The 72,089-nt window shown below is 41.9% G+C and overlaps 1 protein-coding gene and 2 long non-coding RNA genes across 5 annotated transcripts; 1 reads left to right on the top strand and 2 right to left on the bottom strand.

The window, feature by feature from the left end:
* The first annotated feature begins 23,406 nt into the window (after positions 1 to 23,406).
* sox11a (SRY-box transcription factor 11a) lies at positions 23,407 to 26,505 on the top strand. The gene has a single exon (XM_044375729.1). The coding sequence runs from the start codon at positions 23,763 to 23,765 to the stop codon at positions 24,849 to 24,851; it is 1,089 nt and encodes a 362-aa protein (XP_044231664.1). The 5' UTR covers positions 23,407 to 23,762; the 3' UTR covers positions 24,852 to 26,505.
* A 16,458-nt stretch (positions 26,506 to 42,963) lies between these two features.
* On the bottom strand, positions 42,964 to 45,138 carry LOC122997747. Its single transcript, XR_006407262.1, has 3 exons — positions 45,101 to 45,138; positions 44,646 to 44,722; positions 42,964 to 43,465 (listed from the first exon to the last, which is right to left on the bottom strand). It is a non-coding gene; the product is annotated as an uncharacterized LOC122997747 (long non-coding RNA).
* A 622-nt stretch (positions 45,139 to 45,760) lies between these two features.
* LOC122997746 lies at positions 45,761 to 63,035 on the bottom strand. 3 transcript variants are annotated; one of them, XR_006407261.1, is made up of 6 exons: positions 61,143 to 63,035; positions 60,680 to 60,762; positions 60,393 to 60,572; positions 48,837 to 49,439; positions 48,324 to 48,376; positions 45,761 to 47,608 (listed from the first exon to the last, which is right to left on the bottom strand). It is a non-coding gene; the product is annotated as an uncharacterized LOC122997746 (long non-coding RNA). The 3 variants fall into 3 exon arrangements; XR_006407260.1 differs by lacking the exon at positions 45,761 to 47,608 and having other exon boundaries at positions 47,622 to 48,376; positions 48,837 to 48,939; positions 49,186 to 49,439; XR_006407259.1 differs by lacking the exon at positions 45,761 to 47,608 and having other exon boundaries at positions 47,622 to 48,376.
* Positions 63,036 to 72,089: the final 9,054 nt, after the last annotated feature.

The raw sequence follows: 72,089 nt of genomic DNA, 5'->3' as shown, positions 1-72,089 counted from the left end.
GATAACCACAAAAATAATTAATTGTAATGTACCGTTTATCGACCTTTGTATGCTATTCTTCTTAAATAGGAAGAAATGTCAGTTTATACGTTTAAGTGTGACACTTCTTAAATCACATGATCTGTTTCTGTTCCCTTTTCTGCACAGACATAAGCTTTAACATTACCCTGCAACCTTGGGTTCAGTTCCTTGACAATTGGTATAACTAGATACAAACTTTTCATTTCGCTGAGCTGCCTTGCTTGTAGCACAGAGCCACAGTTCACTTATTAGTTCACTTTATGGCCCTGCATTCAGACAATGTTCTGTGATGTCCTTTTTTCCTTCCTCTGTAAGCTCCCAGATCATTTCCAGGCCCTGCATCCAATAATATTTGGTCTAGCATACATACACGCTGGCATAGTGAGGTGAGTCAGTCAGTCAATCTTTCATTAGGCCTGAGGTGAACAGGGTCACACGCCACTCCTTCACAGCCCAAGACAAGCAGCACATCTGCTATGGGGTTGATGCTTGGAATGATAATGCCTCCTTCTCCTCTTATTTCAGTCTTTCTTTCTCCCCCCCCCCCCTCCTCTCTCTCTCTCTCTCTCTCTCCCTCCCTCCCTGACTTTCTATCTGTCTGTCTCTCTCTGTCTATCTATCTTCTCCTCTCATCAGGAGGCTGCCGTGGAATAGGGCAGCAGCATTGTGTGGGAGGTGATTATATGTGATCTGCCGACTCAGACTTGACCTTTTCCATGTTATCCCTCAGATTGAAACCAACACTCGTGGACTCACCTCCTCCCATGCTTCCACTCTGTTCGTGTTACTTTTTTGCTGTTGCTTTAATGTTTCATACATATTTCTTTGAAAAGGGACTTCTGACCACATGCCGGCAGTAATTGCCTTGTTCCAGTAGAATTCCATGGCAGGTTTGTGGTTTTATGTGTGTGTGTGCACAATTTTAGGAATTGAGGATTATAATTACAGGTGTGGCCGTTTAAGTGGGCTATAAAATAGAATAACTGATCTTAAATTTTAGACTTTGTAATTGGTTTGAACACAGAGGGACATCAAGATATTATTCTGCAGGTTGGCTATAAAACAATGTCTATAGCCCTATATGCAGTGTAAGCTGGTTTATTTTAATCAATTAAACGTACACTTTTCAAATGATGTTAATGAGCAACACAAGCAATTGTTTTAAAGAACAGAGCTTGGTTTCTGGATTAACTATGGATTTGTATGAAAAGACTGCACATGCAAGACAAGAGCAAAGACTGAGTAATTCTGAATCTGAGTTGTTAGCATAATTCAGACTGTCTGTTCAATTTTAACTGCAAAGTGCATTGTTCTTTGTGCCGCTCCACTATCCAAAGCAAATGAGACCAACTTGTGTGCAATTTACTCTGTTGTCACATAGACATGGTGAACACACCTATCTCTCTCTCTCTGTCTGCGAGCTTTGCTGTCGCAGCAGTTGCTGTCAGTTTGAGCGGTGCCTGCCCCCAAATATAATAGGGTTTTCTTGACTGCCTCCCTAGGGATTGAGTGGCGGTGAAGAATTCACCATGGCTCATTTGGAGCAGTGCAGGGACAGGCTTCATAAAACTAGCTCCTCCATGTCTCCAGGCAGGTCTGTGGTATTCCAAAGAAGGTGTTAGTTTCACTGATAATACTTTCATGGAAAGACAGCACTTAGGTTTACCATGTTGTCCAATGTCTCCGGATCTGTCTGCGGCACATGTCATGAGGCTCAAGAATTTTGAGAGTGTACTTCATGCAAATGCGGTGTGTATTAGAAGCACTGTGGATCTCAAGCATTGATAAATGACTGTCATTGCTGTACTACCTTTCACACCAGCCACATATAAAAACAGTGATTCATCACTGGGGTCATGATCAATTAATTACTGTCTACTAGTTTATTTCTGCAAATAAATAATATAATACATTGTAAATTACTATGTGTATATACAGTGTATATGTATTGTATCTATATTAATTATTTTAAATGTTAAACAAAAATAGTAAAACCATTTGACTTTCTTTTATTCAGGAAGTAGTTTGTGTACCTTTTGTCTCACCTGGTCTGATATTCATCAGCAGCCCACTTTCACAAATTCAAACCCACATGTTCAGGCACACAATGTGTACCACATACACACTCACTCACACTCTCTAACCACAGGCCAGTATCTGTGGTATGAAGGGTTCTTGTTGCTAGACAGCTGCATGCCTCGGCCTCTTCACAGCGGTCGACTGAGCTCCGAGGAGCTTGACAAAGAGGCTTAAAGTCCTCCCTAAGTCTCCAGCCCCTAGGTTGTCTGCATACCCTGAGCCCAGCTCTGGAAAAGGCCTGAATGCAAGTTTAGCAGCTATGGTTACACCCCGACAGACCCCTGCCGTCGCTCTCGCTTGCATTACCATTTTTTCCCTGGCCTGCTTCAGTCTTATAGCCCAGCAACAGGTTCCTCTGGTGCTCTCCTCTTATTTCATAACACGATGAAAGAACTGACAGACATACTGCTGCTACTGAGGGACTCTAGTTTTTCCCCTATGGTTACGTGTGGGTGTGCATGAGCATGTACATCTGTATTTGTTTCGACGTCTCTACCGGGCTGCATACAGATAGTGGTGCGTCATGTTCTCTGACAGTGATTTTGAATCTGCATTCACCCTCCTTGTGTTTTTCTATTCTGTTTGTTTTGTTTTGCTTTGCTGGAGTTTCCTTTGTGGAGAGGCGAGAGCGGCATACTGCAAGGTGTGTTTTTTGGCTGGTTAACTACTGTACTGGGAGCGCCTGTGACAAAGCCTCTGTGAAGAAAACTGGAGGGTCTATTATGTAAATGGACAATAAATCATCACCCATATCCACCCTGTCTGAGGGCACAGACACATAGGAATAGATAAGGGTGAATGGATTGGTGTGTGTGCAGACATGTAGAGCTACACCATAAATGTACCACATATAAAGGCGGGAGAAGGACAAATTCAGAGGCAATGAGAAACTACTGCAGTCATTTCAGTAACTGAGGGAGGTATGTGTATACGTGCATGTGTGTGCGTGTGTACATGTGTTCCATACTGGGCCAGTTTGTACCTGTGTGTATGTCAATTGTGAGTGTGTGCGTGTGTGGGAGGCGGTATTCAATGTCGGCAGCTGGAAGTACTCAAAGCTGCTGCTGCTGCTGCTGCAGAGAGAGCGAGAGAGAGAGAGAGAGAGAGAGAGAGAGAATGAAAGAGAAGAGACGCCTGCACAAGAAAGAGAGGCTAAGAGAGGTACCAGCACAGGCTCCCTCTTTACAGGGGCTGAGCTCTTGCAGAGTGAAAGCCCCTATAGAAAGAAAGCAGGGTCATCTCAACAGCGCAGCAGCCTTGCACACACAAACACACATTCACTCGCACACACGCACACACACATACACACACTGGAGCAGAACACCAGGGCCAGCACGAGTGCAGTGAGTGCACAGCAGTCCTCCTCAGGAAGCGGGTCTTGTTTAGACTTACAGCTATGTGCAAAGAATAATAAGGACCAGGACAATGTTGGTACAGACATGCAACACTCCGCCGTCAGCCTTTTATGTCTGTAGAATCTCCCTCTTCACTTGGACAGATACTCCCTTTGTACGATATTGTAGATGAAAGAGGATTAGGCATACCTATGTTATGGTCAGTGCCAAGGCTCCCACCCGGCAATGCCAAAACAGTCGGATGAAAGATGTTGTGGTTTTTGAAACTCACTGCAGGTATTTTGCCATGCTCCTCCAGGAAGTTATTCAAGTTCACATCCTTTCTTTCTAGGTCTTCTAAAACCTTGATGTCTTTCCCCCTTTTTTCCCCTTCCTTTTTTTTTCTGCAGAAAGGTAATGAAGGGGAACCGAGTTGCTCGGCTTAGGAGTGCCAAGGCTGTGAATTTCACTGTGAAGTGTTAAAAGTTACAGTGCACAGCTGAACTTGTATATTCAAGCATTTGGCAGAGTTACAGCTCCCCAGCTAAGCCACATGTTTCAAAGTTTCAAACTTAACAGCAAAATGAACAGGTGTCTCAGACAAGGTTTCTGTTCTTCTTGGAAATATGTGTTTGTGTATGTGTCTTTGTGCATGTGTATGCACTGACCTCCTCTCTTTTCGGTGACATTAAAACAGGTCAGTCAGGCTCCAGGCCCTTTCTCTTTTTTTTTTTCCTCCGTTTTACACAGATCTTCACTGTAATGGACACCTATAGTTTTGTGGGGGGAAATACAGTCCTGTACTTTGTGTTTCTCCCTGACAGAAACATCAGTGAATCAACCCAGCGATTTCAGTGGGTCATTCCGGAAGATTCTGTTACCTTTCAACATGCAGAGCGGGCCCCCAGGCTGAGGCCAGGGAGAGGCCAGGGAAATATAGGGAGACAGAGAGAGGAGAGGGCAGAAAGAAACCAAAGACCAAAGAAAAGATGGATGGATTTTGATCAAGTTTTAAAAAGGAAGAAACAAAAGAAGAAATGAGGCAGTGGTGTAACTCAGAAAGCTTAAAGAAGAGAGAATGAGAATGTGGCGGGGCGAGAGGAAAGATGTAGCGACTGAGTGAGGGTGTGAGAGTACTCAACTCAGTGGAAATCCTCAAGTTCATACCGTGTTCCAATCAAAGTCCATTGACCTGGCGGGCCTGTGACAAATTATCCCAGCAGCTCTACATATGACTCAATCAGCATGGCGGATAGCTTTCTGATGAGCAATAGGTCTCCTCGTATATCAGCCAAATCACCCCCTGATGACTGCATCAACACGAAGCCTACACTTCTCTAAGTGGAAGCTGAAGGGAGATCTTGAAATCAACTCTCACAAAGGTACCTGTTGTCTAAAGAGCACTTTCAGAGCCATGATGCACTTCATTCTTTTGTCACTTCCCCACAATAGGTCGAGACTAAGGTATGTATTGTTCACATAGTCAAGTCATGAACTTGACTATACTTCTATCAAGTAGAATATGCACCTTCATACTCAATACTGCAGTCAGGAAAGAGAAAAGCTACTGCCTTTGTTTCATCTGCGTGAAAGAACATTTGTCCATTGCAGGAGAAAATAAAGCTGTAGAGAGAATAATGTGTAAATATATATATAAATGTATAAATATATATATATATATATATAAAACATTTCAATATGATTATAAGAATTTAATATTTCCTCTGTAAGCACAGCAGCCACATAGTGCCTGATATAGTGGCTGTGAGGTTTAGTTTGAACCTGTGTTAGCTGTCCATTACATAACGTCTAGATTGAATGGATATTGGTTGCCACCACATCAAGCAGAGTCCCTTCTGCGGCTGCAGGGTAGGTACACACCAATCACACACGAGAGACAAGCCAGAGGACACCTGATATGCTGCCGAAGCCAAGAGGATGGATTTACTCTCTAGAAGGCAACAGACCTAGCAGAGCTTTGAGCCATGAGTAGTGAACATCTAAAGGCCCACCTCTCCTCTTGTAATTGAAAGTGCACTCACTAGCAGAGCAGCAAGAATGTGTATATATATCTTGCCTGAGAGATTCTCCTGGGAGGGTGTCTATGGGGCGTTTCATTTTAAGTTGCTATCTGTCACATGAGCAAACTAATCAGAGAGACAGATGAAAGGTGGGGGGCAGAGGAGGGGTCAGCTACTCAGTGATGGCTTCCTCTGATGGCTGGGTGACCCCTCACCCCTGCTAGAGGATCCTGGGTAAGGGATAAGCCATGTGTGATGATGAAACTAGAATGCTAGCTCCTGAGGCTGTGATGACTTAACCCAACCACTACATTGGGTCTGCATGTTTGAAACTGAATTTATACAAATACTTTTTTTGCTTGCTTCAAAAATTGTTCAGTTGTTGCTTTGTGCTTCTACAAGCAAATAAATGCTTGATGTATTTAACCTTGAGCACAAGCGATGGTGTTATGAATTTTCCATTTGCCTTCGAAGTTCGAATCTAGTCATCCATTTATACATTTATAATTGGATGTGTTGCGCAGACCAGATTCCTGTGCTCAATGGAGCCTTTCACAGCACACTAATCAGACCAGACGCCACCAGACAACAGCTATATTTACTTGTATCATGTTAGAACAAGCCCCACTTGAAACAAACTACTCTTACATTTTGGATTAGATGTCTCCGTACAGCAGCAAACAACAACAGCCTGGGTCAGGAGGTTCAGCAACACGATCAGTTTACTGTCACAGCATCGTCTCCACACCGCTGACCAAATGAACCACCTTATTTATCCAGCTACAGCTCTGTGGCAGAGGAGTTGTAAAAAGTTAAAAGGAACCCCCCCCCCACTGAACCAAAAGCGGATTTTCACTGCCTTTCTTCTCTGCGTGGAAGCAGTATGAAGTCAATGCTCAGGGAAGAGGATATTAGACTGTTTATGGTTTATTAATTGTTTCTGAGGGAGTGTCAGTCCAAGCATGACCTGCTGTTAACTACCATATAAAATATCCACATGTTCACAACATCTGGGGGCTTCTAGGTAAACAATACAGTGAAATATACTTTCAACATATAACGTTTTTTTTTTCTTCTCTTTTTTGGCACAAGCAGGAGGCACGTCTGCCTCTGCAGCTGCTTGGCCTTTTTAACTCCCTCAGTCGTGTCGGCACATGTCCACTGTCAGGGAGCAGTGCCAAAAACGACCACTGTGTTCAATTATATTTCAGTAATTACGTCTGATACACATTAATCAAATCTAATAATCAGTTTTCAACGGCATATGGTTAGCAGGGTTGTGCTGTCAAGTGGAGAATATCTGCAAAATACTTCTGTGTGCGAGTAAGTATTCTGAACTTAAGAATACATTAAGTTAAAATGTCATAATCAAGTTCAAAATTACCATAAATATAATTTCAATGCCAGCTGAGGCTTACAGATGCAAACCAGCATAGTAAACAGTTGGATGAGATTTGTATGTGTGTGTGCGTGTGGCATAAAACACAGAGGTGGAATTAAAATCTGATGTCATTAAAGTCTGGCAGGGTATCACATTATTTACATGATGTAACCTTCCTCTGCCAGGACGTGTCACTCAGGACTCCATCTGCTGTGAGTGCAATGCAGAGCATCACTGTGTGTGTGTGTTTGTTTGTGTGTTTGTGTGTGTGTGTGTGTGTGTTTGTGTGCACCAAGGTACTGCAGCAGGCCTGTAATATGTGACCTAAGTGATGGCCTAAAGCTGTCAGCTCTTTCCTGTGGGAAGAAGAGGACAGCTAAACAACTGATTATCTGTTCCAGTCACCCACAAATACTACTGACAATACCTCACTGCCAAGAGAAAGTGGCCCAAGTCTGATAGAAGTGACGTGTGCCTGTATGTGTGTGTGTGTATGTGTGTGTGTGTGTGTGTGTGTGTGTAGGTGTGTGCGCACGCCGATGAGTGTAAGAGAGACAGTAAAGCAGAGTGAGGTTTGTTAACAATACATTTTGATGTGGTAAATATATTAAAGCAGCTCATAAAAGTTGAATGAGTTTAACATTTCCATTAGACTAATTTATAATTTCAAAGGATAGAGCTCTCTTTTTTTTTGCAACTGGGAACAACTTTATTCCTGAGGTATTTATAAATTGATTGAGACTTCATCTGTTGGAGCTTTGATGTTTTCCCCATTCTTTTTTGCGTATTATTCTTTCATCCCCCTCCTTTTTTATATCCTCAGCATTAAACGGGACCATGAATGGGTTGCTTCATTGAGAACACCTGTGCAGCAGTTAAAATAAGCAGGCCTATCTAATACTTCTAGCATCCCATGTCCATCTTAGAGCTTCTTCTGTTCCAATATAATCAAACAGGAAGGCATACGTTTCCTGTCTTTGGCCCATATGGAATGGAAGGTAACCATCAATATACAGTACATGCATACTACTGAAACTTTTTTTTTTACCCTCCTCTCACTGACTCCTGCTTACTCACACATCTGTCTCTCTCATTCTCTCTTTGTGAGGCATGCTTGTGTAAGTGTGTACTCACTTTCAAAAATAAGATAACAAAGTTTGTGAGAGCTTTTGAGCTTTTTTCCTTGATCTGAATACAAAGCTCTCAGGTTCATGTTGATTCACGTTTGGTTTCCAATGCAGCTCAAAGAGCTAATTGTGTTCAGTGACATCACAGTGTGACATGATGACTAATGCATTAGCCATCGTTGTGTTTGATCTGTACAAAACAGCAAAGTACAGACTGTGGAAAACAGGCAGAGGGGCAAAACAGCAATACAAATAGAAGCAGGAAGGCTAATAGTCTACTGCTGCTGCCAGGTGCATGTGGCAAGGCCTACAACAGATCGCGGACTATAAGGGCACCACCATGGAAATAACCAACACCACCATCTCCCTATCTGAACAGCTTAATAAATTCTATTCCCACTTCAAGACCTCCAACAGTGAAACACAGAGGAGGCTCTCACACACTCAGAACATGCAAGAATTCCCACTGACTGTGTCATCAGCTGATGTACACAAAGTCCTGAGGAGAATTAACCCCTGCAAGGCAACAGGCCCAGATAACATCCCCGGGCAGGCCCTCAAGACACATGCTACAGAACTGGCTGATGTTTTTACCTCCATCTCTAACCTGTCCCTTGCACAGGCTACAGTCCCAACCTTCTTTAAAACCACCACCATCATCACAGTCCCCAAAAGGAGCCCAGTCACTTGTCTGAATGACTACAGGCCAGTTGCACTCACTCCAATCATAATGAAGTGCTTTGAGATAGTGGTTCTGGCCCACATCCAGAGTAATACACCTGAGTCACTGGACCCCCCGCAGTATGTGTATCGCCCCAATATATCCACTGAGGACACTATCTCTGCAGCTCCGCACATAGCCCTCTCCCACATGGAAAACAAAGATGTTTACTTTAGAATGCTCCTCATCAATTACAGCTCAGCCTTTAATACAGTCCTCCCCCACAAACTCACAAACAAACTGTACAAACTTGGCCTGAACCCCACACTCCGGGGGTGACTGGCTGTTAGATTTCCTCACTGCCAGACTGCAATCTGTCAGAATTGGAAATCTAACCTCAAACACTGTGATGATGAACACTGGCACCCCACAAGGATGTGTCCTTAGCTCCATGCTCTACACACTATTCACCTGCAACTGCATCACCTCACGCAAGGACACCACCATCCTGAAATTTGCTGACGACACCGCAGTCACTGGTTTGATCGCTGAGGGTGACGAAACAGCATACAGGAGGGAGGTGGCAAGTCTGGTGACATGGTATGATGACAACAACCTCACTCTCAACACAGACAAGACCAAGGAGATGATAGTGGACACAAGGAAGGAGAGGAGACCTAATCTACCGCTGACAATCAGGTGAGTCTGAGGTGGAGAGGGTCAGCAGCTTTAAATTCCTAGGCGTCCACATCAGTGATGACCTCACCTGGACATGTTACATCACCCAGCTGGTTAAGAAAGGACAACAGCGGCTGTACTTTCTGAGGAGACTGAGGGAATTAGCTTCTACAGTTGGCTCATAGAGGGTATCTTAACCAGCTGCATCACTGTGAGGTACAGGAACAGCACTGTCATGGACTGCAAACGCCTGCAGAGAGTGGTAAAGACTGCTGAGAAGATTGTCAGGGTGCACCGGAGAATCCATAGAAGAGACTGCAGCATCATCAAAGACTCCACCCACCCACCCCCACACAGGTTTTTCACACTTATGCCCTCTGGCAGGAGGTACAGAAGTGTGAAATGCAGGATCTCTAGGCTGAGGGACAGCTTTTATCCTCAGGCCATCAGACTGATCAACAGATCCAATCCACTACCCCTACCCCCAACCTAACCCACCTCACCATACAGGAAGCTTCACCCCGCTCCATCCCCCACCCCCTCCTCCACACAAATGCACATACACACAGATGCACATACACACTCCATGCTGCCCACCCACAGACACCCACTGTCTGTATATAGAATTTTGCACATATAATTTGTTGCCTAATATTACTCTGTATATTGTATATTGTACATAATGTTCATCGGATATTTTGTTTATTTTCTTTTTTATCTCTCCTGACATTTAATTATTTATTTTCTTTATCTTTATGTTCTTCATTTATTTCTATACCTTGTGTTTCTTTGATAAACGGCATTTAGAGTAGAAGGCAAAGGAAGAATTTCATTGTACAAGGAAACTTCTTTCAACTGTGCGTGTGACAATAAACGCTTTGACTTTAAAGACAAACACGCACACAGAATGCCCGTCGCCGCTCAAAACACACCTCACCCCTTGTGATGTAGCTATGGGAGTCTTGTCGTGGCTGCTCGCTTGTTTTGATGGTGGTCGGTGTCACGGCTGGTTCACATGTTGTTTTGATCCCTGCTGTCAGAGCCCAGTGAGCTCACACAGACACAGCTGGCTTGGGTGGAGCTGCTTGGGGTACATAGGGAGTTGAAGGACATGGATCCTTGCCAACACATTTCATACATAGCACATATCTTACAAGTGCAGCTGAGAATTAGAGATAGGGGACCCTCACCCCACACTGCCCACCCTACCATCTGCCCGCCTGGGGCTGGGGGCTCTGTGCCTTAGCTTCCATATTAGCAGGCATGACAGCCTTGCCCTCAATCAACCCCTCATGCACACACACCTTATCCTCTCTTCTCTACTTTTCTCGTTTCTTACCCCTCACTATTTTAATGACAGGAGTATGTTAGTGTGAATCTTGCTTCTCCTTAATGTCAGTGTAAATGAGAGATTACTGGCCTTTAACAGCAGTAAAGAGGGAGGACATTATTTTCCTCTCACCGTCTAATTTGGTTCTTGCTCGGAGGGCACTGCAGGGCCAGCAAAGGTTAGGTCTCAGCAATGGTGTGTGTGTGTATGTTAGTGAATGTGTGTCAGTATGTGGCTGTGTGTCTGAGTGGAGGTTATAGTTCTCCGAGTGGATATAATTAGAAACTTCCGTGTAGCTTTTAGAAAAATAGTCAGCTTCCCCTTGCTTGTTTTCCTTTCGCCATTTATCTCTCTCCTCTCTGGTGACATGATCTGGGAGTTAGCCGCCATGTCCATCTTTGTGTGTCTCAACTTGCCCTTGTTTCTCCGCTGGTGTAAATCTCACATCCTGTTTAGTATCGGCCAAATAAAACAGCAGGATTGGATAAAACACATGGAGGGGAATCCCCAGAATCAGCATACATGAAGCTACTTGGAACCTAATTCCTCTTTGGAACGGAGGTTGGTTAGAGGAAGTAAATGTTTGGATGATACAAAATAACATGAAAAAGATTTGTCTAGTAGTCATTTAATTACTTCAGTTTACACATATCAACAAAGAAAGTCAAACAGTATAAAACAAATTGCAGGACATATTTTGGAGCCATTTTTTGCTTAAGTTAGCCATTTCTTCAGTTCACATTTGAAGTTGAGAAGCAGTTTTGAAGCAGTCTATTTCATACATCATCAATGTAACCTTTAAGATGTGAAGACACTATACATCAGGTAACTCCTGCCGACATGGAAGCCCCTATACATTTAAAAATGACAGTTATTAGTAGAAAGCTGTTGGCAGATAACTAAGAGAGAAAGAAGAGTGCCTTTCATCCTCCTACAGTATGCTATAAAGAATGGCAGGTTATAGGCTGAGTGACTCATACACCCCCTTTCTGCCATTGCCCTGCTTCTTCTCCTATAGCTGTCATAGAGGACTTAACACACACTCACACTTTCCCAAAAGTGAAAAGCTTCTCATGGCCTTGTATTGTCTGAGCCAGCACTGAGGGCTGCAGTAGCTACAGAGCAACAGTTAGCTCATGATACCAACTGATGTTAAAGATCCCTGCTGATCCATACACAGAGGGAACAGGATGTTTTCTCTCCTCTCCTTAGCTAAGTATTGCACTTTAATACAGCTAATTAAACATTTTAATCAAGGGTAGCACTGTATTGATCTTGATCTGTGCTGAGGGGGGTTAGTGTTAACTATACCACTCTGATTATTCCTGCTTCACTAGAGCTGTCACTCACCCTCCAAATGATCCCATCAGCTCACCCTCCTGCTCGTGTCGAGAGAGAGGGCCAGTAAAAACAATGAGTTGAAGTCATCCCCGACTTATAATTAATCTCTTGTCGACTTCTATTGACACGTCCACTCTTTGATTAAATAATTACCTAAGTGAAATAAGCCTCAGTGATTGAGTCATAATCCTGAATAAGCTGTAACCAACTATGGTCACCTCCTTCACTACGATTAGCTCATCATTTGCTTGGCTGCCAGAGCAGCAGCCCCCCCATCTGTTATGCTCTGGTTCTGGGACAGCAGTTTGGGGTCTCAGTATTTATGGAGCCTGGTAACAGGTTCTCATTTGATTACCGGTACAGTTAAACTCATGGAGTGTGTGCGGAAACAGACACATGCACACACATATGCCCGTGTATGCAAATACATTCACACGCATGTCTGCACATTCTGACAAGTGCAGTTTCTCACATTATACTACTGCTCAACCCACCCACAACAAACCACCCACACTTTCCTTCACACATGCACTTGCAAACACATGCATGTCTACCCACCTGCCCACCCTGCACTCCCACACCTCACACATAAACAGCCTGGCATCTGTCACAGGAGAGGGGGCGGGGGGAGGGTCACACATACACACACATACACACACACACAAACAGTCCTGTTGTCTGCAGCGAGCGTACCCTTTTGACCCTTTGACAGGTACACGGAGGATCTCAAAGTGAGAGGAGAAGCCTCAGAGCAGGTCTACAAGTCAGAGATGTGCCCTCTCCATAGGTAGCTGTCGAACTCCTCAGGGCTCCAGGGGACGGCGGTGCCTCTCCCAGGAAGCCATAACTCTCCTCTCAGGAAGTGAGGTGTGTCTGGAGCGTTATCTACATCTGTCTGGGAGAAAAGCAGGAGGACAAGAGGTCAGACAAGAATGGGACCACTTATATCATGTTTTATGTATGACGTGTGGCATGTGTTTGAATATTTACGTGTGTCTGAAGGTGATGCAAATAGAGAGGAAAAAGAGGGAGGAAGTTCAGAGAACTGTGCTTCTTTTGTCAACAAAGACTCTCTGTAAACAGTTAAGCATGATGCAATTCCAGAGCTGAACCAGTAACTCCCTTAGCGCATACCATCTATTGATCAGAGCTTCACCTGCACAAATTAAGGTTTTCATAATCAGTGATCAAGTCCCTGTTGATTATTCAATTAATCATCCAGTAAACTGACATCTTACAGACTTTATAAACAAATTTTCAGAACATATTCTTACTTTAAGTTGCATTTTGTCATTAAAGTATTGTTCCATCTTATCATATCCTTAAACAACAGCTGTGACCTTCAAATGTGAACGCTGATTTCAACATTTTCCATCTTTCCTATTCCTGATGGTTTCTCAAATTCCCCCTGGTCTTAGGTATGTTGAACGACCCCTGAAATAACATGTTTGAAGAATATAAATGATCAGCCCCCACAAAGTCGAGTTAAAAGCTTTCGGTGTGATCCTTGTGAACTCTTAGAACACTCCCAGGCATATAATTAAAAGGTAGTTTCTAATTTCTATGAGAGTAAATTAGCGCCACAGCTTCATTGTTAAATCATGGCTGGTGGCACGTAGCCTGGGGAGATGGATTGAATGGATCAGAGAGGGTTGGACAGTCACTGGATAATTTTGACAATGGGGTTTGGGGGTATCATCCATCACTCAAGAGCTTACATGAAAGTTTTGACAGGTAGAGGTCATGGCAATGTGGCAGGAGCCAACAGAGATGGATGCCTTTAATTTGGGTAATGAAGAGTTAACCATCTTGGGAGAGCAAGAGGAGCGTTAAATGGGAGAGCCATTCGCCATTAAAAGAAAGTCTTATTTAATTCCTCCAACCCTAATGAAAGACATCGGAACACAATCCTTGATTGACAACGAGGCCCCAGCTGTAATTCCCTGCAGACAGTTCACTTAAGTTCCCTCCCTTGTTAATCTCAAATATAATGAATTGCAAAACTAAGGTTAAATGTGGCAGCGTGAATTCATTATCACTAATACATTAGACCATAAGATGATTTACAGTGCGGTCTCTCTCTTATTTTCATTAACGGTGAATGGCTTTGATTTAGCCGAGATTTCGCTGGCCTGTTCATCCTCACCATCAATCTCACTAGCTTGGTCATTGTCCTCCTTTATATCTGACCTCTTCACTCTTGAATGGAGCAAAGAATGAAAATATGTAAGAGCAGACAACCTGGTGAAAAAATTATTATTCTGCTTTTTAGTGTGAGTACAAGACCCCTCTTTATCGCTTCCTCGGAAATTATATTCATCCTGAGCTGTCATTCAACTTCATCCTTGACCCTGGTCTTATTGTTGCGGGCTTAATGGTAGTGCTTTCGCCAAGATAACAGTTAATGCTCCACTGTCTACCAGCAAAGGCCTGCAAAGACTATCTCCCTCTAAAACACCAGGGACCCTATCTGCATACTGAGCTGATAGTTATATGGACATTCAAAATGCATGTACATGGTCCCCTATCATTCATTAAGCAAAAAGAAAGGTGCCTGAAATGCATGTTTCTTTCAAAGGTGTAATTCTCATACGTCAAACACATGGCATAACATTGTGGGCACTCTGCAGCTTGGGCAACACTCCCTGTCTCTTCATATTAATGCTCGGAGGAATGTCATACATAAATCAGCCTATTAAGGTTATATACCCGCAAGCAACATAGCATATGCCCAATTTGCTTCACTGAAAATTGAATAGAAGCATCGCCATGTGCTTCCTGGAATGTTTGTGGTGTGTATGCATTTTCACATGTGTATGCATGTGTTTAGTGCGAGTAGGCATGCATGTATGCTACTATGTGCTCAAATCCACATGGCCATTGTGCATAAATGTGACAAATTGCAAGAGTGCACTAAGTAGAGGCTGCAGCAGCTATACGGTGAGTGACAGGAAGGTTATGGGATCCTAATGACAGGGTTTTAAAGCTATAGCCACTGCTAATTGGGGTGATGTGTCCGTCCTGTGTCCCCCCAAGACATGTCTAGCTACCAAGGATTAGCCATGATTAAGGTACTGGTCTTCCTAGTGCTTTAACACCTCTCAGTATTTATCCACAATGGTCAGATTACTCCAGTGATGGACAGATAGAGATCGCGGGGGTCATATATCTAGACAGTTAGTTTGAAGCCCATTATAGCCACCTTCACTAGTGCGGCTTTAAAAGTTACATATATCACCAGATGTTATATGAGATGGTGCACTGTATGCTGCAGACAGAGAGCCAATGTAATATTTATGCAATCAGCTTGTTATATAAAAGTAGTTCAAAAATAATGCCTCAGGATATTTTTCACATTTCTTGTTAAAAGAAATAGGGAGGCAGTTCTTACACAAAACACAATTACAGAGTGTAAAATCATTATGTTGTGTTGGCAAACATTTTAGTCGAGCATCGCACTAAGTATGCTATAATGGTTCTCCCCAATTAACAAGACACTAATTATGTGTTGCTTCCTCTACAGGTTTATCTTTAACACAATGTTTTATCAGTTGCCCTTTTGTTCTTCAAATACTTTTATGGTGAAGCTACTATTCTTCGTGATATTGATATGAGAGCACAATCACAATTCTTTATGACAATAGACTGATATTACACTGATCTTAAGGGGAATAAAAACTCCAAATGAGAAACAAGTTTACGCCTGAATGTCACCCGCCAGAATTCACAACACTGATCCCTAATAAAGAGACATACAGCAAACCATATAAAGGGATATACTTATAGCATGAATATTTATTGGATGTAGATTTTTATTACTACTTTTCACGTGGAGAATTTCATTCACCAACTGTGAGCCTCTTAGGTCATTATACTATTAAACACTGCAATGGTCACAGTGAACACATTTCCAAGAAAAACACATTCACAATTCAACTATTTCTGTTAGTCGGGGTTTGAAATGATCAAAAGTGCTGAGCCTTATTCTCTTTTTCCTTGTTAGCCCGTGTCTGTTCCAAAGGAACCTCTCATGTGTTTTCATTTGTGAAGAAGACTGGGAATTTAAAGGGAGCAGGAAGCTCTACCTTGTTAAAATGAATTGTCATGTATGCTTGACAGACACTTATAATGAGATTAGTGCGGGGACGTATCAAAGAGGAAATGTTGGAAATAAGAGAAGAACTAATCCGCTCACACTTTTATGACTAAATTCATTCTTTCCATGGTTTCTTGTAACTTTGCTTTCCTGTTCATTATCTGAATTGTCTTACAGCTCTCATCTCCTCTGTTGACACTGGAACTCAGTTTAAAAAGACCTCATGAGACTGGAATAATAAATGGAAGATTTTGTGTTGATGATATCAGATTTGTATTAATATTTTACATGAAAGTAGAAAGCCTTCCTCTTTTCTTAAGAACCGCTAGATTGCTTCCAAACATTAACATAATCAGTAAAGAAAATCATACACACATATTCACATAATCAGAATCTAATCATAATACAGCATGCAATCAAGACTGAGTGGTTGTGACTACGTAAACATACAGTATAACAGAATCTAATGTTTAACTTTAAGAGATATTATTTTTTTTAAAAACAAAAATCTAGATCTTTAACTTGTTCATCCGATAAAGACACCTGGAGACCAAAGTCTGATGAAAGCCCCAAGCTTTGCCACACCTGAGTTACCCTGTGACTGTGATTTGACACACTCATTACCAAACCTTCTATTATTGATTTCTAGATAGTTGTTAAACACTCTCCCATGCACACAGCTTAGCCTTTCCATATCCCTAAGTCTCCTCCAATGACCTTTACTGTTAAGATAGAGATAGCTCTCGGAGCATACAGAGGGATGTGGAGGATTTGCAAAAGAGGACATTTATGAAAATCTTTCTTGAAGCCTGTCTAAGAAATCCTTAAGAGACATGAAGGAAAGGGCAGTGAGTCAGTATATGGAGAGGACATACTGAGGCTCTGATATGAATGGAATGCTGGGGAAAATACCAGTCTATATGTGCATATGTAATGCAAAGTAAAAAGGAAGTCAAATGACTCTATTGAAGTTTTCTCCTTTTCTGTGGCACCATTGGTCTCTCCAGACATACACTCAGAACATAAATATACTTGAGGAGAACTTTACTTGTGATTCAGCTGGCGTATAAGGGTTGATATTGAAATGACCTTCTCTATAGACTTGAGTTGTCATTTAAAGGAGTTCAAACCTAAAGGCAAGACAATATGTTCCGTAATTCTTGCCAGTTCTCATTTTTATGTCAAAATGAATGAGTGAATGAGATGTGTATGTATGGAAAATAAGCCAAAAGCAACTCTGTCTCATTTCAGTATAGTGTGCAAGATCACCAGAGTTGGCCACACGAATGGAAAAAAAAGGATGTTTTCATTCTGACCCGCATGATTATGATTATGTTTACAAAGTTGCACAGTGTTTACTTGGTGTGTTGTATCACCATGCAGGAATGATGGTCCTTTACATCTTTTTTCTTTTCTGACTTACTGGTTTTTGACTAAAAAAAAAAAAAGACATCGAGGGTACAACTAATTTCTCTTCAGTTTTAGGTGGTTATTTGTCACTATGTGGTTTGAGGGATTGATCTTCTCCCTCCCACTACATTGATGAAACCCCTCCTGGGGGTTCCTCTGGGAATTCATCTTGTGCTGATAACTTTGAGCTATCTTATCTGGTCACTGTTCAAACAAGAGCGAATGCTCAGATTTGCCTCAGGTGTTTGTCTCTCCACGGGTCTATTTCTTCTTGTTTTTGTTTTCAAGGTTAAAGCCTGATTGATGCGGCTGATTTTCGCAATGCTGTTTTTGTCCAACAATGTTAGAGCTTTGGAATATATCCCTTTCATTCATCTGTTGAAAAAGTAATACACAGAGGATGATTGAACAGCAAGCTATAGTATTACTTGATAACTATACTTAATGTTATGTTTGGTTTCAATAGCTTAAAGGTTAAAAACAGCTTTTAGGAATTTGCCTCTGGAAATGTATTGTCTGTGGTTGCTCTGGAACAGAAATTTATGAGATGGTAACAGCAATAAAATAAATGATCATGCACAGAACTCAATGTACATTGTGGGTTAACCCTGTCATTTCACCATCATTATTTTAGATACGACAGAAGTAAATTAACCCTACATATTAATTAAAGGAATGTGAGGAAGCCATCAGGAAAAAAATAAAATAAAACTAAGAATCCTTGACTTGAATTCCGGGTTATTCTACCTACTAATTATAAAATCTTAAAGCTCTAACACTATGCTGCTTGAGATTTGTCCACGGGGCATGGATTCTCAATTTGTCATGCTGCTTTGAACTGTCACTATTCGACTGGTGGTGCAAAGATCATAAACCAGTAAAACTTCAGAGCACAGGATGCGACTGAGGGTGACTAAGCACAGCGGAGGCCCCTCACCAGTCTCTACACAAACTGGCCTGTAGTCAACACTATCTTATCTCGCGAGGGGGCAAGTCTGGGCTGGCCGGCAGGAAAGCAGTGACGCATGGCCTCATTGGAAAACAGTCCCACACTTTTCTAGAAATGAACAGCTTAAGTGATAAACAAATCTATTTCTCTATGATTGATGTTGTGCTTCTTGCTTTGGCTGTTTGTTTGACTACAGCAACTAAATTTAATTGATGAATACCACCAAACAGCAACAAGGTCCTCGTTTTGTATTTCTGTGGTGATAATGAGCAGTTTTCATCTAGTTTGTATTAACATGGTAATAATAACTTTATGTTGGATTGACACATATTATGTTTTATAATCTTACAAATGAAACTTTCCACTGTTCCCTCTATTGTGTCCCCCAGTGTGTGAGAGAGCAAGACCTGACCTGCAGCCATACGATCCATCAGCATTAGTCCTACACAGTCTCCAGACTAAACACACTCTCATTACAGTGGCTGCGAGTGCCTGCAGGGCTCTTCCTCCACACAAGTTTATTAACACAAGACACAATGTACAATACAAACCTAGGTATGCTGGACTCATACAGTAAACACTACTTCAATGCTGCTGGTATATAATTAAAGGATTTAAATGGTCAGAGCTTATGGGGAATGACATGGCAATATGATTACTGTAGAACATACTGTACTGTGTAAGCCAGAGTTGCTCCAGGATGATGTCATCTCCTTCAGGCCACTGTGGATTCCGGTTGCTTTGTGGGGCAGTGTCTGCGCTGGGAAGAGAGAAAGAGGAAAAGACAAGAAACTCTACATGCTTTCTCACAGAATTCATAAAGTCGTCACCTGTACAGACACAAGTTATGTGTAGTCGTCTAATGAAAGTGTAACTCACATATCTCACGTTTATAAGGGCAATAATTGCCTTAGTCACAAAGTATTCAGTTACAAATTTGCTTGTTCTTGTCCCACACCCACACTGATCCTCATGTCTCACATTGGATACGCTCAAAGTTTATGGTATGCCTCAGGGTTCAATGCACACTGGAGTAGTTGGATGAGTATTTACTGGTGAGATTATTGAATTTTGTTTATATCAGATGGTGGAGGAAGTGTTCAGGTCCTTTACTTAAGAAAAAGTAATATTATCAGCAAAATGTACTTCAAAGTAAACATAAAAGTACCGCTGATGCAGAATGACCCTTTCCTCAGTGTTATATAATGATATTATTGGATTAGTATAACTGATGCATTAACTTGGCAGCTGCACTTTAATTACATAACTCGTCGAATTGACAAAATTCAAGATCTGTATCTGCAAACTAGTAACTATAACTTACACATAAATAGTGGATTACAAAGAAAAAAGTATTTGCCTCTGAAATCAAGTAAATAGAATCATAAAATGGAAAGTAGGCTTCAGCACTTCAGTAAACTTAAGTGTAGTTACCTTCCACCACTGTGTATCATAAGATGTTAGAAATGTTCTGTCTCCTCTCCTTCTTGCAGCAGTTAAATTAGTAAGCAGCTTTGTATTTGATGCATGGGCTGAATACACAATGGTGTTTGCTCCCTTTGAATAAGTAGTAGTAGTGTAAGTAGAGGGTTGTTGCAAGTACAAGTGTACGCAGGATGCTCGCAGCTTTGGCCTCTGATTGTATTTATGTGTCCCTGTGACAAACATTCCAGCACAGTACTCAGGCATCAGCTGTTTACATTCACGACAAGATACTCCAGTCTCAAGTATCCGCTAAGCATCAGACCTTGAGAGACAGAGGCCACATCAAGGAGGTCAACAAAGAACCTGACACCCTGGAGATACATTTGCATTGAGTCGAGAATGTAAAGCAACAACAGGGCATAAAATGGCCTCCGAGGCACCAAACACTTAAGTGGTAAAACAACAACCTCCAAACTGCTGTGAGATCCTCCTCATTGTCAAAAGCTTTTCTTATCTTGAGTGAGAGAGAGGAAGACAGCGTGATCTTTGAGGAATGAGCGCACAGCGACAGGCAGCCAGCGAAACGAATTCTGGGCCAGCTGACATAGCTCGTTTTAGTATCATCTCACAAGTTAAGACAACAAAATAGGTTGCTGTAACTGGCCAAGAACTTACAAACTATAAATCATCAGATTCATAAGCTGATATTAGGTTTCCCCTCCACCGACTGCCTGGATACAAAGTACTTTTGGTCTGTATGGAAAGCGACAAGGGTGGCTTACCTTAGAGTACTTTCAAACTGCTGGAACTTGTTACGTAAATTCTGCACACGGCACCAGATTACCATTAAGTGACTCCACTATATGGGCTAGAAAAACACCTATTCACTACACGGCAATAAACACTGTAACCTGAGTACACAGGACACTCAAGAATGTGTCTGTCAAGTGAAAAGTTAATTTGAGTTTTTATATGCTACCAAAACAACCCCCCTTTCCTCACCACCCGCTTTCAGCCCCCCCTTACCCCCCTACCCATTGTGAAGCCATCAGATAGTGGCTTCCAGAAGTCCACACCTGTCTAAGGGCTATGCAGAGGAGATGGATCCATGCATTTTGAGCATCAGATAGCCTCTAGCCAGGGTTAGTATTGATCTAACGCTTCACTGGCCCTTTGTGAGAGCAGCAGCTGCTTTGGGGGGCTTTTAGATAAGCAATGCAAAGGGAATTGTTTCTCCTGAAACCCTCTTTCAATGTTCATACATGAAAACCATTGCTTAATTCAACACTCCATCGCTCTGGAATAAAATGTCCTCTCCCTTGACACGAAGCAGCAAATAAGCATTAAAACATCTGCCTCCGGGGTATTGGAAAGCGCATGGTATTAGAAATCACACAGTGATAATGCAGCTGTCTGGATTTTCACTGTTTAATCATATGTAATCTCTAGAGTGAAAATGAAATGGAAACACAACATGTTTCAGTATCCCACAACTCTCTTTCCCTTTCACTCTGATCACTGTCAGTGAATGAGGCAGTTGAGGTGGGGTGTGTGTGTGTGTGTGGGGGGGGGGGTATATTACTGCATCAGTGTGAGGCAGGCATGGCGACGAGACCCTCCCTAAGATGACTCATAGGCTGTATGGGCTGACACCAGCACCTCATTCACAGCCAATAATGAGCCATGCTAATGAGCAGGACAGCCACCCTGCATGCTCATCATTAAGCAGTCTTGTGATTCATGTCCAGCATGAAACCATCATATAAAGAGATAAGGTTGGCTGGAGCGGACTAGGATGAGATATGTATAGGCAAGATTACAACCTGCAAAAAGGTTCAGGCACCATACTGATGGTGACACTTTAATTTTGTATGATATGTCTGATCAATATTTTTAGAATGTTTTTGTTAAGGAATAAGTACCTTTTTAGCAAAGCATAACAGAATAATAAACTGTAATTTAGCTTCCTTCTAGAGAAATATCAGGCTTTCATATGCTGCATACAAGGATAATTTCCTGGAATTCAATGCTGACATGCAGCCAATATGTGCTTGCAAATTGTACCTATACAGTATATATGATACCATGCTATCAGTTCATTTGAAATAACCTCTTCTACCCACGTCTGCACTGATCAGAAGATCAAATACCATTCAAATGAATCCATCAGAGAAAAACACGCTGACAGTAAAAAATGCAAGTGCATGCGCCAACCTCCTGAGACTCCTGCTCCGACACATATATCTGATAAAGCTTAATCAGCACAGGGTGGTCATGATAAAGCATTTCAGCCCTATCTCTGTCTGAGAGTGAGACACAGACAGGGGGCTGCCTCTGTGCTCCAAGGATGGAAAGGCAAGAGCTCCTCTATCTCTCAGAGTTTCTCCCCCTCAAACTGCCTCAGTCTCCTTAGCCTTGTCTTCTTTCCCTGTGTGCCTCTTTTTCTCTTTCTTTCCCCCTGCTATCCCCTCTCTAGCCTTTCTAGCTGCCTCTCTGTATCAGTAGAGACACTTCTTAAGCCCCAGCTGGGGAAAATAAGGTGGCTGGGTGGGGGGAGGGTTTCAAAAGGGTAAGTGATTGCCCTCTAGGGGACGAAGCAGAGAGAAAAAAGCAGGATGCCTTATCACCCCAGCCTCCAATAGCACTGCTGGCTACCACCCAGAGCCGGGGGGGAGGAGGGCGGAGGGGGTGCAGGAGACGCCAGCTAGATGCTACACTGCCTCTTGACACAGCAAACTCAGCAGGGAGTCTTCCATCTATGCCTGGCTGTATAGGCTAAACTCAAGGCTGCAAAGCCAAATGTTGCCATCTGAATGAGTGTTATTGCTGTGCTTGCATGCTTTACACTGTACAAAATGGATAGGAAATCATAACATATGCTTAAAATGTAAAAAAAAAAAATGTTTTTTTGTTTTATATGTTGACATTACCACAATTTAATAAATTATTTGTGTGTGTGCAAGTGTTTCAATTCGTATTAATAAGGTTCTATGGGATAATACACATGTTTATGGTGCTCAAACACTATAAACAAGATCCATAAAACAGAATGTACCACTGACCTACTTCCTTCATTCAAATGCAGACATGGAAACAAACAGGGGAGAAACCACGCCAAAAAGAGAGGATGTGATAACACTTCGCCACTCAGAGATATCTGTGAAATGAAAGATGCTATATTAAAGTTAATGATAGCATCGAGTCTTCCTCTAAAGCCATTACCAGCTGCTAAAATGTATCATTCTACAGCAGGAAGGCACGCAGTCAGGCAGGCGCACCGACGCATCCAGGCGCCTGCAACAGTGTCCAAGCGCCACCTTCAGTATCCAACCTAAGGGAGGAAAAAAAGCAAATAATCACACAGCCTACATCTTTTCCTCCAGTCACATCTGCAAAGACTATCAGTCTGTCTGGAGAATAACCTCCTCACTATTTTTTTTTCTCCCTTCACTTCTAAAATAAGGGGGAAAACTCCTATTGCTTTAGTCTTATGTGCGCTTTGGTGCGTGATGATCATCTCAGGAGCGCATAGTGCTAACTGTGTGTTTAATATGCCTGTCTCGCCCGGCGTGTTGCCCCAGACACTGTGTACCACAAATCCCCACCTCCACTCCAATGAGAGCTCGGGAGGGAGGAATAAAAGGGTTAAGGGGAGTCTTGGATGGAGTCTGCTGGGCGGAGTGGAAAGGACGTGATTGGATGGCTTTCTGTGACGCAGGGGACATGAAAAAGCTGATAACTAGTTAAGAAGGCAGTTTGTAACTCTGGAAAAAGAGTGCAGAGCTTGAGACACACATTACGCAGGACGCGGACGAACCGGCGCAAACACAGAGAGTACAGCCGTTTTGGCAGTGTGGGACTGTTAGACACTGCAGCGTCCGGAGAAAAAGTGACTTGAAACAGAGGACAATGGTGCAGCACACAGACAACAGCGAGACGGACGGGAGCATGTCCAGGGAGGCTACGGACTCGGAGGAGAGTGAATTTATGGCATGCAGCCCCGTGGCGATAAACCCGGACTGGTGCAAGACAGCCACCGGTCACATCAAGAGACCCATGAATGCATTTATGGTCTGGTCAAAAATCGAGAGGAGAAAGATCATGGAGCAGTCACCGGACATGCACAACGCAGAGATTTCCAAGCGCCTGGGGAAGAGGTGGAAGATGCTCAAGGACAGCGAAAAGATCCCGTTTATCAGAGAAGCCGAGAGGCTGCGGCTAAAACACATGGCTGACTACCCCGACTACAAGTACAGACCCAAGAAAAAACCAAAGCTCGACAGTTCAAAATCATCAGCACCGTCTCCGGAGAAGTGCGGTAAAATTGCAAAGACTCCCAGCAAGAAGTGCTCAAAGATAAAGACTAAGAGCGGCTCCAAGTCCTCTCACGGCTACGGAGAGGACTGTGTGTTTCCCAGCTTAAAAGTTACAAAGACTGTGAAAAGTGAGCTCACCGATGAGGACGATGACGACGAGTACGAAGAGGACTACCGGATGGGGATTAAGCCGGGGGATGAGGAGCGCCTGAGGCCGTACAATGTAGCCAAAGTTCCCGCGAGCCCAACTTTGAGCTCCTCGGCCGAGTCCGAGGGGACGAGCATGTACGAAGAAGTGCGGAACAACAACAGACTCTTTTACAATATCAAAAACATTACCAAGCAGAGCACATTACACGCTGCTTCCGTCTCACCAGCATCCTCCAGGTCGGTCTCCACATCCTCCTCCTCCAGCAGCAGCTCCTCTTCCGGCGAGGACGCGGACGATTTGCTGTTTGACTTTAGTTTAAATTTCGCCCCCAGTGCCCCAGGCTCGGAGCTGGGCAACACCAATTCAGGAAACCTCTCCCTGTCTCTTGTGGATAAGGACCTGGACTCTTTCAGTGAGGGCAGCCTGGGTTCTCACTTTGAATTCCCAGACTATTGCACGCCAGAACTCAGTGAGATGATTGCCGGGGACTGGCTGGAGGCGAACTTTTCCGACCTGGTCTTCACATACTGATCTGAAAAAAAAGGTCCTCTAGTAATAACAGAGAAGGGAGAAATGAAATTATATATGTGTCCTGGTCAAGTTGTCCCTAGCCCTGCCTCCTCTGGGTTTTCTGAAGGGTCCTGGAGGGAGGTGGAGGACCAGGAGGCTAGGTGAGGTTTGAGGAATGAGATGCTTATGAAGCTGGTAGCAAAAAAAAGCAAAGTCTGCAGACGTTTTTTTCTGGCAGCATGACAGGGTTTTATGGATTTTTTTTCCCCCCGTAGGTCTGCATTTACTGTTCAGCTTAAACGGACCACAAAGGGGAAAAAACGTGAACTTCTATGCATCTTATCCTCTTAAAAACAAAACAAAAAAAAACTGCAGGGAGCTGAAAACGGACTGTGGACTGACTCAAAGCAAATCTGTGAACTGACAATTGTTCAGGATGTTACTTTACAACGGTTTATGTAATTTCTAAATGCCGCAAATGTTTGTTTGTTTTTTGTAACTGATTCCGTTTACCTCCTGGTTTGGTAAATTAAGCAGCCTAAACCTCTGCAGAATACAGGTGTGGAGGAAACATTTTGATACATAACAGACCTCATCTTTTTAAAAGAAAAGTAAGATATTTTCAGGCATATTTTTGTACAGTTAAAAGGGAATGTTCTTACTGTGCTTTCAGTGAGTTTCAGGCACTTCTTCCCTTTATCATTTGTTTTTAGCATGCAAGGGAGTCCTGGTTTTAAGGATTAAGTTAAATTAAAACTTGCATCAAAAATGCCTTGTGATTTTAAACTAGGTTTTGTACAGTTGTAGAGCAGATTTGTTGAGTATTTGTAGACGATACAATGGCATCATGGGGAACACATACCTCAGAGCTGGAACTAGTTTCAAGATTGTATATGTACTGTAATATAGTAAAGTTAGGAGTTTATGTATATCATACTCGTGATATGTGGATGGGTCCCAATCGCAGGTGTGAAACTGGATTTTGGTATTTTTATGGCACATACTGTTTTTCCCCCCTCTCATTTTTTTGTGCAATATATACTCTTAAGATACAGACCATCAACAATTGTAGCAAGTGATGGAAAAACAGACTTGTGCACTGTCAACATCATTTCATGTTATGATGCTGAAGCCTGTCCAGGCAGAAAAATAAACAAATCAGCTGGAACTGATACAAAACAATTTAATATGGCCTCATGGTGTGATGCATACGACAAACAGATAAATATCACAATTTGAATGTTATTTGACTCATAATGGGAATATTTGACTCTAACCAGTTTGAATCTGACTGAAAATTAGGGATAAAAAAAGTTCTGCAAAAGGGCATAGTCTGATACAGTGGTGGTCTGGCATTAGTTTAACAAGCAAGCAAAAAAGAACATTCCATAGTCCTGTTTCATGAAATGAAACTTTATTTTAAAACTGAAGACTGCCTTCTTTTTTTAAAACATTAACCATAAACCTGTATTTTTTATTTCTTGCACTTAAAAAAGCAGATATTGTTTATTTTTATGTGGGTCTTACATATGAAGTCTGTTTGATAAAAGGTTTTGGAATATGACCTAATTATATGCCAAGACATTTTGTTGGAAGTTCTGGGCAGTAGTTACTTCACATTCCAAGTGTGAATCTGTCTTTGACTCATCTTTTAATAAATAAGTACCTACCACCATCGACTGTCCTTTCAGTTTGTGAATATATGTACACAAATGTGTTATTTGTTGCGTTTGAAAAGGATGTGATGACAGAATGATGCCTATTTTGTATGTAGGCGGATACTCTGAAAATGGATGGGCTCAAACTAACATGTGAATTCACATTTAATAAAAAGGAAAAAAGGAAAACTTGTAAACTGCAGTGTTGAGATGCTTTACTGTTTCTGTTTTTCAAATGTTCTGGTTTGCTTGAACTTTCTTTCACAAAGTATCCCCTTAAAACGGACACTGTGGCTTTAAGAAATTGAATTGCCCGCTTGCCTGCGCTGAGCGATGTGATTGGTGGGCTTGGTGGTCCCCTTGGAGACGGAGCTGGAAACAGGAGCCGCTCCTCTCAGCTTGTGGGAGCTCTCAGTCTGTCTGGCTTCCATTCAGAAAAGTAGCAGTGTGCCCAGCACAGAACGGCTCCAGAGCTGTGTGAACAGAGGGCTGAAAATATGTCAAAATGTGACATATGTTATATCAGGGATAAACAATGGCACGTATTCCAGGCAGATGCTGTTTAATCTATAAAAATGTGGAGGGTCTTTTTTTAGAACCACAATTTGTCTGTGGAAGCAAACTAAAAATTTGTCTACATGGCCAAATAACATAAATCTTTCAAAATATCACACTGGTGATGTGTTTAAGCAGAACAAGGGTAGTAGGTCAGCATGAATAGTAAAGAAGGTTTACAATAATTATTCCAGTGGTTCTCAGTCACAGTTTCTGATTTCCCCCTGGGAGTCTGGATAAACTGGAGTAAATAGCTGGTAGTAAAGAAAACTAGCAGGCATTCAGATGACCGAGATCCCCTGAATCAATATAAAGAAAAACGTAAATAGACTTGGTTAAAATAAACAGTGAAAATAAGAATGAGACTATTAGTGCTTGAAAGTAGCCATAGATGTATGATTTGACTACACAAATCATACATCACCAGAGCTGATTATGTTATGGCTCAGACTGAGATAAAGGGATGTTTTCATACTCAGAACTGTAGCTACTCTGGTATGGCAGCAGCTGTTTATTAGAAAAGATGAACAACAATAGCACAACACATTTCAGCCTCATGTGGGGCATATATAAGATGCATTTAGTATGTCCGAGCATATATAATCTGTAAAAACATTAATTTAAAGTGATTGCATCTTCACATCATCTCAAGAGGACCACAGATGCATCCTTTTGTCTCCTCTGAGGGATGGTTAGAGAGATCCACCTTTAGCAGATCATATATAAGGAGCCAGACGCCCTGGCCACTGAGAGATTTGTGTTCATTACAGCAATAGAATCTAATGATGAATATTTGCTATGCATGGCTGCACAGGTACTAGCCCCCCCATTAAGTCAGTTTGCAAATCTGTAATAAAACATTTATCTAGCTATTACTTTACCTGACCTATTGGTCAAAGTTGCTAATGGGTTCCAGGGCTATTCCCAATAGAATCTCAACATTGATTTTGTGTTCCTCTGAAATATCTGCTCAGGGCTAATGCCACTGGTACATGTTGAAATGAAATTAGTGACCCGTTGAAATTTCCTTCTATTTCCTCCTTAAATAAATAAATGGAAATCTAGAATGCTCAGGAGATGCTGAGTGAGATACCGTCCTCCCATGAATCCAGTGGGTGGGGTGGATATTGTGGCGACAAAGTAATTTCCATCCCCTTGAGCCTTTAAATCATTCATATAACTCAGGATGTCACAGTCAAAAGCTGTACGTGACACCTATACAAAGACCCCTGCCACAGAACTGAGGGCTGAAGGTTGATCTCCCAGTTTGCAAGTTGCTTAAAGCAGATATCTAAAATGTGTCAATGCCATCTCAGTGCTCAAAGACAAAATTCCTCTGTGACCAGTCTCTGTCTCAGTCTACTGATGTTAAATGAAGTAATAATAAGGCCTGTTATGATTTCCTCACATCTTTTTTTTTCTCTCCATACTGACTCTCACCCAGTGAGCTCAGTTGCATTACATCACTGCTTAGCTTATGCTGCTGCGCAGTAAGATTCCATGTTGTGTCATCGTTGATCCACATGTGCTCCTCTTCCCCCAGTGGGAGGCTGTCTAATATCGCTATGGGAATACTGATACATGCTCTGTATGCTGGGGGTTTCATAACAACAATAACAACGCAGCTTGCCTAAATTTAAACCTGTTTACTGTCTGTTAATTGACGAGTGGGCAGGATTTACAGTACGTGCTCCAGATCTGCTGTCTGCAGTGGGGATGGTGTTGACATCCCTTCTGTCCAAGCAAGCTCCTCTCTTGCTCTGTTATACAAGCATGTCATGCTGTTAGACACTGCCAGCGCTATCCAGATCCTGCGAGCGGTGTGACAGAGTATTGAAATGACACACCAGCAGTTGGTCCCCTGTGCAACAGCGAGTCCTGCGATATGATCCAAACTGGTAAAAAAAAAAAGCTATTTGGACCATAAATATCATTTATTATCTTATGAATCCAGATGAGAAAACTACATGTTTATTTCTGGGATGCCTGTCTACCATGAAATCTTAGATATAATGACCTTATAAGTACTCATTCCTAATGTTGCGCAGTCCCCTTGCTGATAGTGAGGGAGAATTTGTCTGTAAAATTGCCTGCCTGAGCAACAGTCCAGTCCCTGTGTCCTCTGCTCCAGTCTTGGCCTGGGGCGACTCCTGCTGCTGTTGATGGCTATCCATTTGCTCTGCCCTCCCTGTGTATGGGAGGGAGGCAGAGAGGGAGCATCGGCCCCATCTGCTGCACTGATATTTACTATCCCTTCACATTTGTGAGAAGGGGGGGGGGGAAGGGGGGGTGGCAAAGGCCCAATTCCCTCATGGTGTTTTAGCAGTCTGGCAGATCTGCACACATGTGCACACACACATTGGAAGGGAGTGAATGAGAGAGAGATAAGAGGCAAATGGGTGGAGTGGAAAAAAATTGCTGTTCAAATGAACTATAGAGTTAAACTCAGATTTAGTTTGATGTGGCCTGGATACAAAACAGGCGGTGTAACTGATAATAAGTGTGTAGCTGGAAGCAAGTAACCTGCATGGTCTGCTGCTGCCTAATTTTCCATTCACAGCTTCATTGCAGTTTTTCATTATTTAGCAAAGGCAATGAGGAAAGAAGTTTGGGAGAGTTGTTATGCTGAAAGTAGACCCAGCAGGTTGTCGAGAGCTGTTTAAGCTGGTGGTGCTGTTGTCTCGTCAACACAGAAACAAACAGTTCAATCACTCCTCCCAGAATCTGTTCTGACCCGTGGTAACATCTCATTGGAAGAAGGTCACCTTTTTTTGTGTGGAGCTGCTGGAGGTCACGCATCACTCATGTGAATTATCTGTAGAGAGGGCAGGAACTCAGCTGCACACCTGCTTCTCTTTTCAACCAAAACTCTGAGTATTTCTATTAATTAAATGGAGTATCTTGGATGACATTTTGCAGATTTAGGGTTCAATATGTGCTAGGCTCACGTTCTGTTTGCTCCACTCGATGTGTGAGGGAAAATAAATTGAGCCTTTTCAGCTTCAAAAATGCCACAATAATGGGCTCAGTGTAATTAGAGCCAACTTGTAATGACATCTAGCCCTGTTTAGAGAGTAATCACACAAGTTGGTCGGCATGATTGTGGTCAGTTCGGTATTTACATAACCTTGTTTGGAATTAATTGTGACTCTGAGCTAGATATTTATCTTAAAGCTTTACAGCAGCTGCAGGAGCCCTTTGCTCTTCCAATAAGAAAAAGGGCACTAGGCCAGTATATTAGTCCAAAGGGGTCATAATGGGTCATAATGTGTGCAGCATGATAGTAGTAAATTAAAATAATACTTTAATACAGATTAGAGTGTGTTTTTATGAAGTTACATACATTTGGTTGATTTTTTTTATTGCTTTAGATGATTCACTTGTCCATACGTGTTTATATGTGGTTGTTGACTAGATAATGTTCTTGCCCTCTAATCAAATGGAGTGGATATTAGTGTATTATTAGAGCTCACTGCTCTCTTATTGCATGTTTGTATCTGCTGAGGAAAGTCTGTTTGGCTTTCTGCCCAGATGCATGGATTTAAGACCACAGCGCTGCCCCCTCCCCCGTTTTTTTGGAGTCGGGGATTGTGTGTGTGAGTGTGGGGCTGTTTGTCTGTGGGCTTATATAATTTCTTAGTTTGTTGTTGTGCTAGTGTGATAAATAAACTTAAAAGAAACGTAGACGGTACTGAATATGGTTCTAACTGCTGACTAATCTAGTAATTTGGATGAGTGTGCATGTTCTGATCATGGCACATGTAACATGGCGTTGTAGTTGGAAAAATACTCAGTTAAGGAAAGGCACAGTACTCCTCTGCAACTCTTCAGTTTAATGATACCAGCAACAGACATTCATGACCCCCTACCTACCCTCCGCAGGATTAAGTAAGGCAGTAATCTAGATTCAAAACTGCAGCTCAAGGGGAGTCTATGCAATTTCCCCCTAAAGCTAGAGCAGAACCAGCAGTTGGTCATTCATATGCATCTGAAATCTAATACTCTGCTGCTGTGCCCCTCAGTGGCCCCACCTTTCCTGACTCACCAGTGAACCTCGACTCCTCCAGCGCACTCTGACCATTATACACCCCATGCTTCCTCCCTCACTCTTTCTTTTGCCCTCCCTTCTCTCTATGTATTTGCATGTTACCCAGGTTACACTGTCAGGGTACCCCCTCACAGTTAGACTCGACGCAGGATCTCATTTGATAGTCTTTGCTGCTTCAGTAAATAATTAGCACACTGAATCCTCTGGGGCCCTATACAGGAAGCATGGCTTGCTTACCAGGGAGGCTAAGGTTCTAATGATTGCTATCCTGCAAGGTTTTTGATAGTGGGCCCCCTGCTTTCTCCTCGACACAGCCTATGTGAAAAAATAACACATACCCTTAAAGGATTTATTCTGAATGTGAATGTGGATGCAGCTAAACAGACTTAAATTTATATTTATAAGATTTTTTAAGCATTAGTCTGTGATGAAACAATTTATATGATGTCAGTTTGTGTCAAATTTGTGCTTGCAAGGAAACTGATCAGAGGAATATTCCTCAAAACAGATGTTTTTAGTCAAGTTATAATGAGCACATTAATATGCTGATTTACAATTCTAGTCATTGAGCGAATGAACAATTTAGTGATAAATTACACCCACATATTGTCTAAAATACTGTATGTTTAGCAGTTGTAAAAACATTTTAAGCAATGCATTTTTTTTTACCAAACCAGAGGCATCAAACAGTTGCCAGATGGATGGTTGACCTCACTGATTAGCAAAGGAGACACTCAGACAAAGTAATATCCTCTCAGGATTGCATCTATAAAATGATGACTCCTGCCAAAAAGTCCATTAACTGTATGTAGATTTTAATGGCTCTGTCGAACTATAGATGCAGAGACAACTTCAGATGTTATTGTAAGGGATGGAGAGAATAAATGAAAATGCGCCAAGACCTGAGTGGGACTTGAAAAACTTCCCTCCCCCTATGCCCTCCAGTGCATGTTGAATCCAAAAAAGGGCAAAACGAATCACACTGTTGAATAATTCATACGTATGCGGATGAACAATTCATATGCATCATGCTGAATCTATATCCATTATGGAGAAATGTTATATTCATAAAAAATACAGAACACCAAAAGCTACACCTTAAAGATCGTCAGGGAACAAGCAAGAAAATCTGTATTTCTGGGAGTTAAGCACACAGTTGACAGCTCCCATCTCCTCCTAACGGGATTCGTAGGTTGATTTTATTGGCTCCCCAGCACTCCCATCACGACACAGACTTTGAGGCCTGGACCAGAGGAACATGTGGCCCGGTCAAGGCGACAAGCAAGACAGTGTAGAGACACATTTTACGCACTACTGGCACAAATGCGGCACACACACCCTCTGTGGGAGGTTCTGGGTGGTTGTAGATTGTTTGTAGCCAGTGGGGACTGGAGCTATGGTGTCTGAAGAGATGTGACATGTAGCTCCACTCCACACCACTGATACACACAAACACTGCTGACACACACACGCACACACACACACACACGCCTTCTCTCCCTTTCCTTCTCTCCTGGCTGGTCAGAGTTATTCATTTCGTTGAGCACCTCAGCCGCCAGCAGAGAAATGCTGTCGCTGGGTCATTACAAATACCCACAGGCGGTTGAGAATGTCCTCACAGATACAGGAGACAAACGTGGGCCTGCATGCTGCCACTGCCGGAGCGCTGCTGTTTGATGGTGTTCTGAATGACCTACATTCCTTTCCTTCAGATATTTCATATTGGACCTGATGAAATCATGGATCGCTAATCCAAGACCCTACAGAATTGAGCTTTTTTGTATGACAGAAATTCATTGAAATATCATGGCAGAGTCTATTCAACATATTAAAAAAATACATTCAAATTTATTCTAAAACACTTCAAAAATCATATCATGCATCATATTAAATATAATGGCGTTATCCTGTGAATGCACTCTATTCAAATGTATATTAGGTGTTACATGTGTATGTTTTTAGCTCATATCATCAATAACTGGTTCAGCTCTTTGAATTTTTTTTTTTTTTGAATTTTTGAATTTAATTGAATTGACAGTCAGATTTTAGGGTAGAATATAATTAATGACTGTGCCGAATTTCAAAATCAATTTTCCCACAAAGAAATCACAATTGCGGGCAACCACTTAAATGAGTAGCTCCATGAAAGGTGAAATTTGCTGCAAAAAGTACAATTTTTTAAATTCTCCTCTGAGGATGCTGGTATATATTTTGTATGTTTCTGACCATAAATGAATAAGTATGTAAACATCTAAATAAACCACTCAAGATCTACTACTGAGGAAGTGTTGTGTAAGTCAGTGATGCCCTAGTTTTTCAGTGGCCAAAAGAGCACATCAAGTTATATTCTATATCCCCCAGAGGTGATATTCTTTCATACACACCTCATATACCTTATACTGAATACAGGTTCAGTCTTGCTTTAATCACTCATATCAGACTATTGGAAAAAAATACTGAGAACTTGCTGTTCACAAGACATGAGCTTGCAACTGTACCTCCATACATGTTGTGTCTGTATGTGGCTCACCTCTGTGACAGGATGGTCACAGGCTATTTTTACAGAGTGGTGAGATGAGGGACATGACTGTGATCAAAAGAAGACTGCTCATTGATTTTCAAAACCACACATTATGCTGCAAATATATATCAAAGGGAACAGCCTGCATGGCCTCTGTAATATGCTCAGCATGATTTAAACATGCTAAGACCATGTTTAAGCCTCAAGCTAACACATTTTAACTCTGAATAACGAGGTGTAACTGCCTCCATGCCTGCACATGGGAGTCACTGAGGTAAAAAAAAAGAAAAAAAAGAAAAGAAAATCAAAATGGGTATAGAAGGAAGAAGAGAGTAATACAAGAAATTGTGCCACTGTGATTCGATGAATTATTAAACTCCGTTCACAAATTTCTTAATTAGAAAGGGTAATCCAATAATTAACATGAGGACCAGTTGGCTGGTACAGTATATTACAGAAACATGCAATCCTACTTCCAGTATTATTGTGAGCTGTAAGTTCTCCCCTCATAAAAACTCACTAATAATCCCATTAGGTCTTACTACAGAAACTACACTCTACTCATCTTTTAAGTGCCAGCCTCAACCGTGTAATTGCTGTGCATTTAAAGCAATTTGGTCAGTGGCGACAGAAACCTGCTTAGTGCTGAAAAGTTAATGACACTGAAAGCCAATACTATACCATTACCACTTAGCCTACCGTTTGACAGAATTTGTCATTACACAGTTCCTTACTCAAAAACTGATAGATGTTACATTTCCCATGTTAACCCACAACTCTATTAAGGCAATACCAGTTGGAATGCAAAAAAGAAAACGTTAGCCGTCCATGTCAGGTCTGATAGCGACGTATTATTAGTCTGCAAGACCCAAACATGGATTGCACAGACTTGCTGTCCATGAAGGTAATACCACTGAGGATTTGACAGTGAGTGGCAACAAAGATGTGTTCAAATTGTGTTTAAAGAGAGATACAAGACATCAGTGTGATTGAATGGTCACAATAACAGATTTAGTTGTTTTTGTCCAATTTCAATCAGGCAGCCGGCTTGTTCCTGTCATGACAGAGTCCCCTAGCATATTGGAATTGCGTGACTGATATCTCACACACTAGATTTCTCACTTCAGTGCACCCTAGAATCCAACCTGCCCGACCCTACCACCCACACACACACACACTGCTCCCTCTCCTGCAACTTCCATCCCTATTCTCAACCCCCACCTCATCCATCCAAACTAAAACACCTTTATGGCCATATTTCTGTAAGGTCCGCTGCCTTGATTTGCTTTGGCATTCCTGTCCTTATTCATCCAGTGGGTCTGTGAGCTGGAATAATTAGTAGATCGCCATAAGGCCCCTGCCTCCTGACAAGTGATCAACAAACAATGATTTATGAGGCCATCTTGTATCAGGGGATGACCATTGATTTAAACACACAAAGAAAACACACACATGCATGGACACACACAACTTCTGACACAGATGACCATACGCATAAATCAGATACAATCTGTTGTTTTATGCTGACCTATCCTATTTACCTGTCATTCACTTTAATAAACACCAAAACTCATAAGCCCACAACTTGATATGGATTTGATGAGTGATCTGACTGGCAACACTGTACACTGTTTAAAATCCCTTGAACGCTTGAACGAACCTTCTGCAAATCAATGTTGTCGCTCTTTTACTCCATAGCTGCTGATTCCACATATTTTCTAACCGTTGTTTTAAGTATTGATTGTCACAGAGGCCTGTAAGAAACACGACGACGATGCAATGTCTGTGTTTTACTGTTTGGAATGAGTCTAGTATATCACTTTGGCCTGTCTGTTGTTTTGGTATGCCTAGGTAAGGTTTCTTGACAGACAACATGCATGCTGTGTTTTATTACCCCGCCAGCTGCGGGGTCATTATACATCGCTCTTCCTGTGAAATCGTAGGATCATATTTCTATGTGTACTGGAAAGCAGCGGCTTCGGGTACTGATTAATGAGTAATGAAATGGCTTTTAGTTATTACAGGATGAAAATATTAATATGAGAGATGCTGAGTGAGAAGAAGGGCGCCTTTATTATGTTACCAGTCTGTTCCATCATCCCATAGATCTGTCATAGGTTCACAGCGTCAAAGAGATTAAGAAGTCATATTAGTCATCAAACGCTAAGTGATCCTGGTCCTATTAGAATGGGCGCAGGCTGTCATCATCATATAGGACTCCTTTTAGCACTCGATAAATCTAAGTCTGTATTAATTTTGTGCTTATGATATGCTGCTCTAGGCAAAAATTCCAAAATAGTTTACAGTAACAAATACATTTAATTGATACTAATTTGATCATTTAGTGTACCTAGGCATAGCAGTGGGAAATTATTATTGTTTCCTACAAGTATAAGACACATGTTAAGTGCCTTAGAGACATTAGACAATGTGGGGATGAACTCTGCAATATTGTCTTTCCTTACCACAGATTGATCGTCACTGCAGTCAGGTCGATATGTGTCTAAACATGACGTTAATAAGGTGACTGGACTGACTGTCTATACCACAATACCACGGAGCATGATGATGCAGAAGTGTGCGCATATGTGTGTTTGTGTAGGAGCGAGTTCACAAGAGCCTGATAGAGATGGTGTACTAGCCAAATGCTATCTCTTATCCTTTCTCCTCTTTCTCTGGTGTGGGATGATAAGAATGGGTGCCATTATGGTCATTGCAATTATACTGTTATTAGAGACTGTTGTTGGTCAGAGGCAGCAGATCAAAAGGAGTGGATCCATATTGATTAACTGCCTTTGTAAGGGAATGACCAAGTCAAGCTCTCACACAGTGGCAGAACCTGTGCTCCGTATACAGTTGATTGACTCCTCCTCGGCTTTAACTTGCATTGTGGCAGTGGAATAATTGAGCATGCAGCATGAATCCAGTATTAGAGATTCATGTGTCTCACCCCACCTCTTCCTCTCTGTGCTCCTTTCAGCTGGCAGATGATTGAAAGGCCTCTGGTGTCTCTCTGCTCTACGTGGATAAGCAGTTGTCATAGGAAACATCAATACTTGAATGGATAGACAGTTTTATCCATTGATTAAACACTGAGTGAATGCACGAGTACTCACCCTGACGTCCATGCCAGTAACTACCCCTCCTCCATTTTTGTGATTTAGGGTACATTTGTGCAATGATCTTTAAGTGCGATGTCATTCCCTTACCTCGCCATATTTGCAAGAGCATAATCAATAACTTCATTTAAGCTCTAGTACATGTGGATGGAGAATCATGGTAATAGGGAAAGCAATGTTTTATATTGTTGCATAAGGTCAAGCCCATGTTTCTCCTGCTCAGAGAATTGGTTCGGAAATAGCCCCATCAACATTGATGAAGCAATGACGAATGGGAATTATGGTTTGACAGGTCAAAAATTGTCACTTGGAAATGTATAATCAATCACAGTTTCCCTCATTTTACAGTACAAGTCAACTGTATTGTTAGCCATGACTTAGGCTTTTTTGTGTAATATATTTAACTTAATATTTTGATGCTATAGTTCTCCAAATCAAAAAGACAACTTAAAAATACTTTTTTTCATTTTCATGGGGACAGCATTCATAAAAAAAACTCAACAAACTACAAAATTCACATTTTTCTAGACTCTGTTGCCTGTATTCATTTCACATTTAAAATTCTAATAACGAAAACACAGAGGGACAGTGTCTGACTGACACTTTGTTCTACTGCAGCGCCTGGTTAAATAGGACTCTTATTATGGTGGGGATCTCATTCTGATGGTCATTAGACAATCAAATGAGAATAATCTGCCCCGATCTCAATTATGAAGAAGCCAATTCTCCTGGTGCGCCGATGGCCTTTCAGAGAAGCACTGAGCCTTACCAGGTGTGTTGCTCTTACACTGATTGCTCATTTGTGCCCGGGAGATCTCACTATGTGTGAATGCCCTTTATGACGGCAGAAGAAAATGCCAGTTGGGAAAGTATTATTTGTGAATATGGGGCGGAAAGGGTAAAACAAGCACAATTGTCTCCTGGATTTCATTAATGGACTTCATCATCGAGAGAAAACCGAGTAAACATTTATGACTTCACAAGCTGCTGTCATTATGGGAATCTATATTTAACTGAAACAGACCGTATTTGAAGTTGTATTTCATATGATCTTCATATGCATGATTTTATTCTCATTTAAGGCCTATTTAACCTAACCTGTGCTAAGTATTTTTCATTGATGGGCTAAATATAGATACTACTGTACCAAAAGTGACTCAAAAGCCAAACATGCCCTCTAACAGTTTGAAGCATGTTGTTTTCAAGGGCGTCCATTTGCTCGGTCCTTGGCCAAAACAGCAGTGGCCGTTGCCCTCAGCATTAACCCCTGCTGGCTCCTAGAGGTTAAAACCCCTCTCTTGATTTACAACAGCCAGTGGACACACTAGCCATTAAAAAGATGTAAATTTGGGCTGTTTGTAGAGAGAGGTGCATGAACCCACTGACAGACCACCCACTCTCTCTCCCTCAAACAACACTCTCCATGGCTGTGGCTCACAAATCAGAGGGAGCTTTCATTTGGGGAAGGTCACAGACCTTTTTATCACCTCTTTAAGACACCCTTTGGAGCCATCTCTCATGTTGCACAACTGGATGCTGCCCATCCCTTCGGTGCATGGCTATTGGACAGTAGTGTTTGTTGCCTCAAATCGATGACAAGTGGCCCTTGCTGATGAAAAAGTGGCAAGGAAACATGCAGTGTGTAAGGGGATTATTAAATACCATCAAGTGTGTTGAACTAACTTTAGACAGTGACCTGTACTTATATTGAAATTCGTTCATATCACTAATCAACTTAGTGTTTACATTTACCCCCTAAACACTGCACACACAAAAGGTTTGAACATCCTTGACATCTGTCTTTTTGCTGAAATGTGACGGATGGATTAAATGTCACCTATGCCCTGGGTGTTTCCGTCAGTTTCTATATGGGTGTTGTTGTGTATGTGCTCGCGTTGTTTGTTTCCGTCAGATGTTAGTGTTGTGTCTGTCAGTCTTGCCTGCCTCTCTTGTCCTGACGTGCTCTTCTGGATCCTGCGGCATTTGGCACCCTCTCAAGTCCCCCCCATCCTTTGCTGAACACACACAGACACACACACACACACACACAAACACATCCACAATTAGCCAAGATAAGCTGGGATTCTGTGACTTCCTGCAGATTCCTCTTCAGATAAGGGAGAAGAATTTAAAGGCCTTGCTCAGACATGGGGTATAAGAGCTTCTCTGGAAGCCTAAGGAAAAGAACCACATATACAAAAGCCAGAGCTGCTAAGCTCATGTCTGCCGGCGTGATGATTGGCCACAGCATCATCCTGTCATACTATATTACTTTTGGTTTTTGCACACCTCAATAGCACTCTTTGCTGAAACTCATTTATCACATAGCAGGGGATGGACACCATCATATCACTTGGGACGTCTCTGAAAGTGTGACAACCTACTGTTTTGGAAAGGATCAGACAGTGCTTATTTGAGTCTCGACAGTAAAAATGATTGCTGTAGGATAAAGAAGCCTATTGGAGAGTTTGACATGCATTGAATACAAACAGAACCTTTGTGAACGTTTGTGATTTAAAATGACTTGAAATTTATTCAGATTGTTTGCTTTGTCTTAACATTTTTCTTTGACACTATCACTTCTGTTTCACAACTTAGCTTATCAACGCATATTTTTTTGAGAAAATGATCATATGTGGCACTTGCTGAAATCAGATGGTATTATCTGCTATCAGTGGAAATGCTCTGAACTTTACATTATCTTTGAAGTTGTCTAAATAACCAAGACAAAAGGCTATCAAAATAAAAATGGAATTTGATGCTGAGCTTTAGCTAAAGTTGAGTTTTAAATTTTGGCAACAATAAAAAAAAACACACACACAAACATGAAAAGCGCATCTGGGTTTTGATGATTTTACATGGGGGTTAAGGGTCACATCCATCTTGGGTTTCCCCTATTAAGAATTTTGGAGACTTTGGCAAATTGCAGTATTTGTGTGTGTGTAGATGACTGAGCAGTCCACACTTGAGATAATGGTTGGATGAGATAAAGTAATCAACTTACAGTATCTTAAAAAAAAATCATTTAAGTACCTCTCTCTCAGAAGAACTTAAAGTAGCACTGATTCCAATGAAGAGGAGTCTGTCCCTCTAGTGTGCATATTACTGCATCTCATCTTGCTTATTGCTGCCTAGAGTGGTATGACAACAGAAGTGAGAATAGATTTAATCTCTCCAGCCCTGCTAATAATACTACGCCACTGGCTGAGCGCCGAAACATGCACAAAGGGCTAATCATCTCTAGTACTAAGCGTTTTCTTACACATACATGTTTTCCCAGCAGTTCTCAGAACTGTCAAGAGTAAAGAGATAAAGAATGGGCAGAAGGAAAAAAGTCAGCCGTTCTGTGAGAGGTGTCTGCCACCACGGCGTCATTAACACCCAGTCTTGCTGGAGTAAGGGAGGGTGAGCAGACGGGGCCTCCAAGCACTAGGAGCGAAATTGCAAACCCAAGGTTCCTGATACAACCTGTTATTATTTTTGACACAAGCCATTTACAATAGCTATGAAGGTGGCAATGGAAAATGTAATATTGATTGTATGCCCTCAAGGCTTTGCTCCCCTGACTTCTAAACGTCATACGTCTCACATATGTTGGGTGTGATGATATGTTTCTCTTTTTTTATTTTGTTTTGTTTTCCCCACTTCCACAAATCCTATTTTAGGGGTTTTGTTGATAGTTTATTTGATGAGGTAATTACATTGGTAGATTAGGAGGGCAAGGTGATGTTTTGGGAGTTGAGAAAATAATAGAAAGCTGCGTAACTACAGCAATGCAATATGATATCAGTCTGATGTGACAGGTGTTAATATACCCAGTGGCAATCTGTATTTCATCTCTTTTTCATGAGGGTGCTTACTGAATTACTTCCAAATGACGTTTATGAAACATTAAGCGACTGTTGGCACCCTGGGATAGCAGTGGCTCATTCCAGCATTATTAAGATAGACTCTAACATACAGTGCAACAAAGACATATAGGGAAAAAAAATCCAGCTTTTTTTTTTTTTTCTTTAAACACAGACATGCAATGTCCTTGGAAGCATTTAGCCATGTTTGTACAGACACGTAGGCTTGGAGCTTCAAATGTAGGCAGCAGAAAGTAGAGGAAGCTATTAAGCTCCTGAGTCACAGTAACTAACTACACAAACTGTGGAACAACTGGAAAGATAGTTGGCCTTTGCCGTACCCTGTCTCTGTCTGTCAGTGATAGAAACCTGTCAAAACCAAGACAAACATGTTTAACAAGGCCCTCAAAGGACTAGAGACAATTGTGCTATCCTGTGTGAGGTGCAGCGGAAGTCTCAGTATCTGGGGAGATTGCAGGGGTTATCTGCCAATGTGGTAATTACACTAGGGCTTCTCTCTCTGGTAAGTGTGACAACTTTCCGCTTGTTTCTAAAATGAATGCATGACCTGCACAGCACCCCTTCATGTAGCAAACCACTGATTGCTGTGTTAAAAGCTACCTTTGTGAAAAGTGCTGTCTAAGAGCAATTTTGCTCTAGTGGTAGGTGCTTTGGAACACATCATTATGGACTTCCATGATGATTTAGATGGCCCAATAAAATTTCTCTAAAAAGAAAATATAGTAAGGGCAAAACCTTTGTGTTGTCAAGTATTCTTCATATTTTATTTTGTACTTTCTTTTTTAAAATTCAGCTTTTTAAAAGCATTAAAAATTCTCAGTTAAACTGCTGATAGAGGAATTTCTATATTCTCCTCATTAATGCATGACACATCTTACATGGAGACTAATCAAACTGTTGCTATCAGTGTTGCCATTAGAGCATACAGTGTTGAGTCAGTTCATGTTGGCACTGTCATCATTTGTCTGGCTAACAGCACCTCTCATTCTCCCATATACAGTTAGACCGGCATGGTTTTATCTCTGTCATCACATTAGGTTGAGTGGAGGAAAATCACTCTTAATGACACAGAGATTATTGGCTTTGTGTTTTGGTTTACCAGTAAATGCCGACCATGCCAATGGGATTTCCCCGCATAAGCCTTCACTATCAGTTTACAATAACTGCTGCATCCTATATTATCCACAAGGATATCAAAGCACAATACAGTAAGTCTGTGCTGTTTCACTCAGGGACATTGCTGAGCATTAGTCCTGAAAAAGACAAACTATATCCTGTGAAGGTGCAGAAAGCAGAGCTTTTACTGTCTGAGAACAAATGGATGTGGAAAAGTTAAAACTCCAGTTAAACACTAATCAGTCAACAATTACTTTCTGGCTTTCAAACCTCACTTCCTGTTGGATTCTCTGAAAGAAAACCATCACTTCACCATACTAACTGTGTCGCAGATGCATTGCTACTATCAGCAAACTCAGCCCTGTAGCGGTAGTGACAATATGTTTTAAATCCAATTGGGTTCTAGTAGTGATGCTGTTTATCAATTAGCATAACTGCATCCCTATAAGATACATATTTTCCAGAATATTTCCAAAACTCAAACACAATCTACACTTATTTATTGCTGAGAAGATCCTTTCGTTCACATCCAGTTCCATGAAGTACTGTGTGTCCTCAACTATAAAATACAAAAAATATGCATTTGTTTTGAAACTTCAGCAACACACATTTAAAACATTTATTGTTGAAAAAACTACCTGAATCAAGTTCTGATATTTTCATTGTTTTGACCATAAAGCTAAAATGGTGGAACTTGGTTCCAGTACAATGCGTAACAGCACAGTTCAACAACATCATTTCAAAGTTACCATTTGAGAAAACTAGCATGCATGCTTTAAATGTGTAGTGTTTGAATGAATGTAGAGATCCACCATTGAGCCAATGCTAGTGAATCAATTACCCAATGAGGCAGTCTTTACTGGTGAATAGAGATTGTTATTGAAAAACTGATTACAAGAGACAAAAACTAATCACATGCGTTTGTTCAAACTGTGAACAGTTATGTAACTTTGTCAAAACTTAAACCAGAGAAAGGTTAACTTAGTCGAGACTGCCCTGGAGAAATCACACTAGAAAAGAAATAAACTGATAAAACGGAAAGTCAGCAGTAATGTAATGTACAAGTGTTTGATGGATGATATAACTAGACTGCAAAAGCGTCAGCAAAATATTGAAACTACAACAAGAAAGTTGCATTCTAACTTCACTACATTCCAACACTGATTATTTGTGATAATTAGAAGCTGCTTTAAACTAAGCCAGAAATCTATAATTCTTTGGATGCCAAAAGAGATCGATTAAAGTAATAGATTATTTAATGCCCCTTTATTATGTCTGAACTCTTGCAAAGGGTACATTCATGACTCATGCTGCTCACTAAAGTGAGGATGAATGTCTGTTGGGAAGGAATGGCTTTTAAATATTGTAAGAACTGTTTGAAGCATTGCTGAATATTTAGAGTTCCACTGCTTTCATGTGGCTGGGTTGATGTTAAGTTCATCTCTTTTTTCTCTAGTATCACTGTCCTCATCAGTGTCTCCACTGTCACAGATGATGTCTGTTTCACGGACACAGGGAATCACATTTGTGCTGAGGCTTCCCATGGTGAGTAGGGCCAAGAAGTTTTGATGAAAACTCGAGAAAGGCTGTGAAAGAAGAGAAGATCAAATCAGCAGCTCTATCGGCCCTCGTAAGTGCTGATCCCCCCTGAGAGAGCTTGTGGGATCACAATACTTCCCATAAAACAGCGGGAGTCCAGCCAGCCGTCTGAAAAGGACCTGCCTCTCGGTGGAGTGAGGGAGTGCTGAACTGGAGAAGGGAAAGAGTGGAGGGAAAAGAAAGGTTTCTCGTATACACAGGTTGAATGAGGGTCTTAGTGGTCAAACCTATAGAATTGGAGCAGGAATGGTGGAGTGGGAGGTGGTATGTGGGGATTGAAGAAGAAGGGGGGCTTGATGGTCATTATATGAAGCCTAAGTACAACACCAGCCCCTCATTCTCCCACTACTGAAGGTTCACGTCCCTGCTGTGTTTACCACAGGCCCCCTATGGATTCTCTTAAATCAGACAGGAATAAGAGGCAGGACTGTGTACTCCCACTGCCTCACATTTACCTGAGGCTTACCCTTTTGACCTCAACTCTGCATGTCTCTCAAAGGGACAAATTATATTCCTGATTAAGTATTATATGTCTTCATCATAAAATGCTGTATAAAAATGTTGACTAATTTGGGGGAAAAAAAGGAAAATTGTTTATATGCTTCTTTTTTTCTGTGTATTATAAGGTTTAGTAAATTGCCCCACCAGAGGTGGGATATTTACCATGCTGTTTCACAACAGATTTTACAGCCTCTTTTTAAGCAGTGTGTATTTGGGTTTTTAAGGAATGTAGTTATGGGCGAGAGGTAATTCCCTACTCATTCCCTGCAGTAAGATAAAAACATTGTCGCACAATGCAGCATTCTAAAACTTGCATTTGAAACCCAGAACTAAATGGGGAAAATGATTAAGCAAATGAATCATTTCAAGTTGTATAGCGGTTACCTGGTTGAAGGGACATATGAATGCATGGAATAAATATGTCGCTGCTTTATGAAGTGTGAAATGGACCAATGCAAAGGCTCTCCCTGTGTTTCTCTGTCTGTTGCTCATTGTGGAGGTGACTCCACATTTATGGGCATTTACACCCCCCAAATCTCGACAGTTTGGATACCTAAATTTATGGGTCCACTGGCACTTAAGCTTTTGCTAGTAAAAAGTATTCCAGTAGTTAGTTCATTCTGATAAATTGTTATTTAGCTAGCTCTTTGGGGTTTAAGTTAAACCAAAATGCTATTTTCTTCCAGATGATGGAATGGGATAATGATGAACACATTAACAAAGTGACTGGGTTATTACCAGAGCTTATGCCTGTGTCCAGGGGTTGCAATTAAAATAGTTGACACACACAACCCTGAGTCCTAATGACCTAACAATCCCAGACACTTACCAAAATTTGCTCATTATCTGTTTAGTTGGCTGGGTGTGTTTGTCATCAGTGGAGTGACTTTCTCAGCGCAATGCCTCCTGTGGAAGAAATACAGTAAATACTAATTAATGAGAAACAGAAAATGCTCTATTTTTATATGTTACAATACTAATTAATGAGAACTGTTAGTTCTGCATTTGCTGTATGAAGAATGTCATAAAAGTGTGTCTGTCAAATAACCATTTAGTGTGTGTATGCATATGTGTGTGTGTGTTCTTATTCCCCTGTTACAATTCACACACATTATCAGGACTGTGCACAAAATGTCTGTACGTTTTGTTGGAGAAAAAAAAAACTCAATTAGGTGATCACTTGCGATTGTCATTAGTTCCCTCATTTTGATCATGTTTATCTTCATGTTATACAATCTTATTTTTTTCTTCATTTTTTTCATATTTTTTATACCATCTGCTTACCTTGAGAGACAGCTGGATTCGCAAGATCATGCAGGGAATCCATCTTGTCAGGCTTCAAGTTATGTGCTTGTGGCCGAACCACCAGTGGTTCAGACCGATCGGCATCCTAGAACTGCTGGCAGCTACAGTCGTGGTTTAGGTGTGACAACAGCGGCAATACCCCGTGATAGACGCCGATACAGATGGTTCATCCGATCACCTGCCAAGTATTTTTTGAAAGTGCCTGCCCTTTTCCAAACACTGTCTAAGGACAACTTCTTAGATAGTTCTGTGTAACAAACCATCTGGCGCGTCAGGTTAACCATCTTTTCTGTTTACCATTTGTCCAGTTGCTATACCCCATTAAGAGTGCGGTTGCCAAAGGCCAGGACCTGGTGTTCATTGATTGTGTAGGATCAAGTCACATCATGGGTGACCTTTGAACTCAGAGTCCACTCTGGCTCTTGGCCTTAGTGTGCAGCTGTGGTGAGAGTTGGCATTCCTCCCCGTAGGTCAGGACACCATTAGCCCTCACTATAAAGAATGCAACACCATTTGTAATGACTGAACAACTAACAATAACAATCTGAAACACACACACATACAATGTGAAACACGATGACCTCTTTCTATTTCTACTAAGTGACAAAGCTTCAGTGGACTGAAAAAAGCTTAATTCCCTACCAGTTAAATCTTCCTTTATTAAAATTAAATGTTATGAAACTGATAATATACTGTAGCAGAACCATCAAATGTCAAACAGTGTGCATCTTTGTGCATGTAAATATATTATTCATGGTCAATTCACATGATTAATGTTCTTAAAGTCTCAGAAAGACTTACGATCTCTGTTGTTGCACTATGTAATGGAATTTTAATGACTTTGATAGCCAAAACACATGTCCCGAGTAAGTTGCTGCATGTAGGTTCAAGCTTGGTCAGTGTGACCAACGCACATATGGCACCCTTCCTCCACATCATCTGAATCCTACTCTCTGCAGTTGGGCTGGAGTCCAAACCTTTTTTATTTTATGTAGGCTCACATCTCTCTCTTTCTTTACTCAAGTCTTCTTCTTTTTTCTCTGTTTACTTCTCTTTTCCTCAGTCTTTGCCTTATGTTGGGTGTGCAGAACTAGATTGATATACTGCTGTTTTCACCAAGCTTTTATGAGTGGTGGTGAAAAAACTAGAGACATCTCTAAGCCTTTTGGGACCTCACAGCCACAAGTGTCTGCAGGGCTGTCTATGCTGAAGTCTGTTTTGTTCAAGTCTGGGAAAGAGAAAGACCTCATAGTTTCTGAAACCCTTTGAAATGCTGTTTTTGTGATCGATTCACAGACCAATTCAGTGAACCCAGAGGAGCAAACCCCTGCTCATATGCTCCAGGGAAGATCATAGTTTTTGAAGCTGATGGTATTTGCGTTTTATGCAGGCAAACTGTGAAACGTGTTGATTTGTCCTGGGCATCCACTGCTCTACGGGCTTTGAGATGAAGACGCAGGCTCACTCTGAACTCCTTGCCAATTTGGGTCACTGAGGGAGAAGCAGTCTTACTGTTTTTCCCTACTGTCTTCCTCACCAATCCTCTATCCAACCTTGCTGCACAACCCCTCCTCTCCTTCTCTTCCCCTTTTCAATCTCCCCAACATCTTCTTATTAACTTTCTACTGTCTTCCACTTTTTCTTTCCCTCTCTCCCTCCCTATGTAACTTTTTCCACATATACCTCTGTCCTCCAAGTAAAGTGTGGCTTGCACAAATTTATCAGACCTGACGCTAAGAAAAAAACTTGGACCTCCTTTGCCATCAATGTCTAATGCTTGTTCCTGTCTTACCAGTGCAGATGGCTGTCAGGCGCTGCAATCCCAAACACTGTGTTCAGCTGGGGTATGTCTTTGATCTCTTTTGACTAATAGTAATGGCTTGTTTTTGTCTGGGGGGGATCTTGGCTAGCTATGTCAAACAGGGATTTCATCAGGGTAGGCAATGTGTCTTTTTTTTGTATTGTTCTACATACAGAAAGTGCTTAGTTGAGTGCTGAGAGGAAGAACATTGTAGAGACAGTGAAAAGATACATGACCACTTTTTGTAGCTTATCAGTGATCAATGTTTGAGCTACTAATCCCTTGTGCACTTACAACACTCATATCTCAGTGACTGACTTAATACATACACACAAGCCTAAGAACACTGCCTCTTCGTTGCAGTTAGAGGGAGAGAGATAGTGGTATAGTGTAGTTAACCCTATACACCCGCTACTTTAGAGCAAAACTTTTAAAAAGCAAAGCAAAAATGTTATAAGCATTATTTTGCTTCTCACATTTGACTGTTAGTACTGCTCTTGGAGTACTGGAGTTGCACACTACACTGACTTTGGTGACGGCACTTCCAAGCTATGAAAACAAACGTACCTGTGATAAGTATTACCTGCTATTATCACTCACTGAAACAATTAATTAAATCTTCCTAAAACATTTATGCCACGTTACCACACCGATCCCAGAAAAGGGAGATGGATTACAGGTGCTTCCTGTAGGCAGAAGGGGAAAAAAAAGACTGATTAAATAGGATTGTGAGGGGTCCCAGTCCTCCGCCCTTCATCCCTCCATTCTTATCCTCCTCCTGGAGGCTCCCACACCAGTTTGTTCGTACAATTGACAGACACTTTTCCAGTCTAAAAGAGGCCACAGAGGGACATTCCCATGGACAACCTCTCAGCAGCCAATGTGAGATGATAGTGTGGGGTGCGGTGAAAAAAAACAAATAACTCATGCTAAGTTATTTCTCCATGAGGGGAGCGGAGAGACAGCTGACGGGGACATGTTTAGACAGTTGCGCTCTTGCAGGGCATTCCTCACCCTCTACCAATGCACACACATACACACAAATTTGTACATGTGCTGAAGACTACAGCCTGTAGTCCATTTGGATGCCACCACACATTTAAATAAATATACAGACACAAAATATTGGGCAGGGTTCTTGACTCATCCATTACCCCCCACAAACATGTGCACACACACATAATGACTGACATTCCATTTCCTCTGCCAACATGCCAAGGCTCTCAGGCACTGCACACACACATGCACATGTGCACGCACATACACAAAGACTAACATACAAACACATGTGAGCTTGATTAGAAAGCTGTGGTTGGTTGACAAATGGCACGGTGTTCATATTTTGCCTCCGGCATGGCGGCAGTAATGATTCCATAATTGTCCTGAGCGCTCAACACTCACTTCCAATCAGCATCCAGAACAGCTCTGCAGCTGGCTACCCACGCCTCTGGAACCTGCAAAGACACACACGCACTCACACAAACAAAAAGACTCAGTTGCATCAGTGGTTAATAGGAGTCATGAGAAGAATGCTGCTCATTTTAATGTGATCATAGCTCTCATCTTTTGCTCAGGCATTTGCTATGTGATCCTATCTGTTATTACACCTAGAAAAATGTTGCTGAGGGTGAGATGGGTCTGATACATTGAACAAGGCAGCTGCGTGCCATTGCAGCCATGCCTGTAGACTAAGTTAGGATAGCTGGGAAAGATAGAGATTGATGAAGTGTGCTGCCGGTGTTTATGCTGGTAACTTGTGATTCCCACTTAAGCACACTTGAGCATATAATCTAGGAAAGTGACATTGACTTTGTTATCATTGGAATAGACTTGGACTCATGCTGCCTGTGAGCCTGAATGACGGCAGTATTTGATTTCTATCCTTGTTGCATGTGCTGTACATCCATAACTCACATGTTACATGTTCAAGCCATTCCACATGTATGGAAAGGACCTTATCTGGGTCGCTGTATGGAGACTGGTGCAGAATCTCTTCCCCTCTCTTTCTCTCTTGGTGCTTATAGGGAAGAAAGTATTCAAACAAGCAATCCATTTGCCATGATATCACCCAGCGCCTGCTAGGGCAAAACATCTTGTCCAAATCATAGGGCTATTACTTTGGATAGTGGGGTTAGAGATTCTCTGAGAAAGACTCATCCTTGTACCCCATGCAGACTTTAATTAATGATGAATTAAGCCTCTCGGCTTGCTGGAACATGGTTGCTCTTGAAGGTTAGCTCGTCTCGAATACTTTAGGACTGACCTCTCTGAAAGGCTGCCAAGAATGTCAGAAATCCTAGTTGCGTGGGATCGCTTTGCCGAGTTCCTCCTGGGTTGGTTGCTTGCCTCCTCCACTCTGTGTTTCTGCTATTAGCAGTGCCCTCTGCAGGATGCCTGGACCGCATGTGATGATGTAAGCACATTTCTCCTGTGCTGTGCCACTGCCTGTGGCTATGAAGCGATGCAGGGCAGGCTGTCTTTTAACTCTCTCTCTCTTTCGTCTCCTTTCCCCTCTTGCTGCATATACAGAACCGCTTATTGCTTCGATCTTTATAAGGTTATGAGGTATACAAGTTACATCATGTGTTGTCACTGTAAACACTGGTACATCCATAAAACAGTGCTCACTTAAGGGGGGCATTAACAATATTGGCTGCACTAAAATGTACATAATCACTTAAATGTCATTTGTTTTGGGAGAGGATATGACATCATCACCATCTTAAGCTGCAGTGTCACAGGAAGACAATGCAACCAGTCTGTATCCACATGTTATCCTGGCTTTAAGCAGTAAGGAAGCTGGCCTACAGTGAGCCAAAAGGACCGTGAGCACACATCACAGTGATACTGAAAGTAAAGATTTTCTGGCTGTGTGAGAATACAAAATATGTCACTGGCACAATACAAAAATGATATGTGGAGGGTATACCAGAGTTGTCCTATGTGTGTGTGTGTGTGTGTGACAGATGATGGTGTGGGCTGGTTAGCTGGTCTATCTATACTCCCCTGCTTAGTAAAGCCTTCAAGGTCTGCTGGTTGGTTTGGAGGAGGTCTATATAAGGCTGCTTAGGAAGGCCTTCAGGGTCCTCTGTGTTAATTAACTAATTACTTTGCTAATTGAACACGTTCGATGTGCCCCCCTCCCCCATAGCCAACCTCTTCTCCGCTATCGGTTCTGAAGCGTGGTAGCAGCCTCTGACACATGAACACAGCAAGCTTCCCTCTAAGCCTTCTGGAGGAGGAGGAAGTAAAAAGTGGAATAATTTTTAAAATTCAAAACATTCCTGGCAGCAACAAATCTTTCTGTCTAAATATTGATAGGCAACCACGGGTTGAAGTCCAAATTTTAGTTATTGATTTGAACTGCACCATCAACCTCTGTGACTTAAGCTGGAAGTGGAGTAACACAAACACTGTCTCAGTCTCAAGTGAAAGGATTGGTAGGCAGAGTATGTAGGGGGTGTTTGATTTCCTAGACACAGATTAAGCTTAGTTGAAGAGTAATATGTTATCTTCAATGGAGGCTCTCCATCATAGGGAATATAGGCCAGGATTTAGTTTAATCTGTGTTTAACCTGTGGAAATGTTATGGTCATTATACTTTGTAGTTGTTCACATTGTGTTGTTGTATAATTTAAAAATAGTGGTATATCTATTGATTTCTTTTTTTGCTATATTGGGTAGATTGTTGACTAGATGATTGTTTTGATTGTTAAATAAATTGTTTCTGATGGCAAATCTTTAGTTTCACATGTATCAAAGGCTTGCAATGGAGGTGATAGTGGATATTTTTTCACCTGTTAATAGGTGAGAAGATCTTGGTGTGTATTGCGCGTGTGCATGCGTGTGTGTGATCACTTTAGGTGTGAGTGGGTGTCTTAGATATCTTCTCCCTTTAGCCTGCTCTGTCTCCAGTCTTTTTTTTTTCTTTTTGCTCTTTTCTTTCCCCTCTCACTTCCATTACCTTCCTCCTTCCCATTTCTCACCTCTTCCTCATATCTTTCCAATTTATTTTGTCAGCTCTCTCTCCTTTCCCATTTCTACTACTCTTCCCACTTTTCCTTCACCCCTGCTTCTCCCTCCCTCTCCTTTTTCTTCTCCTCCTCCCCCACCTCCTCTCTCTCTCTCTCTCCCTCCTTTGGAACAGGGAGTTCTGGGTTGGGCGACAGCAGCAGCTGCAGAAGGAGCAGCTGCTCTATGTGTGTGTGTATGTGTGTGTGTGTATGTGTGTACATGCCACAGCTTGTCCCCTCCACCAGGCTGCTTGGGCAGGGTTGGTCCCAGCAGGGTACCACAACCCTGCCAACACCCAACCAACCAACCCAGGCGCATGTGTGCTGATACACACAAATCACAAACACACACACACACACACACACACACACACACGTGCATAAACACCACTTACAGACATAAGAACCATATGAACAGCCATACACAACACAATTTCACACGTACATTCATATTCAAATAAACTCCTATTCAATGAGAAAACCAGTGAATCATTCAGTTATGAGCTTCAGCGAAATGTATGGAAATATACGCTCACAACTTCTATGAGTCATCCATCCCCTTATGGAGTTTGTGACAGACAGAATGCAATTTAGAAATATTCTGTGTACAATGTAAAGGGATGAAGAATGAGGAAGGGTTTTTTATGAGAAAAAAAAAAAAAAAAACGGCAGTTTATAACTGCATACTGTGGAATCCTTTCACACTACAGGCTCCAAGGTTTAGTGCCCAGGGCAATGTTAAGCTGAACTCTCTCTGTGTCTGAAGGTGAAGGGGGATCATCACATTTCATAGTCAATGGATAGTCCTCAGAGGCTTTCATCCTGTACAGAGGCGATTTCCATTCGCCCTCCCATCGTGGGTGCATGACCCCCACCCCTCTCCTCCCACACACACACACACACACACACACACACATACCCCTGTCATCAAATTATAGGCATTTTTAAAGCGTTCTCAAGTTGCTGTTGTCTTTGTTTGGTTGCTCTAATGAGAGATAGGCCTGAGGCGATGATTTTTCACAGGTAAACAAACAAAGCTATAGGCTAATGTTTGCTTTAGATGGCTGCTATGCTGCCTGTGTAAGGGGGCCTTGTTGGGTATGACTCGAATAGGGGAGAAAGTAGAGCAAGCAAGGAGTAAGCGAGAAAAGAAAGGAAGAAAGGAAGAAATTAATGACAAAGAGACATAGACAGACAGAAAGCAAGAAGGGTAGCGAGAAGAGAGAGATTGGTGCTATCATCCAGTTAGCGGCTGGTGCTGAGGGAATACTGTCCTGTCATCGGAGCCAGCCATGCAGAAGGGGAAGCAAGCTCTTCTATTGCACCTTGGCGTCTGTCTGCGTCTGTGCAGCACCATCTTATTGCCTTGTCGCTGCTTACTTCATCTGACCACACTTCCCCACACTCCTAGCCCCCGCAACTTGTTTTTTTTCTCTTTTAACTCTCTCTCCTCTTTCTTTTATCCCTCATATATCTGCTCTCCTTTCCGATTTTCTACCATATGAAGAACATCCATCTCCCACTCCTCCACTTCATTTATTTTTTCCTTCCTCTCTTGGAAACCTCACCCTCACATACCCCAGTTAATTTTCCCCGACTTTCTATCTTTCTCTCTCCTTCTCGTCATGCTCCAACGCTCATGTGGGAACTCTGGTATTATGCCTGTGGTGTTGTGGCCTTGGCCTGGGGGTCAGTTCTTAGGCCCAGAGGGGTGCTGCTCCGCTTGCCTCCACAAACCTGGGGTAGTGGGCAGTGTGCTGAACTAGAAGGATGAACAGCTGGAGGGTTGGAGGCCAGTGGGGGCCAGCAGAGGCCACAGAGGTCACAGCCATTCAAAACCTTGGCTCCCAGCTCAAAGGTATGGGGTGAAAGAGGATCATGCTTCTGGAGGAGAAAAAGAGCTCTTGTTTCCCCGTGGCTCACAAAGGACACAGCCATGCAGCCAGCCAAGCAGACTCTCCCAAACAACAACCCCATCGTTCTCTTGTCATGTGATTACATTTTCTGTGTTCCTATGCACAGCAACAGGAATTATTACATTTGTGCTGCAGCATTGCGATAATATATGGTGTTTATTTTTAATAAACCAAGCTGTGTCCGTACACATCTCCGGAGCCATTGGTAGTAATATATAATACTTGGCTGTGGAGTGTTCATCTTTCACATTTATGATGCTCATATAGGTAGGGGAAGAAGTCAATAACTTTCAGGGTCTAGTGCAGAGCCACTAAGCCATTCCCTGGTCTTGCGGTATCGAAAAAGCAACTTTTTTTATATAGTAAACAGTGGAGCATGCCCTTCAGGGTACTTCCCAGGACTCGGAGGGACGTAAAGGTTAATCTTCAGTTTATTGCCACCAGCAGTCAGACAGATAGTATCTTTTAAAATTCCTCGTCAGGCGCTATTGATCCATTGACGTCAGAAGCCCCTAGACATGACATTTCTTGTTTCCCATGCTACCTGGACCATTACATGACTATCTATGTTCAAGAAGACCCTCCGCCTCTTTCTGTGGCACCTGGCTAACTACTCCATAGCATAAGTTGTATTATTGGTGTCAGCTTAAATCATATATTTACATTTAATTTTACTCATCAATTTTCACCCTCCTAGAAAAATAAAGCAGCCAAGTCAGGGGTCGGAGTGATAAGGCATTTCCCTATTGGAATGAACTGTCTCTCTCTGTTATCGGGCCTATTAATCTGAGTATGTATTTTATTTGAGGAAGACAATAGGGTCAGTGATCAGATTGGTGAATGCTCTGCTTTTCCTCTTCTCTCGCTCTCCACTCTGTGTCTTCTTTAGATGCTGCCCTGTGATGGGAAATCTATATGGTGCGAGAGGCCAATTTAGGTGGCTCCAACAGTGTGGATTTGAAGAGTGAGCAGCCAGGGTAAACATAGTGAATAACGCCTCCACTCTAAATGATTTCAGTGTGAGGGGATGTGAGGGGATGGTATTTTTCATCAGCTATTTTCTCGAGACGTATGTGATATAGGGGAGAGAGGAGTTCGAGGAAGTTTTCCACTGTTGCTTGCTGCATAAGCTTTGTGTTGTTTACTAAAGCCACTCACTTATCCATGTACTTGTACCTGTGTGTTGGTGAGAGTCAAAGCCTGCTTGTACAACCTTGTGAACTACCCAATCACTGCTTTATTTGGGTTTGTCCGATGAGAAAAACATTTCCAAGGAGTTCGTTTTTGTTTACAGTGCACAATTTGAACAAAATTCCCCTTTTAGGTCTTTTTCTGGTCCGGGCTACAGCACTTCTGAGCCTGCAACTCATTCTTATTTAAGATATGGTGTATCAGGCTTAGTGGGCTGCAATTAATTCACCGCCTCCAGGGCCTCTCTGGCTTTGTATGAGGGGTCAGACTGGGTCAGGCCAGATTTTTTTCTGAGAGTAAGCAGCACTAGGTTTGTGTTGGATCAGATGAGACTGGGCTAATTCTCTCCAGCAGCTGGTCCTTTTCACTCACTGTTTACCCTCCAATGCAAAATCTGCTGCTTTGCCCTGTCTGCCTATAAAGAAATCTCTTAACACTTCAACTGACCAAATTTAACAATCCTCTTAATTAAAAGCAGAACTGATGCTTTCTTTTTTTCAGGGTGTATTGATTCAGTTGGGGGCATTTGGTCTGCAGTAAGCAAAAGCTCTAGATTGGACTGGATTGAATCTAAATTGAGTTGTGTTATGTATCTTCAAGCCAAGCCACTTCTTTGGTTTCTAAGCCCCATCATTATCTCTGGTGTCCCTTGTTTTGCCTCCCCCCTTGTTGGCAGATTTAGCAGAAGCTGAGCAGCTTCTCTGGTCATTTGGTTACTTGCTTGGTGGGTCAGCCAGTTCTCTGTGCTTTCTGTGGCCACCACCTCTGCATCTGGGAGTTGTTTGCCGAATGCTGTGTCATCAGAGCTTTGCTGTCTTGCCCCAGAGCAAGCTAAGTCTAAACACTGCACTTTGTGGCTGAAAGGCCATCTGTCACGGGGAGGGAATCCGGCTTCTCCTCCAAAAAGCATAAACAGGGGCGGGCTGTTAAGCCATGGCGCAGCTCACTGTCATGGAAATGCCCCATCTGAGCAAGGCTCAGGCCCTAATCCTGCACCCTCCCATCTTTGCAGCTGCTTTTTAGGGCTCCATGGCTGCCTGTGCATACTCACTGCCTGTTTAGCCAAGAGAGAGCGGCATTATGAATAACATTCAATCAGCGATGGCTGGTTGGCTTGTTAGCTGCTGGTTTACAGTATGCGTATGTATGCTAAGCCTGTCATCACACACACTCTGCCCTGACTTAATATGTTTACCCACAGATAGATAAGTGATGTATCAAAATGTATATACGGAGATTTATCTGGTGACAGGATCACTAATCTACATGCGCAGGTGCATATTCAAGAGACGTGGTGACATTTTCGCATCAAGTACAAACCAAGCTTTTGATGTCTGTTATCTGTTTGGGTAAAACTTACTCTAATTTGAATTTATAATATTCATTTGTTCCTAGGTGTATCTAAACATTCTCTTATTTGGAAATGTTCCTGTAAGAACTGAAAATGTTGTTTGTTTATGACTTTTTTTTCAAATCCATGCAATCTGTAGCCCTCTTTTTTTTTTCTCCCTTTACTCCCTTTATCAACCAGAGAACAAGTGCAGTCTGAGCCCCAAACCAGCTATTGAGGAGAAGCAGCTGAGCACAAGACTGGGAGCAAGAAGATCCTGACATTTCATACATGATTGCAGAGATTTACGTGAGGTAATTATTGGGGCTGCGTCTGCCAACCCAGAGAAGATCAATTCTTTCAATCAATTCCACTTTTAAGAGGATAGGCCAGATTACCAGGGCTGAGGGCCGATGTGGACGAGGGGCCCATAATGCTCTTAATAGGTCACTAAAATGTGTGTTAGAACCTCTGGTTGGAGGATTCCTCTGAGATCAGCCATTCTGCCCTCCCTTTCTCGCTTTTTTTCCTCTCTCCCTCTTTTGCTCCCCCACCCCCCCTTTTCTATTACTACCCCAAAGTTCAAAAATAATTTATAGGCCAAGGCAGACTCCCCATTATTGAAAAATTAAGAGAGTAATATTTGTCTTTAGTAACTTTATTGGCATGTTTGCAAACAATCAATAATTTATTTTACAACTCATTTTAAATCAATAGCAGCACAGATCCAATTTTCCATTGTTTTGGTCAAGGTCAGATAATGGACTTGTGCATGATATGAAGCAAAAATGCAATGTCTGTGTCCAGTTATTCCTATTTTAAGTAATTTGTTGAACCTTTTTATTGAATAACAGAATTGCCCTGAATAGTTCTCTGCTGGGATATCTGTTTTCCATTAGTCCTGACTGTGTGGGGGTTTAAAGTCAAAGTGCAGGAGTTGCTCGGTTTTAATTCTTTTTCAGAATGTGCCCTGAAAATCCATCTGAGAATGGCACATAAATATTTTTTAAAATTACCTTAATTGTAGGGAGCTTTGTGTATTGACATGAAGGGGGAGGTGCGTATGTGTGTGTGTGTGTGTGTATGTGTGTGTGTGTGTGTGTGTGTGTGTGTGGTGAAGATTTTGCCACATAGCCATGTCTCTTTGGCTTGCATCAGATAAGGGTGAGGAGTAGTGACAGGATAGATGGGAGAGCTAGCCTAAACCTAGCCAGTGTTTATTTAGACATAGCAGCAGGCTGGAAAGTCAACAGTAGGAAGGACAACGCATGCAGACCAGCACCAGAGAAACCTGAGACCAGAGACCTAAGCTGGTGTCAAGCATCTCAGAATGGGATCACTGGCCTGAGATCAGTTTTGTGGGAGTGAAATTGCAAAGAATTGGAATTGATTACTGATCCCAGATCTGCAGCCCCACTCTGAAAGACTTGGTAAACACAGACTCTGACAATGGTAGCCTGTCCAGTGTTTCTAGCACTCACTGGGGAGGAAGGTCACCAGGGCCCTGTCAACAGTGGAAGCTACAATTCACCTCATGCCTTGTGTGAGTAACAAAAGAAGGAAAGAAAACACAGCTAAAGGGGTGAACACATAAGGCAACCCCCCCAGAAAATAGTCCTTTTATGCACATGAACACAGCCCTGCTTAATGTTTTGGTAATTTAGAGAATATATTGATTAACATCCATAAGAGGTCTGGCTTTTGAGTAAACCTCTGGAAGTCAAAAAAAGAATATTGGACCTATTTAACTACATCTATGATTGATATATTGTTACATCTGTGAGGGGTAACTGCCATTGGCTTTAAAGGATAAGTTCACACTTTTTAAAGTCTATCTTAAACAAACAGGTTTTGCTTGCTATAATCATTCCTCCTAGTCATACACACCATTAGAAGATCCCCTCCAAATGTGCTTACAATATCAGTGATAGGGGACAAAATCCACAGTCCTCGTTTTGAGCAAAAAAAAATTATTTAAAAGTTTATCTGAAGAAGTATGAGGCTTAAGCCATCTAAATTGGTCAAACAAAGTGGACATCTTCCACAGTTAGAGGCTTTTTACTTAAAAATTCCCTCTTTATGTCTCAATGTTTTCTTGTGTGCCGCAGCGGAAGGATCATAACAAAAACAAACAAAATTTAACAAAATTTGGCACTAAAAAGATCTCTTTATGCCTCATATTTTTTTCAAACAAACTTTTAAAAACATTTTTGCGCAGAGGGAAGACTGAGGATTTTGTCCCCATCACTTATATTGAAAGTGCATTATGAAGGGATCTATTAATAGCCAGTATGAACAGGAGGAATGATTACAGAAAAAAAAAACATGTCAATGTTCATTTGGGCACTTGACAATATAGGACAGACTTGAAACTGAAACTGAACCTTCTGGCTTTAATATGCTTTTTTAGCTATTTGCTGTTAAATCCAGTATTAGTGTTTGCTTTGGATGCAGAAAACAGTGAAACATAATTATGTGTGGAAACTTTCTGTAAAACGCTAAATGAGCATTTCATTCATCTCACAACAGCATTTAGTGCCCGTAGGCCTTTACCGTACCACCATACAATTAACTGGATCAGGATTTAGTGCCTGGCCTGACTGCTGCCGAGAGCACTCCCTTTAGCAGCGGTTATACTTTCAGACATGTTAATCAACGATCCTGATGACTCTGCCATACATTTGGTATAGGACTTCTGTCTGGATACTGCATTGCACAGCTGTAAATAACTTCTGAGGCTTTCTGGCGATTTTCTGGAAAGTTCCAGTGATTGTGGAGCTGGCTGCCTGTAATGCCATGTTGAAACCACCTTTAGGAAGGCCCCTCTCCTCTTTTCCCTCACCACATCAAGGTGATTTATTTTTAAACCTGTTTTTGTCTAATGCCTGATTATATATGAGTGATGGCAATCAGAATGTTGATGGGGTTTTTTTTTTCTTCTGTGCATTTGATTCCTTTTTTATTCCTTTTTTTTTATTTTTACCCCCTCTCTGCCACTCTACAGTCACCGGCACATACCTCTGAGACATCTGCAGAAAGGTTGGCATTAGCATGTGAAAGGGTTCATGCAGACAATGCTATGCATTATGTATTCACAGCATTTGTATGAAATGCAGCCGCTGTCATTCTTGCTAGCCTGTAATCTACTGGCAATATTTCAGGCAGAGCAGGGAGAACAATCTAAAGAAGACACATAGGCTATCACTACACCTACTATACCATACGTCACATACATGAAAAACTCACCCGTGTCCTGTATCCCAAAAAAACATCAAATGCAAGGAAGTGTCAGATCTGTCAGACCTGGCTGAGCCAACTGTCTAGTAGCAAGACACACTACCAAGTGGCCTGTGTTAATGAGGAAGAGGTTGTTTTTGTTATGCAGGGAAGCAGTAAACAGAGCATTTGATCCCTGAGAATTGCTGTGTAGTTGTCACTGCAGCTACACATTTTTCAGCACCATCCCCTATACGAGTGTGTGTAAATCTGGGATTGTTAAGAGATCTATGGTGAATGTGAAAGGTAAGACAAGCTCTCTTTGTGGGACAAACAGTGGCTATTATTGGAAAGGTGCCAAACCCTTAAAAGATTATTTCATTTCCTCATGATATCACTGAATAAAAACCTTATATTACTCCTACATTTACTACTACATTTATCAAATATCTGCCATATCTCCAGACATAAACTTGGACAGTACAGTTTGTAAAGTTATGGTGTATAAAAACGTCGTTCTGTTAGGATATTTATTGCTTTTGGATTGCCTAAATATTGGCAACAGCTTGTTATCTGAAGCAACTCTTTGTGTATGATTAATTAGCTGTGTATACATACTCTCACTGGGCTCACTGAGTTATGGTATATTATATATAATACATGGTAATAACACACAAAATATCATTTTCAGTCCCAGCTGAACATTTTGGCTGACGCATCCAGAGAATCACATGGTTGACTCTATGCAGTTTTGCAGATGGTTACACAGTCTTAAAGTCCCTCAGATTGTGTGTGTGCTCTGACTGTCTGTCATCAACCCATCATGTCTCACAGTAAACTTAGCTTTCAGTGGCGGTAGTGGCCATGGGCTGCCACAGCTGTTGTTGCTGCTGCTTGAACCGAGCAACAGTGGTGTTTACCCAGACACAGACAGAGACAGGGTGGGCCGAAATGAAACACACAACCCCAAATTGTCATCTCGTTTTGTGCCTTATCCCGTTCTGTGACGCACACACAGTTTATCTGTTGCACCAGCTATGGACTTCGAATAGATTTGTCAGCCCTTGCTCCACTTCTTTCATTGTGCGTCTTTTTCTGTGCCTTTTCAGTTTGAGGGTTTTTCTTCTCAGAGGCGATGATGGATGGTTTTGCGCCCTTGGATTTTAGTGTCACAGCTAAATGTGTGTTTGCATGGCTATTAGTGAAGCCCACTGAGGGATGAGTTGCACACTCTCCTGACCCCTACACAGTCAGTGACAGAGCATTCTCTCTCTCTCTTTCTCTCTCTCTCTACCACACACACACACACACACACACCCTCTCTTATGTGGTTTAAATTGTTCCAGACCAACCATCATGTTATTGACAGCTTTCCATTTTTGCATGCGAATTGTGTTTACACAAGACTGAAATACCATGGAATGCATCATCAAGTCAAAACTATAATTACATGCAGGGTGTTGATTGTAATTTTAAAGTGAGAAACTTTCTGAAGTGCCAAACAGGAAGAACGTCAGTTTTATCATGGATGCTTAGTGGGCTGTACGTGCGTGCAAGACACATGGCGTGCGGGTCTAATGTCTCTCCTAGGACCCCCTTCCCCACCCTCATTACCAGAGAGCTGCTTAATGACAACGTCAATATTGATCACAGCTCAGTGAAGCACTGGAGGACCGTGTGGTTAGTGGGCCAGGCAGGGGGAAGACATCCAATGATTTTCTTTTTTTTAAACATCCCTCATCCCTCATTCATTCCATTTTGCATCCTATAGAAAAGCTCAGACTCAGCAGTATCCTGTTCTTACCTTCCTGTACTTCCATCTCCTTTCCATCGCTTTCAATTTATCTCCAATCGCTTCCCTCCTGTCGTGTCACACACTAGTTTTTCCATCTTTACAGAATGAGATGCTCCAGCATGGGTGTGAACGAGTCCTGTTTTGTCAGCCTGGTGCCTATGCAATCTTTAGTCAGCAGATAATTGCACACTAGTGTGGAGTAAACATGGGTTAGAGAAGCAAAGAGAGAGAAGAGTTCAATATATAATCTGTTAGAAGGAAAGCGTTGCATATAGAAGCCAAACTGATTATATTACCTTGCATCTAGCTGTGCAGTAAACAGGCTTTTCTCTCCACAAATCCACAAATCGCGCTATTCCTTACACCAAAGATAATGTACCTGTGTGTTGATCAACAAGTATTGATTATCTCTCTTGCTAATTGGGCCCAAGTTAATTACTAGCAATTAAAATCATGAATGATACATTAGCACAGATGCAGTAGACATTGCGGTGGGGCACACACTCACATATGTAAACATGCATGCATTCGAGTAACACCTACACCACTCAACTCAATAAAAGCACACTCACACATACAGAAATAATTTAATTTTAAGTCTGTGACATCGCAGTATCAAACAGATTAAACTCCTAGCGCTAATTTAATTTGCGTTTCTTTCAGAGCAAGTTGCCTCAGTTGAAGTGAAGAGACAATGGCAAAGAGAGAGGGAGAAGAAAGGGGTGACTTTGCTTCATTTCTGGGAAAACCTGGTTTTACCTGAAGCTATCTGGTGCTTGGGATCTTCTCCTCCAAAGCCTTGCTGCTGGGCCGATAAGCTCTGCTGCCTCCCCAAGCCTAGGTCGCATTCCTTTTGATCAGGCCTGAAGTTCAGCCGAGCGTGGCTTTCACCTTTTAGCCCTGCTGTCCTTAAGCTGGTTCGTGGCTGCCTCTGCTCCCATATTGCAACAACAAGAGGAAATGAAGGAAGTTTCGTCGACTGGCACCTTATCTGGTCAGGGTCAGTGCAGTGATCCCCGCAAATTAGCCCCGGACCTGACTGAGTGTGTGCGTCTGCTTCCCTGCTGTTCCACAAGCCACTGACGGTTGACAAAAACGTCAGGATTTTGTGGTCAAACATCAAAGCCATCAGATAGAGGGTGAAGATGTTTTTTTCTTCTCTTTTTGCAGCATATGCTTGCAGTTGACTAGATAATTAAAATATTTGGAGTAGGAATGCTGTATACTATTGAAGTTCATTAACTCAAGGATCTGTGGATTGTGTGGTTTTCTTTTCGGAAAACAGACTTACCATTCTCAGTGTAAATGCTATATATATATTGTGCATTAAAACGGTTTAATGTCTGGGGTTTCCAGGACTGCATCATGTGTCACTTTGGCTTGCAGTTAAAAATAAAGTTGAATCCCCATCTCCAGACAGGATTCAGTGGCTCTGAGTTGGTTCAAAAATGTTCTTATTTCTTGCACTGCACCAGACCAAGGAAATTCAATATAGGCTGTGACAATATGAATGTCTGTCCCAGAATGCCTTTTAATGTGTCTATAGGTTCAAAAAGCTTCTAAGTGCAGGGCTCATGAATCTGCATTCCACAGCTTCTAAATGACACTGGCGCTGCTTGGGAAATTGGATTCATTACTCCGGCCACTGATAGAACGATTACCCCATGACTGATACTCTTCCCGACTCCTTCATTCCTTTTCTCTTTGATGCTGAGCATTTCTCTTTGTTCTCTCTGTTTCTATCTATTACTCTACTTCCTTAATGTGATTTTGTCCTAGAACACAAGCGATAAACATAGATTTTGGAAAAAGTAATGTTTGCTTTAACAGATTCCTACTCTTGCCTCTCACTCCCTTTTTCTGTTTTCCTTTTTCAGTTTTTTTTCTCTCTCCACATACTCGCTGATCTATTCGGAGTGGGAGAGGACTGTTTTTATTTTGCCACTGTTGATCAGTGACTTTGCTGACCTGGCGTGGACGACGAAATGCTATGAAAAGAACTGTGCCGTACCCCTCTTAACAGGGCTTTTCTTAGCTAATTAAAGATTCATGCAAAGCAATGTGGCAACTTTGACAGATCAGTTGCAGACGGTCTGAGTAATGTTGTAATGCCTTTCAAAGCTCCTCTTGCTTGGATTTTCTTGCATGCAAGGCCTTCAAAGAAGGGCAGCTCTGACCCCAACAAATAGAACTGAGTTAAAGATGATTGATGTGTCTATGAAAAATCCATCCCATAATTTCACCTTTTCACCTTGGAGATGCTTCCTCCTAAGACCCATATTAAAGCTTAATTCTGCCAACGAGGAGCAGGCGGTGTTTTAAAGAGAAGAACACATGTCTGAGAGGCCTGTTCCTCCTTATCTAGCAGCTTCAGCCTCAAAGATAGATGTCTGCCATGCCAGCATGTTTATTTTCCTTGCCGATTAGCTTCGATTAAAAGCAGACCATGTTGTCTCTCTCCTCCTATTTGTGCATTTGTGTGTCTGCTTGTGTGTGTGTGTGTGTGTGTCTATGTATATGCAGTCCTCCGATCCTCCCTGTGTGGGTGTGTGGGTGTTAGTGTGAGAGTCTCCGTTATTTCATCTCCACTAGGCTGCACATGATAATTAAGCCATGGGGGGCTGGGAGAAGGAAGGTGGGTTACAGCTTACAGCTTTGAGTAATTCTGTGCCGTCCTCTCCCCCCCCTCCTCCCCTGTCTCCTTACAGCCTACCTTAAACCTCCCTTCCTGCCCCACATCCCCTCCACCTCAGCTCCAATCCCACCTCAGGGTGTGGGAATTTTCTTTAGTCACACTCGGCTTGCCAGGTAAACAAGCCTGAATAGGGAGACGCGAGCAGAGTCCATGGGAGCAAATAAAACAGGGGAGGATGTAAATGGATTTATCACTGAGCCCCCTCACCCGCCTGCAACACCCTCACCCCCCACATCCTCCACCCGCCCTCTTTTCTCCCGAGCGAGGTGGCACTCTGATAACTTGGCAGTCACTTTAACGAGTCAATTGCAGACCTCTGGAACTCAGGTGCTCGGAGAGCTCCGAATCGGCAAAGTGGGGACTTTTTCCTTAAATATATTTTCCATTCACTCTCGTCCGCAAAGGATTTCTCTCTCTCTCATTGCCTCTCTGCGTCTCTCTCACTTGCTCTCAGTGTCTTTGCCACAGAAACAGCAGTGGTAATTCTCAGAGGCAGCTGTGTCAACTCTGTCTTCAGTTGGGCTGTGAATGATAACAGTGCACTACCTGTAAGCCCTTCAGCTCAAGCAGACCCACACTCCCTGCTCCTCTCCTCCCTAAATTATCTGCCACTAATCCAGATCAGAAAGTTAAAAAGCAGGTCAAGCGTGAAAGCCTTATGCTGAGTAATGAGAGAGCGACCCATGTCTGTGTGCCTACATGTGTGCGTATGTGCACGTGTTTGAACTCATGAGTGTGTATATGTGTGTGGGTGCACCCGGAGAGCTCGCAGGACAGAATCCTACCAAAGCCATCCAAGGCCTCGTTTTCAAAGGAGCCTTTCAATCTGAGGGCAGGAAGAGCAGACTTAAACCAAGACCACCATAAACAGACTCTTCTGTTTTATAACAAGCCCGGCCTGCCAAAAACAGCTCCCTAGGTTTCCATGTGCTGTGAAGGGGAAATATGGATTCAATAGGAATACAGTATAAGGGTCAGGAAGGAGAAGAAAAAAGGGAAGAGACAGAGAACCAAATTTACGTGCCCCTGTTGACAGCATTCAGGTGTGTGCAAAAGCAGAAAATCTATTCCAATCGATCCGGAAGAGCAAGGCTGAGGCAGAGAGATTGGGTTGTACACTGCTCCTGCTCCTCAAGGGAGCCTTGATCATGGTTATAGCCCCCTGTGTTAATTAAGGTGCTTTGACATTTCAGCATTAGCCCGTTCTCTCATCTTGGCACTCTGGCAAATCTTTTCCAGGCTCCCGAGAGCTTGTTTTGGGAGGGATGAAAGGGTGTTATGGTACAGTTGTTAGAAAGGGGATAGGGTAGATGTGCGGGCCTTGATGGTGCAGTACCCGCTGGGAGTGTTCCATCCACCTGTCTCTGGCTGATCCTGCATTGTGTGTATGTGTGCACCTCTGCAGTGTGTTACGATGGAGACTGCTGCTAATCGATTGATCTTCCGAGGCAGCATTATCCGTCCTAATCCCAGGTTGTCATTAACACCCACAGTGTCATTTGTTATGTATTGATCTATTGACTCATTGATTGGATGGTATACAAATGATAACAAACACATTGAAAACTAGAGAATGAAAGTCAAGGAGAGCGACAGGAATTAATGAGGTTTGACTTTTCTTTCCTTAAGTAGTTTCTTGTGCTAGGTGGAAAGGGATATACAGTATACAGTACCGCATCATAAGTGGAGCTTGAAAGAGTTTGTTTAGGGCCAAAAAAATTCACTGTACATGATTTGTAGGGACCAAAATACTACTGTCACACATTCATCTTCATCACCTGCACACTTTTAGAGGTAGGTATTAAAGTGTCTGCCAATACCTTGAGTGATAGTGTTTTCTCTCTCTGGCCCCCCTCCCCATGCACCTCTCCTAACTCCATGAGTCCATTCCTTTGTGGAGAGTCGATGTTTGTTATGCTAAAGCTGCAGCAACATGCTGTTCAGAGTGCCAGATGCATTAAGGCTCAGTACAGGGAGAGTGGAAAACAGACACCGTTTCAGACATTGCCGGGAGCTTTGGATTTGCCAGCTATGCCTGTTTCCTCTCTCTAAACAACCACTGACATGCAGGATGGAGGAAAATACACTTCCCTCCCAGATGTTAAGTGCTGTATACATTTAACTGGATGTTAAGTGCAATATGAACATTCTTTAGTGTTGTGCATTATAAAACTATAAATAATTTCTGCACATTTTTAGAAAGCATATAATGTAGCACTGTCTCTAATTTGACTCAGGACAACCTAAGGTGGGATCTCCTTTTTAACAGTGGAACTCCAACTTGCCCCTGAGGGATTTATTGAGAGCCATTACTACAGTAATTGGCTGTATTCAGAGCTCCCCACAAGTTGGCACGTGTGGAACTTATTAAGAAGGGTTCAGCAAAGAACCTTCATGTTCTTGACGTACTAAAAGGCTCCATCGTGGTTTATTTCAGAACCAGTGCACATTATGAGGTTATACCTAAAATCTATTCAGGGGGTTCTGCACCAGAGTTGGAAAGTGACGCTGGATTATCCATTATAGTAATGTAATTACTTCTTTCCAGTGACAAGAAATGTAAGGGATTACAATTCAAAAATCAGTGATTACATTACACTTACTAATCCCACTAAAGCTCCATTACTATGTGATTTTGGGGTGTTGGTACTGTTCCTGTTTTACCAGGATTTGGTTTAGAGCAAGTGGTAACCTCTGGGGCTGAAAAATGAAGCCAATGCAAAAGTGCTAAAAACTGCATTTCCTTGAATGGCCACTTGAGGCTGGCTCCAACATCAAGTCAATCCCCATTGACTCCCATGTTAAAATGCCCAACTTTACAACAGAAATAAACATATTTACAGCCTGGTACAAAAAAACACCTTTGGTCTCTCTATAATTTCCTCATTCATGACAACTGTACAGGGGGTGAATTTTTTTATAACTCACCCTTTTAAATTGCAAGTTGTTTTAGCGGACCTGCTAGCCACTCGTAAGTACAGTATGTTCATCGAGTGTGTAAACCTCACTGCTTCACGGTGAGGATGGGACTTCTACGGTGCTGTTCGCATTTTTTTTGGTCACTTTTTCTCATGTATGTAGCTAGGTAGCTAGCTATGCACAGTAGGACGATGATGTCGTGAATCACACTTATACAGCTGGCATTGATAGATTACCAGCAGAAACCACTCTCAATGAGCAAAACACCAAACTTATATGAATCACTGAAAAAGACAGGCTACATGAAGCTTTATTGTGGTAGAATAGAATCCTGTCTTCACTTGCACAAGACAATGTCATCATAAAAAAATATGTTTCTGATCAGTGTTTCTCACCAAAATGAATTTTATGTATCCTTGAGGCCTGACAAATGTGTTAAATGGATTCCTGTACCCATAAAAACATTTGCAAAGTAGAAAAAGTAAAAAAGAATATTTTAAATCCTGCATTGTTTGCTTGCTTACAGTCTTCTTCATGGCCTATGTTGGCGCATGTTTCTACCACCACGAACTGTAGGTCAGTGGAACCAGGGGCAGAAATGTACATTGCATCACTCACATGCTTGCATGTGTGTATGTGCATCCTCATACATATGCAAAATACAAACAAAACGCAGATTCAGTCATAAAACATTGCTCCATGGCACTACTAGTTGTCAAAAATTCCAAAGGGTACCTTTAAGTAGAAAATCATTGTATTTTTTTTTTGTCTGTAATGGCTTTACCCTCTCAAGGATTACAATGTGCTAAAGACAAAATGTGTTTCAGGTTGAATGGATTCTCTATATATACACTTTATTTGTCTATTACATAGACCTTGGGGGTATTTTTTAAATAAAGAGGTTTTTCAAATACAAATGGTTCTCAGTACACCCTTAACTAACTGCAAAAACCTAATTTGGAACCTTGTTTTGTAAGAGTGTATTTAACTGCAACAGAGTTGCGTAATCAAAGTTTATTCATGGCAGAGAGGTAATGATGCTCAACCACTGAAGATTTAAACACAACTCAAGGTTTTTCCATTAGCCCAGGTTGGTCCATTTTAGCTGCGCCGTGCCAAGCCAACCCAGGATGAAACGCATCTCCACTACAGTCTCACAGCAGGGGATAACGGTGGCGAGCCACGCTGCTGCGGTCCTGCTCGCTGGCAGGGTCAACCGCGGCCAACCCGTTACGACCCCCCTCTTTCCCCTCAAACAAGCGGTGTGTTGCAGATTCAACCTGTGTGTCTATGCAAGAGACCAGAGAGAAAGCTATTTTTTAAAGTCTCTGTGTGTTCAGCTTTCAGTACTTTTGTAGCTTTGAAATCAATCTCTGTGTGTTTAATGTTTAGTTTTTCTCCTGTGTCTGTTTGTACTTTCAAATAGGCCTATCTGCCTTATTTTACTTTTTACTGATTGCTTTCAGCCATATCGGAGCTGTGTTAAGTTACTGCTGATGAAAACCCAACATTTCATGCTTTTACTGCTTCATGTTAAAATCTTTTTAATGACAAAATAACGGGAGACTTTTATTGAGAGGAATTTATAGGAAATGAAATGTGTTTATAACCGAATTAGCAGAGCTTCGTTAGCGGTACTATTGTTGCCTCCCTAACTTGGTGGTCAGGGGTCAGTAGGTCCTTTGTCCTGCCTGCACTGTGATGTGATGAAGAATAGAAGAGACACACACATTGAGCTGGCAGCAGGAGGATTTATTCTCTCTCTCTCTCACAAAACATACTTCAGGTATCAAACATATCTGTTGCAAACTAATGGCCTTAGCTTCAGTCCTGTTCTTGTATAACATGGCCATTTAACAGCACTGAGCTAGAACAGTAACAGTTTCTTCATGTTCATTTAGTTTACAAGACTATAACTCAGCTAAGCTACTTGGACCCATTAAACACATTCCCACTATTTCAGTATTCCCAGGAAACACATTCAGTTAAAAATAAAGTACATATAACCAAATATATTCCCTTGTTCTCTAAACTAGTACATTTTCACTGTATCCAATAATAAATGCATTTGTTTTTACTGTCTCAACATGAACTGTCCTTACAAATATGAAATGGCATTTGTTCTATAGGCAATATAACCTCTTTTGTTCTTGTTCATTCTCTTAACATAAACCAAACATTTCCCTTTTTCCATAAAACAAACACATTTTCCCATTGAGTTCAACTACAACAGCTACATTCAAACTACATTTGCTCATTTAATGGTGCTGTCCTCTATTATGCTTTACACATGTTGTGCATTTGCCATTTTGTGTGCTCTATTATGCTTTACACACATAGTGCAGTCGCCATTTTGGGTGCTAAATTACTTCACAATCGCATTTCCTGGTTCTGGCAATAAACCGCAAATATATCCATTTGGCTACAGATACATTTGGCAATACCTTCTTGCATGAAAACTGTTTCATAAATTAAGTGTGTTAAGTGAATTCACAAGTTTTTCTATTGTTTTGGGAGAGCTTTTGCCACACACTACTCCACACTACACAAATCTGTTAACATTAACAAGTTAGCATACAACCCTCTATTTACATAGGCCTAAGATTCTCTAACTAATTGTTTCTTTGACCAACATGTGCAAAACAATCTAATAAACTACATGTTCAACTCTTAAAATCTAGCATGTACACTCAATTTAAGGCATATTTACCGACCTGTGATAAAGGATAGAAGAGATACACACATTGAGCTGGTGTTAATTTCACGGCAGCAGGATTTATTCTTCCTCTGTGCCTGCCGGAAATACTTTTCTATACCACCCAAGTGTAAGGGACCAACTAGTGGCCTGGATGTGAAATAGCAGTGTAGTGATTTAAAATGCAATGAAATGACATGAGTGATGAAATAATGAAAATAAATGAAAAAAAGTAATGAAAAGATTATAGGGGGTATCTGTTTTTTTTTTCTCTTGATTTACTCATTTTTCTCTTAACTTAATTCAGAAGTTAACTGTTTCTGACCATCTACATTATTCTACAATAAAAAATAGGTCGATAAAACAAGAAATGGAGGTATTTGGAGCTATTTTTTCAGTGAAACAATTAGAAATAATTCTAGGAGGAACAATCAAGCAAAAACAGCCCCAGTTAGATGTTTGATGAAGAGCTGCAGACACCAGGTTTTTACTGCATTTTCTGCAAACCAGCACACCTCCAACAGGTAAACAACTTCTTTTACCTTTCTGTGCTGCCAGCGTGATTCGAGTACTCCTGGCATGGTTCGGCGTGACTACACTCAAAACAATGGAAAAACTCCATTAGGGGCATTCAGACCGACATTAGCTCTGCATGAAAAACGTAGCCCTCTTTTTCATTTGAATGGAGGCAGTACGTTTATGCAGCAGCGGTGCCACCGCACACAGCTCAGCAAAAAAATGCAGCAGTCATCCGGCAAAAAGTTGGACCAGACTCAACTTTTGCTGCAACACAACCCGATGACATCCAATAAGGCGCTGCATTGGCCAATCACATACATGCAAACATACATTCCTGGTTGGTTACTTTGTAACGTGAACACTGTATTCGACTGTTTACCTTGCGAACGTTGCGACGAAAGATAAAACATTTGCCATTGTGATAACTTTCTAACTTTCTAAAATCCTGTCTGTGAGTTTTACAAGCTTCTGTGCAGTGTTTTGGCTTCTGATAAGTCTTTAAATACATTAATCTGTAGCTCCAACCCGACTTCCTGGATCATATTTCATTGTCTCACTGGTACCTCAAACAACACGCCCCCACCACCACAGCCCCTTTTTAATGCAGGGTAGTTTCAGTCTGAATGTGGCCTTAGAGTGGGGTTAAGATGTTAAAATCTTCATGTGTTTCTCAGTGTGTTCCCTTTCCTTCTTGGGTGCATTTGCAGAATTTTGATTGTTTGACTCTGAAAGTACTTTGGTCTGATTGCTGCTCCTTGCTGCATGCAAGTAATGCTGACAGTGGATGGGAGGTCAGGGTGGTGTGATGGCGGTCTCTCTCCACACTAACAGCCCCTCGGTGGGTTACTTGGTGTTCACATTCATCACTGATGAAGTCTCAACATAAGGCTCTTTTACACTTCTGCACTGCACAGTACCATGTCGTGCCAGTGTGGATAGACTAGCCTTTCCATCACACTACAAAATGCCAGAAATAAAGGCACGCTTGCTTCACAGAATGTCTGAAGCTATGTGGCTTAAAAGTGATCTTAGGAGTAAGCTGGGTCGAATAATTTATGGGGTAAGAAAACAGTCAAGGCCCTAATCAAGGTTCACACAGTAGGAGTCCTGATTTAGAATCTCCAACCACCAGCTCAGCACTCTTTTTCTTGACTCTTAGAATTCAGACCCTGCAAAATGTATAGTCCCAGATATATAGTCTACAGATCCCTCTGAGCACAATATTGAGTTATTTAAGCGTGTGAGCCAGCTAATACTACATGTATTTTGTTCAGTCCTATACTTGAGAACCTTACAGACCAGCTACCTGCAGTTGGCTATTGAAATTGTCTGGACTTGCTTCTTCTATTATATCTTCCCAGTAATAAATGGCATAAATGTATTCCCTTAAGAGTCTCATGTAATCTTTTGAAATGAAAGAACATCAGATGTCTATTCACCACAGCAGATTGACAGACTAGCGGTGGGATATCAGCTATAAAAATGACATGAAACACAGTATTTATTCCTGAGAGGTAGTGGAGAGTGTGGAGAGGAGTATATGGAACATTGGGCAGTGCACCATAGTTCAAGACAAACCTACTGTGCAGAGTGGTTTGTGAGCTCACTGAGAGTTGCTCTCTCTTTCCTGCCCACCGATGCACTGCTCCCTTTTTCCTGTATCCTCAGCTGAACGTATTTCATTCAGCTCGAATTGGTCGGCCTGAGGCAAACTTTGCAATAGCATAATGGGAAAAGATGGATGTTCTCCGCATTGTAAATCTCACATCTGCTCTTGCCACCAGTGTAGGGGTCTGGATGTCAGTCTATGTCCCCACATGGCCCGAGACTCTCTTATGACTTCCCACAACCGGGAAAGAGCAGAAGCACAATTCCACAGCCCCAAGGTTTTAGCACAAGCTTTATGAGTTTACACAGGTGGAGGTCCTGGACGCCAGTCCCGTTTGTGTGCACAGGGTATTAAATATTTACAGCAGTTTAGATACTCTGCCTTTGGAAAATACATCTCAGAAACACATTTAGAGAAAGAAGACGATCATAACAATAACCATAGGTGCCCGAGCAATGGGGCAAGTGGAGCAAATGCATCCCCATTATTCAATAAGAGGGAGCAAAGTTATGGTTTTGCTACCCCACTTTTTGTCTTTTTAAAAAATAAACTTATACTGTCCCCGCATTCACATCATTATATTTAAGCAGCCTATAGCAATGATCATTTTATTATTTTCATCAACTGACAAAAACAAGTAATAAAAAAATCATTTTTGGACCAACCTTTGAGTTGGTTCAGTTGAACCTGTTGCTGATCGTTTGCCACAGCGTGCTTTGGCTATCAATCATAGTGACTCAATCCATACAGGAGTCTGACTGTTTACTAAGGTGAGAAACATGCCATTTAGCTTAACTGCAAACATTGACTGAAAATATAACATAAGAATAGGTAGGCTAGCATATGTAGAGTGAACCTGCTTGGCCCACTGACTCCAGCCAAACTTTAAATTAGCTAAAATTAGGAATGTACTGTCGCTAAAATGCCAAACTGATTTACAAGTCAGCGTTACCTAACTTTGCAAACCTGCCCACCTAACGTTAGCTTACTGATCAAACAGGATTAGGCTGTGTAGATGGGACGTTCGCTAAGAAGCCAAATCAGAGTCGGCTCTTTTAAGTGTAACATGGCTATTTACAGGGCTGCCAACTCTCACGCATTGACCGTGAGACTCACGCAATTGACACTTCTAACTCACTTTCACACCACACATCCATTTTCTCCCACAGTGAAAAACAGATTCATAAAGTGAGATACTGTTCTTGATGTATTCTTGGTTTTCATAGCACCCTCAATCTAACTAGACCAGTGCAGGTGGCTGTTTCTTGA

This window comes from Thunnus albacares, chromosome 15, assembly GCF_914725855.1.
Source record: "Thunnus albacares chromosome 15, fThuAlb1.1, whole genome shotgun sequence".
Lineage (NCBI taxonomy): Eukaryota > Metazoa > Chordata > Actinopteri > Scombriformes > Scombridae > Thunnus > Thunnus albacares.
The sequence above is the reverse complement of the archived record's forward strand: the minus strand, read 5'-3'. Positions and strand labels throughout refer to the sequence as shown.

Excerpts from the sequence above, each read along its gene's own strand:
- sox11a (XM_044375729.1), top strand. The coding sequence starts at position 23,763 with ATGGTGCAGCACACAGACAACAGCGAGACGGACGGGAGCATGTCCAGG.